The sequence below is a fragment of the Onychomys torridus genome, chromosome 5 (genome assembly GCF_903995425.1).
Source record: "Onychomys torridus chromosome 5, mOncTor1.1, whole genome shotgun sequence".
Taxonomy (NCBI): domain Eukaryota; kingdom Metazoa; phylum Chordata; class Mammalia; order Rodentia; family Cricetidae; genus Onychomys; species Onychomys torridus.
Genome location: NC_050447.1, coordinates 89,460,372 through 89,532,460, shown reverse-complemented (window position 1 = coordinate 89,532,460; position 72,089 = coordinate 89,460,372). Strand labels below are relative to the sequence as shown.

Below are 72,089 nucleotides of genomic sequence, written 5' to 3'. Positions count from 1 at the left end.
ACATGTCCCAGCACTTAAGAGCACTGGTTGCTCTTGCAGAGGACTGGAGTGTAGTTCCCAGTACCCACACGGTGGCTCACTACCATCTGTAACTCTATTTCCAGTGAATCAACGTCCTCTTCCGACCTCTGAGGACACCAGGCATGCGTGTTGTGCACAGACATATGCAGGAAAAATACCCACACACGCAATTACTTTTTGATTTTAAAAAAATACAGAAACAAAAATTTTAGAAAGCTTCAAAACAGCCTCTTCTAATCACCCTAAAGGAAAGACCTGCTCTCTACATTAAGACACTCTAACAGCTGTGATTAATTGGGTAGCAACTGTGCAGTGACCCTAGAGGTTCTGTGCAGGGCAAAGGACCCCACCAGGGTTAGTGCAGGGCTCTTTTAGTGGCCCCCGAGGAAGGGGATGTGGGGGTGTGGCTCCCTCTACTGCTTTTCCAAAGAAAACATGCCTGAATAACAGCAGAGATCATAAGGACATCACACAGAAAGCAAGAGACGAGGTTTCACAGGGCGAAGGCTGACGTGTTTTTATCTCTTCTCTTTTAAGGGAAAAATTATCCTAAGCAAGCCACAGCATACCTTGCATTTTCAGAAATAAACATCGACTTGGTGAGCTTCTCAGGAATAGAATACAGAGAAGATCGGGTGCTGTCCCTGGGTAACTCTTCATCCTGTCTCTGCCTCCTGAGTGCTGGGCTATGCCACCACACCCCACTCAGGCAGCTTAGTTTGTATGAGCTTGTTATTGGTCAACCTATTTTATATATATATATATATTTACTTATTTTTATTTTACGTTCACTGGTGTTTTGCTTGCATGTATGTCTGTGTGAAGGTGTCCAACAGACAGTTGTGAGTTGCCATGTGGGTGCTGAGAATTGAACCTGGGTCCTTTGGAAGCACAGCCAATTGCTCTCAACCACTGAGCCATCTCCCAGCACCTGCTCAACCTACTTTAAAAAGCAAGCATCAGGGATTGTTAAAACAGCTCAGCAGGTAAAAAGCACATTGCTGCTTGCTGCTAAGCCTGGTGACCTGAGTTCAGGTCTCCAGGGGGTGGAGCACTGTCAATTCCCCTGACCCCTGGCTTCCTTCAATTTCACAGCAAAGGTGCAGGAGCTGGAGGGAAGGAAGCAGGAAAGTGTGTCTAATACAAGTCAAGAACAGGGCAGACCGCAAGCACAGACAGAAACCAGGCCAGGAGTACTTTCTGGAACCTTGGCTTTTTTCTTCTTTTCAAATGTACAAACCTGCTAACTGTTTCTAGTGAACAAGTTCCAGAAGACCGTTCTGGGAAGATTTCATTAGTGCTGGGCCACCCTCTCCCATTCTTAGGGTGATACAGTCAAATGACATTTCCCCAGCAATTTCTACCACTGATGCCCCACCACCACCACTGAAGGAAAGACAGGAGAGGATGGGGTTTGACAGACAGGGGAGGATGGAGGGGAGGATGGACAGACAGGGGAGGATGGAAAGGCAGGGGAGGATGGGGATGGACAGACAGGGGAGGGATGGGGATGGACAGACAGGGGAGGGTGGGGATGGACAGACAGGGGAGGGGAGGATGGACAGACAGGGGAGGGTGGGGATGGACAGACAGGGGAGGGGAGGATGGACAGACAGGGGGAGGTGATGGACAGGAAAGGGGAGGGGAGGATGGACAGACAGGGGAGGGTGGGGATGGACAGACAGGGGAGGGGAGGATGGACAGACAGGGAAGGGGAGGATGGACAGACAGGGGAGGATGGGGATGGACAGACGGGAGGATGGGGATGGACAGACAGGGGAGGGTGGGGATGGACAGACAGGGGAGGATGGGGACGGACAGACAGGGGAGGGTGGGGATGGACAGACAGGGGAGGGGAGGGTGAGAAAAGGTAGGAAGGGAAACAGGTTAAAGGCCATGCTGAGAAGTCATCCTAGAGGAAGCATCAACTACAGAAAATAAAGCTGAGTCACATCATCCCCCCAATGAGTCCCCACTTTCCCTGGTATGGCAGTAAATGCTTGTAATTCCAGACCCTGGGGAGTTGAGACAGGGCAGGAGGATCAGGAGTTCATGACCATCCTTGGATACAGAGTGAGTTCCAGATTATCCTGAGCTGCATGAAACCCCACTTCAGAAAAGCAGCCAATCAATCAGTCAGTCAGTCAGCCAATAATCAATAGTCCATGGCTTTTCCCCACACTCTGGGTCATGCCCACCATCATTTCCATGCTGAAATTTCCACAGTGAGGTCTCCTTGGAAGGTGATCCCAACACACATCAGAACACTACCTCATGGCTTACAGAGTTGTCACGTAATTATGCATAATGGTCCTTTGTGGCCATGCTGTGAGGGAAGTGTTTCTGTCCTCCTTTCAGAAGTCAGGGCACAAGTTACAACATGGTTCAAATCCAAAGTGTCTTTCTGAGTTCTGGGCTTCTTTACATCCTGGGAGAATAACAATGTGTAAATCCAGCTTTTCTCCCCAGAGCAGAGGGAAACTGAGGCACAGCCTGGAGTGGTAGCTTGATGGAATGACACAGTTGACCTCATCAGCTCTTAGAACATCTCAGGGTTCCAATTTAACAAATGATATAGTGTGTGTGTGTGTGTGTGTGTGTGTGTGTGTGTGTGTGTGTGTGTGTTACATGCATGTGTGGAGATGTATATGCAGATGTGCACATACCAGTGTGTGCACATGATGTATAGGCCGGAAGTCAACGCTGGTTGTCTTTCTCTATCACCTTCTAGCCTATATTTGAGGCAAAAATCTCTCAATGAACCTAGAACTCTCTGAACCAGCTACACTGGATGATTGATAGCCTCGTAGGATCCTCTCCCTGCCCTCCCAGCTCTGGCTGCAGATGTTCACCACCATGACCCATCTTTTACTCTGGTGTTGAGTATCTGAACCCAGTTCTCACACTTGCTCAGAAAGTTCCCTACCAAGTAAGCCATCTCCCGAGCTCCAGGGAGCATGATCTCTTGTCAACAAAACTCTCCAGAAAGCAAAGAGAGGGAGTAGCTATGGAGCGGTAGGGACAGTTGTTATTGGAAGGTTGTCCAGATGCCTGCTGGGAGCTGAAAAGACCTCACTGTACTGTCTCATCATGTGCTAATATGATTATCTCATGTTGGCTATGAATAATGCCATTCCTAGGCTTCTGAAGAAGAGGCGTGGGGCTGCCAGCCCTTGAGAATGGCCCTGGGCAGAGCTGAGTAATCTAAGGCCATCTGAATCACAGAAGAGGGCCTGCTGGTCTCAATTTGGGATCAGAAAACACATGAGGCAAACACTGCTTCTCTGAGCCCTGGAAGGAGGCATGCAGAGGCAGAACCCCATGAGAGGCTTGGCAGCTTCTCTCTTGCCTGCTCTCCCTTTGACCAGCTTGGCACACCTTCCCAGGCCCACCTTCCACTTTAAAATCTGCCTGTGTGGCACATTCACACTCTCTGGGGCTATGAGCCAGAGCTCAAGGATCCATGGTGTGTATGCATGCTTGCAAGGTGGGGGGTTGTCATCTCAGGCCCACCAGAGGCAGGTTTACTCACAGGAAGACTGGCTGGAGCCAGGCAAAGTGGTGTGTTCCTTCAGTCCTAATATTTAAGAGGCAGCTCCATCTCTATGGGTTTGAGGCCAGCTTGATCTATATGGGGAGTTTCAGGACAGCCAGGGCTCCATAGTGAGACTGTCTCAAAAATAAACCCCATATAAACCAACAAACAAAAACCCAGGATGACAGAGCTGGTCTCAGATCCAGACAGCTGGCATTGCAGAGCAGAAGCAGTCTGTGTCTTTCCACACTCCCCACCCCACCTCCTTCCACCATACTCTCCTGTCCCATGCTACTGCTTCTCCTACCTCATTATTAGGTGGTCTGCATGATTCGAGACATCCTTCTTTTCTAGAATTTCCAGGAAACACAGCAGCCTACCACACATTGCACTTAATGTAATTCCAACCCAAGTTGGAAGCCATTTCTCCAATTCAAGGAAAGTTATGAACTTGGCAGCCCCAGTGGAAACACACACACACACACACACACACACACACACACACACACACACACACACAATGTGGTAGTGGATTGTGGATTTGCAGGGAGTGTTTCTCATTTGGGTTGTGTGTATTTCACAAAGCCCAGAGAAGAATTAAGCCCAAAAAGCAACGGCTCAGAGAGAGAGAGAAACTCTCTTGTAATTCATGTTATGCATAATGGATTTGGCAGGCCTGAGCACAGAAATTTCCAGAAGTGTTTGCGTGGCAGTGGTTCTTAGCCAATGCACATTTTTTAGCTGTCCTGGCCAGCTGCCCAGCCTGCAGGAAAAGGCTCGTATCTCCACAAGCTTGGCCGGCTTCACTGTTGCGTTTCCAAATGGCATGGCGGCGTCTGATGAGCTTATTCTTAAGTGCCAAAAAAACTTCTGCTACCTATATTGTTACTGAATACTAGATGCGCTTAATAAAGAGCCAGCAGAGCCAAACCTTAGGCTAATCAAATAGCCTGTCATTAACATTTTCTAAAAACAACAGAAAAATGCAGAGGGACACCAGATCACTGTTTTTCTTTGTTTGCCTTCCACCCTGTTCCCGGAACCCCAGGGGAAGATAGGAACAGGGCGGGCAGGGAGGCGGCTCTGAACAGGCTGCTTATACCCCGACTTCTGAAATACATGTGAGAACGTTGCACCTTGTACATACCCCGTGCACACATACACACCCCACACACATATACAAGAACACACATACACACACAAACCCATATAACACATACATACACCACATATATATCACACTCAAAGACCACACATGCATATCACATGCATACGTACCACACACATACACATCACACAGACACACCATAGACACACACCCATCACACACATACCACACACATGTCCCATCCACACACACATACACACCATATACACATATACACACCACACACACAAACACATACACACCACACACACACACACACACACACACACACACACACACGCACACACACACGTACATATTCAGCCTTCACACTCACTCTCAAGGGACCCTGCACTGTGAAGAACACTAAGTCCCAAGTATTCCAGAGTTTGACCTTGAGAGAGAAAAGGAAGGCAGGAGGGCAGCCTGGGGACTTGGCAGACTAGACTATTCTAGTACTGTGAGCTGCTGCCGGGAGTCTGGATACTTGGAGCCTCATCCGAGACCGCAACTGGGACTCAACTGTCCAGCAGGGTAGTTCCTCCCCGCTCGCTCCCTCCTCCCCCGCCTTTCTCTCTCCACACTGGAGTTGGAACCCAGGGCCCCACCCACTTAGTTTGCTCGGCCCTCTTTTAAAATTATTACTAACTTATTTTACCTTTTAAGTTGCCCAGGTTGGCCTTGAATTCACTTCATGGTCCACGTGGGCTTGAACTTGTGAACCTCCTACCTCAAACTCCTGCCCTGCACCACCAGACCTGGCTTCCGTGTGGAGGTTTTGAGGTCTCTCTTCACACAAAACTCTCCAATTCCACATGCCTCCTTCTATTGCTAGTTTTCACAGGGAGATCCCTTTGCTGATTGCACGATCATCCCTGTTGGACCCACCCACCCATCCAATACCCTAGGGACTGACATCCCCAAACCTCTGAGTACCTGGCTTTCTTGTCTCCCCAATCTCACAACTCCGAGAGATGAAAAGAAACACTCCCTTTCCCCCCAGCTTGGTGGGTGACCCTCATAGATAGTGCATGGAGTGTCAGGGACAATTCCAGAGAGAAATAGAATAGACAAAACCAAGTTGATAAGCAGAGATGGAATCTTGCAGTAGGAAACTCTGGACTTAATAACACTCCTGGAAAATAGTTCTTCTGCCTTCAGGCAGTCTCGTAAACAGGGAAGCAAGAGAGGCTGTTCTAAGAGGGTTCTTTACACGATGCTGTGAGGCCTCAGGCTCCACATGCCATGCCAAATTAGGAGTGCCAAGATGCATGGTGTCTACCCAGCGAGGAAGCCATCAGGGCTAAGCCAGGTGCTGGGCTACTCAGCTATGCAAGGCTTGGGCAGTGTTGGCTTGGATGGGGTGGCTGTGGTGCTTTTTTTCCATGGAGCTGAAGTCAGTCAGCCTTTTAAATTTAACAAAACAAAATGGTGTGTGTGTGTGTGTGTGTGTGTGTGTGTGTGTGTGTGTGGTGCATGTGTGTGTGGTGCATGTGTGTATGTGGTGCATATGTGTGTGTGTGGTGCATATGTGTGTGTGTGGTGCATGTGTAAAGGCCAGAGGGTTGATGTTGGATGTCTTCTTCTATCACCCTCCACTTTATTTTCTAAGAAATGAATCTGGAGCTGACTGGTCAGCAGGCTTTAGAAACCCCCACCTCAGTCTCCACTCCCTCCAGACCCCAGCACTGGGGCTATAGATGTATGCTGTCACACCTGGCTTTTGTGTGGATTGTGGAGATCTGAATTCGGGGCCTCACACTTGCACAGGAAGTTCTCTGCCCACTGAGCTAGCTGGCCAGCTTCTCTCCCACAGCTCTGCACTCCCTCCTGCCTCACCCCTTGTGTTTTATACATCAGACGCCATCCTGACTATGGTGTTGTGGCGGGGGAGGGTTGTGTTGTTGTTGTGCTTTTGCTTTTGTTTTTAATATACCCTAGAGTTATTTCCTATAGGAGGTCAGAGAGGGTTGAAGACCCCAATCCCAGCTCTGGGCAAATGCTTGGGAGTTTCACAGACAGGCTTGGAGTCCATTTTCTCTGCCCCTGCTTGGGCCCCAGAGAAGGTCAAGGCAGGGCTGTTTTGTTCTCCAGAGCAGAGCAAGAGAAGGCCAGCAACACCACCCAGGCAATGCTCTGTGGAGGCAAGTCAAAAACAAGAGCTGGGAAGCCCATCTCCTTGGAGCTGTTTATGTTGCGTAACTCAAATAGACCCAGCAGCGCAGAGCGCCTCGGTGAAGCCAGACAGAGGGCGGATCCCTCAGCTCGGGAATGAGATGGCTGCTTCAAAATAACAGCAGCCACCTAATTCTCAGGGACACACCACTGTGACTCAACAGGACGTCCTGACTGTGCTTCTTAGTGCCGCCTCAGTGAGGACTTGGCAGGGTCCTTATCTTCTCTAGCTAAGGAAATGAGTCCTAACAAGAAGCAAGGGGAAGGACTCCAGAAGGGAAGCTTTTCTTCCTAAAGAGGAAAATGTACTGTGCTGTCCCCTGAAAGCTGGTAAAGGTGACCCAGCACTTGGTGACTGCTTTCTCAGAAGTCCAGCCCTTTTCAGTGTTATTTATTAAGCAATGCAATGTTATTCATTAAGTGGCGCTGTTTACAGTGAGAGAAAAGCCCTGAGATACAACAAAACCCACTGTAAGAGTTTATTAAGGGAAGGGAACAGAAGAGGTGTGCATCGGCCTACGGAATGACCATACACAAAGAGAGGGATGTGATAGGTGGAACCCTCTTTTATAGGTCCTCCCTCCCCCCAACCCCCGCCCTGCACATGCACATATGGGCTTACGTAGCTATGCCACCACGCATGTGCATAGATCACATGACCACGCTGCACGCATATTATGTGATCACACATGGATTATGTAGGATGTAAGGCCCTAGGATGACTAAGCACCTTACCTGGCTACTGGACATTGCATGTGCCATCATGTAGCTGGGGGAGTGGTTAGGAATTCTAACATTCAGCCTTATGCAAAGAGGCAGGGACTTGCCTTCCAGAAGCATTCAGCAGTTGACAAGGAGTTTCTGTAAGTGAAAAATGATTAAGAAAGCTAGGCGACAAGAGGGTCAGAAGTCCAAGGTCGGGGCTAGAGAGATGGCTCAGACTGTTTAGTGCTTGCCATACGATCATGAGGACCTGAGTTCAATACCTAGAGCCCATATTAGGATGGGCGCTGGGGGCAGCTATGGTAGTGCAAGCATGTGATGCTAGCACCAGGAACACTGAGCCAAGAGCTTGGAGCTTGTTGGCTAGACAGCCTAGCCTACTTGATAGTTTCAGGCCAATGAGAGACCCTGTCTCAAACAAGGTGGATGGCTCCAGAACACATCTGAAGTTGTCCTCTGACCCCCATATGCATATGCACATTTGTGCACATGGACCTGTGCATAATACTTGCCTACTCTCACACACAAGAACATGCATAACACACACAAGTTCTACAGGCCAACCTGGAAAATTTAGCAAGATTTTGTCTCAAAATAAAAGAGTCAAAAGGAGGCTAGGAATGTTTCTCAAGAGTAAAGGTTTGTCCAGCGTGCAGGAAGCTTTCAATGTAATCCCAACGATCCAGAAGAGAATGCATAAAATGTTACCAATGGATACATGAGGGCAGCCCCCCCCCACCCGGGCCAGAAGCTCCACAGAGCCAGTCCTGAACAACTGAGAGCCCAGGAGACCTCTGTCACCAACACGCCACTGTCTCTGAGGATGGGGGCCCCACCATAGGCTGGGGACAAGAATAGAATGCCAATTGAGAACCCAACCCTCAGAACAGGCAGATGGAATTGGCTGCCACATTTGCCCTGTTAGTAGGCTGTGCGGACATGGAGAGAGCATTTTTCTCTTGCAGGCTTGTGTTTAAAAACAACAACAACAAACTTTCTTCAAAGCTGGCTGGGCCGTGGACAAGAACCATGAACCCTCCTGTGTCCGTGCGGAGGGGAGGGGTATGAACTCACTCTGTGATTGGATGAGGCTTGCTTACTCAGTGCCCCCCACACACACACTCCCTATGCCTGCTTGGGTTCCCTTGTGTCTCAGCAAGTTCATGGCACAAGTGTCATGGCAGCCAGAGAGATAAAACATGTCTCCTTTAAAACGTGGTTCAGAGGCTGGGAGTGCAGCTGAGCGGTAGAGCCCTCACCTAACCCATGCAAGGCCCTGGATTCCATCCTCAGCACCGCCACACTCCAGAGACCTTGTCCTCTGGGGGAGCTGGCTGGGTGCCCACAGAGGACAAGTGCTGAGGTAGCATTACATATTCTGGGCTCCGACCCCTCCTCAACGGATGTGTCCCTGACAACATTTCTCTCCCAGCTTCCTTTTTCTCAAAAGCAGTATAACTTCTACCCACTCCATGTGAACAGCTCGGAACTACACCAACAAAAGTTGCTTTAAAAACTTGGCACTGCCGGGCGGTGGGGCGGTGGTGGCACACGCCTTTAATCCCAGCACTGGGGAGGCAGAGCCAGGCGGATCTCTGTGAGTTTGAGGCCAGCCTGGGCTACAGAGTGAGTTCCAGGAAAAGGCACAAAGTTACACAGAGAAACCCTGTCTCGGAAAAAAACAAAAATAAAAACAAACAAACAAAAAAACTTGGCATTGAGTTCCGCATTCAAGTCCAAGTGTTGAGTGAACCCCTCTCTCAGCCTGGCCTGCCTCATGTAGTACTCATGGCTCTCCTTTAAATATCACACCGACAGACAGCCCTGCAGGGTATGGAGCTGTTCTGCCCAGAAGACGTATAGGGCACCTCTAGAGAAGCTGGCTTGGAGGAACCTATGAAGTCCCTACAAGTCCAAACCTATGTTCTCAGCAGAAAACAACAGGTGATGAGCTGTCAGGCGTCGGAGTTGCCAGGATCTACCCATGGGCACCTTGAGCTTGGCATCCTTTCCCCGGGGGAGCCGCGAGGGAGCAGATCAACAGAGTGGGGTCAAGTTCAAGTCTGCCTCAATGAAACTCTGGGGATGCTTTCCTTGAAAAACAACTGGGGCAGCGTAACAGCTGTTTGAGGAGACCAAAGAGAAGGGTCCCTGGGGAAGTTTCCCCTGGGACTGCTCTGCTTGCTAGAGTCTGCTGTGAGTGAAATGAAAGACAGGCAGTGGGACTGGGGGGCGGGGAGGGGGCAGGTGAACGTGCTAATTAGCCAGTGAGCAGAGACACAGGTAGGCAGATGTGGACTCTGGAAAGGGCAACGTCACTGTAACAACACAGACTATTATTGCTGTTGGCAGAGGACCCAGGCATGGAGGCCTGTAGGCTGAGACCTCCAGTCAGAACCTCGACCATAAAAAACCCACCCAGTTGCAGCCCTGAAGGCCTTTCCTGTTGTTTCTTTTGGGGTGTTTACAAGCAGAGCAAAAATCAAGTTTAATGGTAGCCAGATAGATAAGCACAGATCCTGGAGAGATGGTTCATGGGTAAAAGTGGCAACTGCCAAACCCTGAGCTCGGTCACTGGAACCTACTTAGTGGAAGGAGAGATACAGCACTCAGAGATAGCGTGTCCTCTGACCTCCACTCATCCATCACGGTATTCACATGCCCCACAAAATAAATAAATGAATAATAAACATTTAAACATTAAAATGAAATCTGGTTCACGGTCTGGGGAGATGGCTCCATGTGTAAGATAGCGCGTGCTATGCAAGCAAGAGGATCCGGGTTCAAATCCCAGCAGTCATGCAAATAGTGGGTCTGGCTGCTTGTGACTCCATTGCCAGCGAAGGACAAACAGTCCTAAGAACTTGCTGGCCAGGCAGCCTCACCAAAATGGTGGGGCCTCTGGTTCAGTAAGAGACTCTGTCTCAAAAAATAAGGTGAGAAAGATAGAAGTCATCTAACATCATCTTCTTCACTTGTGCATATAACACACACACACACACACACACACACACACACACACACAATTAAAAATAAAATAAAATCTAGTTCATGGAGCTGGGGACATAGCTCAGGGGTAGAGCACCTGTCCAATTTGTGCCAGGCCTTGGGTTTCATCCCCAGCACTGGGGGAAAAATCTAGTTTATTATGTAAGTTGTCATCCTCATGACAAGTGGGTAAAGGACAATAACAGTAAAGATTGGAACCATAATATGCACTTGGGAACTCAAACGCAGGTTGCAATTACCCAAAGCCACTGACTGTCTCTGGGGCAGGCTGGGAAATTTCTTCATGAATGACGCTGGACTTAGACTCAAGATCTCACGATGGCTCATGTCTGGGCCACTTCCTAGTAGGGTCACCTGGGGCTCCTTCACTCCCCTTTCTAAGACTTTACTTCTTCCCCCACAAGCTGGTGTTCAGGATACCCACTTGTCAGGGGGGCTCCCTACAAGGGCCCCCATGTACGGCAGCTGGAGCACCATGCACTACAGTTGGAGTATCATGCACTGCTGTTGGACCCACATGCACTGCAGTTGGACCCCCCTGCACTGCAATTGGAGTACCATGCACTATAGTTGGACCCCCCTGCACTGCAATTGGAGTACCATGCACTATAGTTGGACCCCCATGCACTGCAGTTGGAGTACCATGCATTGCAGTTGCTACATCAAGGGCTGAAGTTACATAAAGATGTGGCTTCCCTACTTCTAAGAGCATTTGTGCAGGACTAAGAAGCTATCCTGCCTTTTTCTTCCTGAGAGGCAGCTCCAGACACGGCTGGAAGCACGTCCCTTTAATTTACAGCATTTGCCACCAGGGTCTAGGGCCTCCTCTATAGAGGACAGAACTGCCTCCATTTTTACCTGGGCTTAAGAGACTCTGGCTTCCGGAGGATTCTCTTCCTCTTTCCTACCCCTAGAGTCCTATCCAAAGGAGGAAGCAGGTAGTGAAGACCTAGACAGAGAGCAAGGCAGGGCTGACACAGGCACCACGGAGAATGGAGTTCATTCCTTGTATTCTTCCTGGATGAATCTCCAGGCTGCATCAGCCTCAAGCGAGTCCCAAACCTGCAGCAAACCTGTCTGCCCACAGGGCTGTCTCAACATGCCATCTGCAAAGTCACATTTTCAGTGTAAATTCTGACCTCCCTTCCCTTCCTTCAGGGATTCGCACGTGGGCTCTAAGGGGCACTTCCTCTCCAAGCCTCTGTGGTGCTGAAGAGTGAGGTCACCGCTCTGGAACACACCATCCCTGTCAGAACAGGCCCTCCAGGCAGCCATCCTGTGGCAGGGCCAGGAGGGTGGGCCATGCTGGCTCCCAAGCCTGCCCTGACTTAGATTTCTCCTTGGCACTATATTTGGCAGATTTTTTTTTTCCATCCTTGCTCTTTATCATAAGCCCATTGGGCAAATGACAGCAGAATCACAAGCTTGAATAGGCTTGTTTGACAGGCCAGCTTTCCCCCTATGAGCTGGGGCGGACTGCCACAAAGGAGCTGTGAGGAGGACAAAGGAGCAACTTGAGCTAATTCCTTGCCATAATTTGCTTTGGAGTTTCAAATGTCTTGTTTCCATCTCCTTGGTTGTGAGGCGTGAGGGAAAAGATGGGACCTGCTTTTGCCGTTGTAGTTGGCAGATATAAAGCTCCTCTTTGAAGCCACACCCTCAGTGTACTGACACTTGGCGGGGACATCTCCCAAGTACAAATGATTACATTCAAAGAAACTGCTGATAAATTCCTTGGGCTGGGAGATGGGTAAAGTGCTTACTGTGTAAACACAAGGGCCTGAGTTCAAATCCCCAGAACCCATGTGAGAAGCCTGTCGTGAGCTCACGGGTCTGTGACCCCAGTGCTCCCATGGAGAGATGGGAAGTGGAGACAGGATCCCTGGAAGTTCTTGGACCAGCTAGGATGGTGTATGCAGCAACAAACAAGAGACCCCCGTGTCAGACAAGGTAGAAGGCAAGTACTGATCCCAAGGTTGTCCTCGCCTGTACTCAGAAATATGAACACGAACACACACACACACACACACACACACACACACACACACACACATACACTTCTAGCTTCAGCAAAAACAGGCAACTGCCTTAGACAGAAACCTCATATTCAACAGTCCCAGCACTCAAACATTTCTCTGCGTATCATTATTCCCCAAGCCACATTAAGTATAGTTGGAGTGGGTTTCGACAAACCCCCAAAGTAGGAGGATCTAAGGCAGGGTGTGGTGATGCATGCCTGTAATCTTAGCTATTCAGGAGGCTGCGGCAGCAGGATCACAAGTTCCAGATCAGCCTGGGCTCTATAGCTACACCCTGTCAGAGAGAGAGAGAGAGAGACAGAGACAGAGACAGAGAGGGAAAATGAGGAAGTTCTGAAGCTTGGGATAAAACAAGTCCAGCCAGGAAGGTGAGAGTCGGTTTGCAGAAGGGAGAGGAAGTTCAGACTCCCTGCTGGAGGCAGTGGGTGTGGCCACGTTGCAATCCCCTAGGGGAAAAAGCTAAACTCAGCCAGCCCAGGGCAGGCAGCAGCAATGTGCAGCAGCAGGGAGCTGTGATTCATAAATCTTCCCCGGGAGAGCCCTAATCCCAGCCCTTCATCCTCCCCCTAATCCCAGCCCTTCATCACTTCCCTCCATGCCTGCTACCATGCCACACTGTATGACCGCTAATTCTTCTCTCTGGGGGATGAGATGCTGTTGATGTTTCAAAGACTTCATCCTGTTTTTCGCTTGGACTAGAAATCCTTTTAGGGGCTGGGCGATGGCCCAGCAGTCAAAGCATCTGCTGAGTAAGTTTGGATCCCCAGAACTTCATGAAAAGCCAGACATAATGGCATGCCCCAGTGATCCTCCTGTGGGGTAATGAAGTGAGGAGCTCCTGGAGGCTTCCTGGCTGGTCAGTTTAGCCTAATAGATACATTCTAGTCTCAGTAAGAGACCCTGTCTCAAAAACCAGTAAAATAAGGAAGGCACCCATGGTCCCTGACCTTCACACACATCCACACACATGCCTGTGCACCCACACACCCACACACACACACACACACACACACACACAGAGAGAGAGAGAGAGAGAGAGAGAGAGAGAGAGAGAGAGAGACAGAGAGAGAGACAGACAGAGACAGAGACAGAGACAGAGGCTAAGAAATCTCTCTATTGAAACAAGGACCAGCCTTAGGCTTCTTCTGTCTGGGATATCTTAAAGACTGTTGCTCATTGTTACCTGTTTTTAGAGGCCCTTACAAGATCATCCAGGGCTATTCTATTCAGGTTTTTATTCAGCCGGCAAGTCTGGTCTGTACTCACCGGTAAGGCACCAGGAGCCATATCTGCTCCAGCCTCTGCCCTCTTTGGCTTCTGTGCCTTTGTGGGCACGTCTCTGTCTGGTGAGCTGCCCTTACCCCATTTTTCTGTCCTTTCAGACCATCATTCTCTTCTCCTAGAAGCTGCTGCAGGCTGTGGGCACAGCATGGGCTGAGTCACCTTTGGATCTACAGTGCTGCCTAGAGGCTGGGGTGGGGAGGAAGGGCCTGTGCATGTGTGTGTGTGTGTGTGTTGAGAGGGATGGGATATCGAGCCTGGACTCAACCACTGAGCTGCAGGCCCAGCTCTGTGAATCAGGCTTCAGGAGATGGGGTAAGGATCCTCCTTCCTCCTTGTCTCACAGTTCCTGTCCCCTGAGTTGTACCTGGGCTGGTGCTCAGAGCACGGTGTCTTTTCCAATATGGAAGGTCCTGGAGAAAACATCATCAGGACCAAGTAGAAGGGCCAGAAACTAAAGGACTTTCTTGAATCAAGACGGACATTCCTGGGGCAGCAGACACAGAGCCTCCTGAAAAGCTGGGATTTGGTGCCCTGGGGGTTGCTCTTGATCTCAGGGAGCCAAGCTTCATCTCTAGAACTCTGTCCGCTTTGAGAGTTCCTGTTTTCCATGTTTCCATGTGGACAGCAACATCTCCTTAGATGGTGATGAGTGTTCAGCATTGGACAAAGAGGTGCCAGCGTGCTGCAATGTGTTGGAGTGGAAGAGAGAGTGACACAGAGTCAGGCTGGAGGCTGGGGACAGATGGGCCTCAAGGTGACATACAGAGCATGCCTCAGTTTCCCTGTTTGTTATTAAAGTATTTGGGAAATCAAACAACCCAGACATGTGAAGCCCGTAGAGTGGACTTGACAAATTCGTCTGGCATGGATTAGTGGCCTCTGGCATTCAGACTCTGTAATGTCATCCTGTCTGGCCTCCCCCATTTACAGGTCATGTGACCTAGAGCAAGCCACTTCAACCCTCTGCTTACGTTTTGATTTCAGAGATGAGGAGCTTGATGCACTCTTACTGGAGCTGACCCGAGGGTGGACGTATTTGTTCTGTAAGCTCTGAGGCCCCATCTTGAGACAGTTGCTAAAGTACCTGGGAGGAGGTATAGGGAAGTGAAGAAGTTCTGAAGCCCTGCTTCAGGAGAGTTGCTATTATGGAGTTGAGACTATTAATTCACTAACCTTCCATTTCTGGAAAGGGATACGTGAACCTTCTCCCAAAAGTCTCCGTACTTTTCCTGTTTCTGTGACAAAATACAAAAGCCACTTAAGGATGGGAAGGTTTATTCCGGCTCACAGTTTAAGGGGACACAGTTCATCATGGCAAGGAAGACATAGTTGCAGAGGCAGCTGGTCACATTGTGTCCACAGTTAGGAAGCAGAAAGAGATGAACTGGTGCTCAGCAGGGTTTCTCCTTTTTATGAAATCTGGGGCCCCATCCCATGGGATAGCTCCATCCACAGCTGAGGTGGGTCTTCCCACCTCTGTTAGCATTCCCAGAGGCTTGGCTCCTGGGTGAGTCTGGGTCCTGTCAAGATGATGATATTAACTATTGTATCAATAAGCTAACCGTGACTTAGCCAGTTGTAGTTAACTGTATGTTAACTTGGCTGGGCCATAGTACAGATACATCATTATACATTGTTCTAGGGTTTCTGTAAGGTGTTTTTGTATGAGATTAACAGTTAAATCAGTGGGATTTTGTAGCTGGAAGGTTTTCTCTGGTCCCACCCAGCCCTGCGGTCCCACAGCTGCTTATAAAATAGGCACGCAAGGCTTAATATTATTTATAAACGGTATGGTCTATGGCAGGCCTTTTGCTAGATAGTTCTTATATCTTAAATGAACCCATTTCTATTAATCTATGTTTTGCTACATGTTCGGTGGCTTTACTGGTCTGCTGGCATCTTTCTGCTCCTTCTGCATTAGCTGGCATCTCCTCAGACTCTGCCCTTCTCTTTCCTGTCTCTCTCCTTGGATTTCCTACCTGCCTCTAAGCTGCCTTGCCATAGGCCAAAATAGCTTATTTATTGACCAATGGGAACAATATATATTCACAACATACAGAAAGACATCCCCTAGCAGGCTTTAACTAAAAAAGATTGTCCACCATGATATGCTTGGGTCTTGTTCATTCTGGTGAAGGCCAGATGATCTCCCCAATATCATAGGCATTCTGCAGCGGATGGTCTTCATGTATAACCTGTGCATTTCCTGCTGACTCATTCTGTAGATCTTAGAGCTGTCAATCCACATAGTCACGTGAACTGATTCCTTCAAACCAATTTTTCTCCCTCCCTCTCTCCTTCCCCATTCCCTCTCCACACCCCCTTAACATCCACACACTCTGGAGAACCTCGATGGACATACCCTTAGCCACCTGGCATCCTCTACTAACTCTGCAGTACATACTCAACAAACATGAATTCTACTATCAGACTATTGCACGGCTAACTGAGCCTAAGCTTTGTTTCTGCCTCATCCACACCTTTCTACAGAAACTGCAGTAAAAATTCCTGTCCATGGTGTCCTTCCTTCTGCCTCTTCACCAACCCAATTGCTGCCTTGGGTGGCCTTGCACTGCTGGTGTGCTATACTCTCCCATGGGAATTTGTGTGTTTAAGTGCCTTAAACTTTCTCACGCTCTCAGGAGCTGCATGCAGGCTTTCTACATCCTCCAGGGTAATGTGACAGGAGAGCCTGCCCTTCAGCCTAGAAGTGGGACATCCTTCTGCCAGCCCTCAGAGAGGTAAGTAGGCAATTTTTTTTCTATTACACAGCACTATACGATGTCAGACTGCTATTCTGTGTAGCATACGGGTCTTACAGAAGTAGCTATTAACTTCTTGAACAGCTTGGGCCAAAGAAACCATTTTTCCCAAAAATCAAAGCAACTTCACCATTGCAAATGAGATCTTGGCTCTACAGAGATCCTCCACTAAGAGTGCTGTCAGTAGGGTGATTATCTGTCCAAAGGAAAAGGATTCCTGCTTCCTCTAGAGACCTCAGCACACCTAGGCCCTTGACTGGGACCCTGCTTAGAAGAAGGGCTCACACACGTCACCTGGGGGACAGAGAAATGAAATTCTAAAATGGCTTATAAACTCACAGAATTACATGATTACAGAACCACAGAGTTTCAGGGGCTGGGAGAGGCCTAGTTGGTCATTTGATCATATGGGTCCATAGCCCTTCATTAAAAAATAATAATAATAAAAGCCCCAGTTAAAATTTTCACTCATCTGCAGTTCCTATTATGGATCCCCAGGTGAATGCTAATTAAGAAACTTTATAGAAGAACAATGTTTACCTGAAAGGAATACTCATTTTACAAGATGTCTCATGGGTTCATTAGCCATCATGGACATTTGTGCATAATCCATCCACCCCACTCTTCATTTATTTAGCCATTAACACATCTATCCACCCACCATCCATCCATTCATCTACCCATTTATACCTCCACCCATCCATCCATCCATCCACAAACCCATCCATCTATTAATTTATCCACCAACCTATTAATTTATCCATCCATCTGCTCATCTTCCTATCCATCCATTCATCCATCCATTCATACATACATACATACATACATACATACATAAATACATACATACACTCACTCTTCTAACTACCCATCTAGTCACCTATTTATACATCTATCTGCACCCCCATCCACTCATCCATTTATTCATCCATCTACTCATCTACCTATCCATTTGTTCATCAATCCATCTGCCCATCCATCTTCCCATCCATATATCTTTTCATTCACCAACCCATCCATCTATGAATCCATCCATCCATCTACCCATCTATCTATCCATTCACCCATCCCTCACCCCAGTACAGCGCTGGGGCAAACATACAAAAAGGAGATCTGGGTTAATCCACTCTGCTCCTCCTTCCCTGCTTCTTCTTCATCCAGGATAAAGCTGATCATTTTCATGGGGTTGCTGTATAGATGTGGGAGCAAGGCCACTTATATCAAGAGCATGATGCCTTAGCGACTCTCCAAACCCCTCCAGGGCTATGGTTGGCGTCACCCTTGCCAGGTTGCAGAGCCTTGGCCCAGAATAATGTTAAATGGAAACCTGAAGGTGTCTAAGTTAATTCAGGGGAGAACACAGCCCTTCCCTCCTCTTTGTAATCTGCTAATGCCAGAACAGGGGGTGATTAGATGATGCTGAGGATAAATTAAATAAGCCACCCTTGGGAGCTGATGCCTCTCTTTCTTGGGACCTGTTGCAGGTCACTGAGTGAACCGTTATTGCTGACTGTGAGAGGGACTGAGCTAATCTGTGATCGATAGTGAAGCTGGGTATATATATATATATATATACAAGCTAAGTTAAAGGTAATTAAATCCTGTGCTCCAGGCATATAAACGGATCCCCACAGGAGGGCAAGAATTAATTTAATTCCACATGCTAACCCCACCCAGGTTCCCCAACAGCTCCATATAATGGACTGAGTGCACAATGGAAAACGAGAGAGAGAGAGAGAGAGAGAGAGAGAGAGAGAGAGAGAGAAGAAAATTGTATTCCAAATACTAGGTATTAGCTGCCACACGTATCAGGAGCTTGAATTTGATGGGCCTCAAGGCTGATCTGGTATGGCAGACCCAAGCTTCTCTCTCTGCACTTTGCTTTATTGCACACAATCTGTACAAGGGCTGTTTTCATCGTTAATGGCAATCCTGAATCACTGTCGGTTTCTCATCTCTGCCTGCAAAACAGCAACCCAGGGCAAGGGCTGTACCATAAATACCAGGCCCCATAAAGCCACTGTGGTATAGATTTGCCTTTTTGCGCGTGTGTCTGATTCACGGACTCACTGGCAGCCTTCCAGGCTGGAGGAGAGGGAGAGAGCATCCAGGCAGCCTCCTTCTCATCTGTAATGCGGAGAGACTCATTTCCACTTCACAGGCTCAGCTGAGCTGTGTGCCTCGGAAAGACAAATCCCAGACGTGGCTGGTAGGCAGGCGGACTGGCGGGCGGGCAGACGGGCAGGAGGTAGAGGGAGGGAGGAAAGATGAAAGTGGAAAGGGGCTGCATTTATTAAGCTGTTTTTCTTTGGGTGAAAAGAAGTATTTATCTGTGATTTCATATATCATGTGAGAGGTGGCTTCCTGCCAATTTCCAAGACGCCAAACAACCCACTGACATCATATGCTAAATATAGCCAGCCTTCTCTGGGGGTGAATAAATGAGGCTGCTCCTGGAGACGGGGAGGCCCTCCTCTGCTACGTGTTCATTATGGTCAGGCTGTCAAGCTTGTGTCATCAAAAGCATAATGTCCAGGTCCGAGGAAGGATGGGGAAGGGGCTGGTCATCTTCAAACAATTCTGCAGGTGGCATCCTTATCGCTTCCCCAGGTTACTTGCTGAGCCTGGCTGATGGTGGGTGCTGCTACAGTTGTAGGCCTTTGATACCCTGGTGTGTGTGAGTGTGTGTGTGTGTGTGTGTGTGTGTGTGTGTGTGTGTACTTGTAATCTCTGCCCTGTCCTCCAAATAGCATAGCTGACCTCTCTAGAGGTAAAGCAAGAGAATAAAGACAGAAGGGGTCAGGATGGGGGGTCCCTGTATGACCAGGACCTTTGCAGAGGCTGAGGTTGGGGAGAGGAGGGACAGGGTTTGGCCTAAAGGCAGCCAAGGCTGTCTGTGTATGGTACAAGTTTGCAAGTAAGGTCACTGTGGATGATGACGGGTGAACCAGTCCAGCTGGATCTCAAGTACCTTTGATCCCCTCCCCTAAGGCTCTTGTGGGTAGCCTGTCTTGTCTGGGACCTGTCCTTTGTGTGAAGCCACCTGAAAGATAAAGCCTATCTCCTCTGCTGGCACCATCTTTCACGCCTATCCTGCAGTCTGGCATTGCAGAATGATGGAGCCATCCTGGAGAACTTCAGGTGCTCAAAAAAGGGAACCTTTGAGAAGAGGAGTGGGGTGTGGAGGATGGGCAGAAGAAAATCCATGCAGGGAGATAAGGAGAAGGCTTCCAAGCAGCTCCTAGAAAGGCGTAGGATCCCTAGGAAGGATTTCTCTTCACAGTCAGGGATATAATAGAGATGGTTACTATGGAAACTGGTGTAAAAGCAGCAAGGAAAAAAGGAGTGGCTGACTAGAGAGAGGGAAGGGCGAAGGTAGCAACATCAAAGAGAGGATGCTACTGCACTTCCATGTGCAAAGAGAGAGGATGCTACTGCACCTCCATGTCTGAGGAGAGAGGATGCTACTGCACCTCCAAGTCCAAGGAGAGAGAATGCTACTGCACCTCCATGTCTGAAGAGAGAGGATGCTACTGCACCTCCATGTCCGAGGAGAGAAAACAAGTCAGGAAACGGCAGCTTGTTACCATCCTGGAACAGGTCAGGGGTCATCAGGCACCCTGATCCTTTCTCCGGAACTTGTGTACCAAGCCTGCTCTCCTACAGTACAGCCCATCAGCTGGGAAAGAGCTTCCAGCTGCTGGGTGAGGAAGTGGGTAGGTGTGCTCAGCTCCTCTGGGCTGTCCCTGTCCGTGCTGTTTGGTTTACACACAATTGGGGGTGGGCAGTCTCAAGAGAGCGGTCATTTTTCTGTGTTTCGATTTCATCTCATGCCTTCCTCCCTGGCATGACAAAGCACCTTGCTCAAGAAAGAAACCATAAAATTGCTTAAAGCCAAGACATGGCAGTGTTGGCGTTGTGTAGAGCAGGAGAGAAAGAGAGGGGGGAACAGTGAACTACCCCGCCAGTCCCCTGAACACACCCTGGAGGCAGGTGCTGGAGGGAGGCAGAGGCCAAAGCCCTGGTCACACCAACTTCACTCTGCTTCAATGTGATCCTCTGAAGGAAGGGAAAGGGTGACTGTATCCCCTCTGGCTGGGGACAGCTCCTCCTCCACCCCCAGTCACCATCCGTTTGTGCTGACTCACACACAGCCCTGACGACCTACTGTCCAGTGGAAACGCACAAAGGACATGAATGATTTTAAATGTTCTAGTAGCCACAGCTAAAGGGTAAAAGAAACAGACTGAGTAGCTTTACTAGAATTCTTTCAAGCCAATAAACCTATTAACATGACCATCTCAACAAAGTCAGTTAGAGATCGATGCTTTTGCAGTATTGGAGATTAAACACTGCAAACACTTGACCATGGAACTACAGCTTTTGACATAGAGATTTTTAATGAGATATTTCAAATTCTTTCACATTAAGTCTTTGAACCCTGGTGGGTAGGGTCTCATCGTCAAATATCTGGTGAGTCACTTCTTAGGTGCTTCATAGCCAGGCTGGGCTCCAGTGTTGGACAGCAACCCAGCTCTAGAATTTTCCATCACAGTGATGGGCAACATCTAGAAATAAGGAAGCAGGGGCATGTGCTTATTGTAGCCAACGGCTGTGTGAGGCTGAGCTGGGTATCTTCTGGGTTGAGAGAGCCCTGAGCTTTCGACTTGGAGTGAAATCTGAACAGTAAGTCAGCTCCAGGCCTTGAGGCTCCAGGGGCTTTATGACCATCTGAAGAAATGGATAATAAACCAGAGCTGGGTTAAGGGATGGGAGGGAGACAAACACAATAGCACCTGTTCCTTCTAGGCTTGGTGGGAGGCCCTTTAATCCTAAAGTAGCCAGTGTCCTGTGTAACAACATTCCCATCCCACAGCCTAGGAATACTCAGATGTTAAAACACTCTCAGAATTGCACCTAGTGGCACATATCTATCATCACAGCAGCTTGGGAGGCTGAGGCAGGAGGATTGCAAATGCAGTTGCTGGACCCTTGCTTTTCCTATTTAGACATATGTTAAATTAAAGATGGTTTCTTATAGGTCTTTGTCTGCAGAGTGAGGAGGCGACCACTGGAAGAGCCTGTGGTTTCCTGTGAAGAGTATGAGGAACCCCCTCAGTTGCTTTCAGCTGGCCCTGGCATGTTGTAAATTATTTATTTACATATTAACATCACCATGCTGACTATTTCCACCTGTAAGGAGGGACAGGGTCACATTGAGAGCTGGAGGTGCCCTTCAGTGATCTAGAAGCTTCCTGTGATCCTTTGAGCTGTGGGTTGAAGGATGGTAAGGACCCTTCCTGGTGTTCCAAGCACTCACTAGGCACTCCTCAACTGTTTATTGTATGTAAAGTGTTGCTGGGTAAGTGAAGATCCGAAGGGACCAGAGACTGTCCCTTTCATCTAAGAATCTTACGTGAAGAAAGGAAGAAAGGGCTGAAGAGATGCTCAGCAGTTAAGAGCACATATTGCTCTTGCAGAGGACCTGAGTTTGGTTCCCAGGACCCATGTGGGGAGGCTTACAACTCCATGTAAATCCAGCTCCAGAGGACCAGATGCCTCTGCTAGCCTCCAAGAGCACTGTACTCAGATGTACAAACTCTCTCTCTCCTCTCTCTCTGTCTGTCATTTAAAATGTTTTAAAATTTTAGACTTTCTAGACAGTGAGACATATCTGCTCCTGGCAGCACTGATTTATTTCAGAGAGGAGGATGGGCATCAAAGACACCCTATATGTAGTTTATCTTCTTCTTGGCAAAAATAGCCATTTGGGCAAGAAACTGTTCTTGCCTGGATTGCTTGATTGACTGGACATACAGGATCCATAAGAAGGTGACCACTGAACTTTGCTTGACAAAATGGTCCTTCAGGTTCCTGCTTCACAGAGGAAACTGCCAAACATTCTACAGGACACAGAGAGAAGTGACTGAGAGACTCTAGGTATGTGGGCTGAAGACAGATGCCCCAACTTTACAGAGGAACTTTCGATGACTGTCCAGGCTGCCATCTGTCTGTGTACTCTCACAAGACTCCAGAAAGTTGCTTGTGTCCTTCTCCCAGTTCTCAGGTAATGGTATATGCTTCTGAGATCTTTGATGTAGTTGAAGACTAGATAGTTATAATTTCCTTAGTTATGACAAAAGATAAATTAGATATGAAACCTTAGACTCACAAATATAGAATAGATAGGATATCTTCTTTAATTTTGCCAAATACAAATAGACTAGATATTGTAACTGAAATTCTTGCTTAATAATTGTTTTGTTATATGTAATTTTACTATGTTAAAGTTAAAATCTTCCTTTTTGAAAAAACAGAAAAGGGGAAGTGCTGTGGGATGTCCTGTATGCTATGAATATATGTTGCTATGATTGATTGATAAATAAAATGGTGATTGGCCAGTAGCCAGGCAGGAAGTATAGGTGGGACAAAGAGAGAGGAGAATTCTGGGAACAGGAAGGCAGAGAGATGCTGCCAGCCGCCACAAGGAGAAGCATGATATAAGATACTGGTAAGCCACAAGCCATGTGTCAAGATATAGACTTATAGAAATGGGTTAATTTAAGATATAAGAACAGATAGCAAGAAGCCTGCCATGGCCATACAGTTTATAAGTAATATAGGTCTCTGTGTGTTTACTCGGTTGGGTCTGAGCAGCTGCAGGAGCCAGGTGGACACAGGAATACCCAAGCTACATCTGTTTGTCTCTGTCTCTGTCTCTCTGTCTCTGTCTCTCTGTCTCTCTGTCTCTCTCTCTCTCTCTCTCACACACACACACACACACACACACACACACACACACACACGATTAAAAATAAACTCTTTTAAAAAGAGTAATAGAGACTATGTTGCCATGAGTAAGGTCCATGACCGATTCATTCATGCTAAGGGTTTGGGAAGCCTAGAGAAGGTGACTGACCCTATAGAGAGGTGAAGGACATCTCTAACAAACAGTGATGAGAAATGGCAGTCAGCAGTACTGAGATATCTTAGATGTGAGGAAGTGACTTGTTAGTGGTGACTAAAGCTTCATGTCTTCATCTCAGTGCTCAAGAACGTTAAATCAACCTCTTGATGATTCATGAGAGGGGACTCCATCACCACAGCAGAGCCACTCTAAGGTAAGAGTAACGAAGAAGTCCATCATTGAACCAATAGCACTGGCCCAGCATAGTGGTACAACATCTTTAACCCAAGCACTTGGAGGCAGAGACAGGCAGATCTCTGTGAGTACCTGGCCTGTGGAGGCTACATATGAGAACTGTCTCAAAAACAACAACAAAAAAAAAAACCCCAAACTGATGGCCCTGGTCCACCTGGGTCCTGAAGCTCATAGAGCCATAAGAACCTTTTAGGAGCCAGGCGGTGGTGGTGCACACCTTTAATCCCAGCACTCGGGAGGCAGAGGCAGACAGATCTCTGTGCATTTGAGGCCAGCCTGGTCTGCAAAGTGAGTTCCAGGACAGCCAGAGTTACACAAAGAAACCCTGCCTCAAAAAAAAAAAAAAAAAAAAAAAAAAAAAAAAAAAAGAAAGGAAGGAAGGAAGGAAGGAAGGAAGGAAGGAAGGAAGGAAGGAAAAGAAAAAGCAAACTGAAAAAGAAACCTTCAGGATGTTCAAGAAAAAATGGCTCCCCTCAGGGATAATTTGATTGGGAAGACTTTCCTCTTTGGACTCTGGTCACTATTAGTTCTCACAAAGTCAAAATCTTAGCATCTTCCACAATGGCTCACCTGATCATGCCCAGCACATTCCTGTGAAGAAAATGCCAGGGCTGCCTCAGATTCCCAAAGGCCTTGTCAGTCTTTGGTGGAGACCCTCCTGTGGTAGCCTGCTGCCCTCAGGGCCAGATCTGTATGCACAGCAAGTGGCAGGGAGTCGGTTCTGGTGCAGGGGCAGCTGAGAGGACGTCCTGTCAGCATGGTGATGAGCTTCCAGCAGACCTGTGCCTCCGCGTTCCCAACTAACCCTGGGCTTGGGCTTCCATAGCCATTAGCAGCCCCAGAGACTCAGACACTGAGTCCCTTAGCAGGCCAAAGACTTGAGAGTCCAACACTTCTGTGGAAAACCTGGCCATACCTTCTCCTTGGGCTTCTGATTTCTTTCCTGGTTTTCCTTCCCTTCCAGCTGTTGCTAAGAAGGGAAGATGTTTTTCTTGGCCAGAGTTCTGTCCCTTTTTTTTCTTTAAAGACAGGATCTCATGTAGCCCAGGCTGCCCTCCAACCAGCTCTATAGCGGAGGAGAACCTTGAACTTCCTCTGGCAGAGCTGCAAGCACTCTCAACTGCTGAACCATCGCTCCAGCGCTGATCTTGAACTTCTGCTTCTCTGGCCCAACCTGAGAAGTGTTGAGGTTACAGGCATGTACTACGGTGCCTGATTTATATGGGTGAGACCTAGGGCTTTGTGCATGCAAAGCAAACACTCCATCAGCTGAGCCACATCCTCTGCTCTGTTTTTGTTTTTTGAGGCAGAATTTCACGCAGCCTTGCCTGGCCTGGCACTTGATATGTATGCAGCCTGTTGAATCCCTGATTCTCCTGCCTCTGCCTACCAAGTACTGTGATTACTGGCATGGGCTGCCAGGCACAGTAAGGCAGGGCTCGGCCGTATTTGCTTTTGCTCCTCCAGTTTCATCTGGTGCTTTTCCCAAGCCTCCTAGATCAGAGGCTCTTGGAAGGTCACCAGTTGTCCAGGTTCTAGCACAGAATCCCGGAAAGGTCCTGGGCCCTGGGCCAACTCGTTCTGCTAGTCGCCTGCCCTGTCCAGCCTTCAGCGGCCCCACAGCCAGGCTGAGGTCCTGCCTGAACAGGAGCCACATCGAGAGTAACCCTCCTTTCCCAGCAAAGAGCATTGTGGGTTTAAGACAACAAAGGACGTGGCTAAGGTGGACATTTAGCCTGTAGCCTCTGCTGTTCTGATCAGCAGATAGGAGCTGGTCCTGGACATAGACGCCTGCCCATTGTCATCTTCCCATGGAGCTTGGGGTTCCCGGGGGCTGGGGAGTCCAGGGGTGCAGAAAGAAATGGTGGAATAAAAGGGGGAGGTATGTCATGACTGATGCATGTATGTGAGTGCTGTTCCGATAATTAACCGACTGGCTCTCTGGGACAGAGGCCGGACAGGGTCCTGAATATAGTGTAGGCCAATTCTCCAGGTGTAAATACTTCTGGCTTAGCAAATACCTAACAGAATCCATTTAAGTGAAGTGGGTTATTTTGGCTAACAGTTACCATCCATATTGAAGGGGAAGCCATGGTGGTACCAGCTGAGGACCAAGATTTTCAACATAAGAGTTTAAGCCCAGGGAGGGTGTTTCATGCTCAAATGAGTACTACTTTCACAGTTTACTTCAGCCATGATGGTGACGTCAGAGATGCTGTTAGGAGGGAGGACCGCAGACGGCCCCCAGGAGCCCTGTGTCCTGTGCGTTTGTGCCAAGTGTGGTCCTGGCTGTGTGCACAGGGTACCTTAGACAGTGTGCTAAAGTAAAGATTGAAAGTTGTCCTTGAAAGATATCCAGTAACACTAGGAACCCTACTCTCCCTCTGGAATCTTGAACATATTAAATCTTGAGATTTCTTCCACAGATGGTAAGTGACAAGAGTCAGTTGTGAGGAAGTGAGTAGGTTGGTTCTAGAATGGTGTAGGAAATATTCCACAGCAAGCCAAGGTACAATGGGAGCCATGCTCTCTTGTGGAAATAAGTAAGAAATGTCTGGGGATGGGCACAGTTAGCAGAGTGCCTGCCCATCACACAGGAGACCCAGCACTGCCTAAACTAATAGTGGTACATGCCTATAATCCCAGTCCTGGGGGAGACAGGAGGATCGGAAGTTCAAGGTCATCCTGGACTGTGTAGTAAGTCTAGAGATAGCAAGGGATTCATGAGATCCTATCTCAAAAAAGAAAAGCAGAAATAAGTAAGAAATGAGCGAAACAGTGATTTGGCCAAACAAATGGAAAGGAAGGTCAGGGTTTTTCTTCACCCCTGGAAAAGTTTAGAGAGTCAGTTATCAAATATCCCTCTGGATAGCATGTAAGTGATAGTGAACTTCGGATAGACCTCCCCTTTCACTTGCCAATGAATCAAGTGGGTTCAACTTGACTGATTTGATGAAGACAATAATTCACACAGAAGGAGCCTGGCATTTGATATAGCCCAAGCCACAAATCTTATTAAGAAGCATTTTACATATAAAATATGTGAAATGCAAACGAAATTTAGTAGCAAAAGCAAAATGAAATATTTAAAGACATAATTAAGTCTTATTAATGGTATGTTCTTTATTTTGCTGATTAAATATTCAGGAGAATTATCATCTCCTTCATCTTTATTACTTAAGCGATGTGTTTTTCATAATTATTTGTTAGGTATTTTCATTAACATTTGATGAATATTAATAGTTAAAATAAAAAACAGTTTTTATTTCTGCGATAATGACTTTACCACGATAACAATATATAACTAAGTGTTTATAATGTGTTCCACTTGTAAGTATGTCACCGGGTGGCAGTGCCACTGAATAGTGGAAACCTGAGTCTTTATGGTGATAAACAGCGATCGTCAGGCTCTTCCATTATTCTTTATTTATTTATTTAATCTGCCCCTCTCATAAAGCTTCATTGTGGGAGAAATATGAGCTGCAAACTTACAACGAAAACTATTAAGTTGGAGCGTGGAGATGGCTCTGTGGGTAAAGTGCCTGGTGTGTAAGTGTGAGGACCTGAGTTCAGATCCTGAACACCCAAGTAGAAGCTGGGCATGGCAGTATGCACCTATAACACCAGGGGCGGGGGGCAGAGACAGATGAATCCTGGGAGCTTGCAGGACAGAAATAGCAAGAGCTGGGCTCAGTGAAGAGACCCTGTCTCAAAAACTAGGTGGAGGAAGACATCTGATAACAGCCTCTGGCCTCCACATGTGCCTACACACACATACACACACACACACACACACACACACACGCAAGCACACATATATGTGATGCTGCAATGTACACAGAAGCCTGTGCATACACTCCTTGAGTCATACATTTTTGAAGATTTATTTTATTTTTAAAATTATGTGTGTGTGTGTGTGTGTGTGTGTGTGTGTGTGTGTGTGTGTAGGGGTGATTGTGCATATGATACCCTAGGGAGTGCAGATGCCCTACAAGGTCAGAAGAAGGCATCGGAGCTCCTGAAGCTTCAATTACAAGTTACTGTGAGCTTCCAAACATGGGTACTGGGACTCTTGGGTCCTTTCCAAGAACAATACATGCTCTTAACCACTGAACCCTCTCCTCAGTTCCCTTACCTGTATCTTAAGAGACAAGCTGACTCTCAGTCTTACATTATTGATGGCCTGCACATCTTTTATCATCCCCATTAGGTTCTATAGTTTGGGTCCATTACATGAACCCTCCACAGGTTGGATAGCTAAGGCCAGTGTCTGCCCAGATATTTGTTTCCCTTTTTGGGATTTCTCTCCTGAATAACATGACCAGAATGCATATGGGCCTCCTGTCTCAGTTATGTAGTGATTGAAGAAAGCAAACTGGGATGAGTCCAGTCATGTGCTCTAAGGATGGGAGAGCATGTGGTGATCATACTCCCTGCACCACCAATATGGCCACCACAGTTTCTTCAAAACCTCTATGAAGAGCTGGAAACTTCCAAAGGAGCCCTAGGTCCACACCTTGGCCTCCTCATGGCAGGCTATAGGGCAGGAGGGTGAAGTGTAGCTTCTCAGTCAGGTCTGCAGTCACCATTTAAAGCATCCGCTGTGTCCCTCAGAGTCCTTTGATAGATGCCTTGATGCTCTGGAATCCAGAGTGAGCTGGCCTAATCAGAACAGTGTGCCCTTTGGCATTCTGGGAAAGCTTTTCTCCTTCTGCAGGAATGATTTGCATTTTTAAAGCCACAGCTTATTGGAAAGAGCTTTGAATGTGGAATGTTTGGGGCAGGGGTGGCGGGGATCAAGGCAAGTTTCTAAACTTAACAAAAGATTGTAACATGTCCGTGTTTGTTTATTGAAGGACCTCTGTGGGCAATTTCTGATCTTCAAAGCCTTTACTAAGTGAGTGGGATCACTCCATGCTATATACATGTGGTCACATGCTCAGTGTGTCAGCTTTCCATCTAAGCCAGCATCTCCTGGCTGGTGCAGGGTGCCACTAGGTATCCCTAGAAATTGAGACAAGGGCCTGTGGTTCTTGCTTTTCCTGGGGGCCTGGTACCTCTTTCCCCTGTGATTTTTTTTCTATATGGTAATATAAGACAAAGATTCTAATCTCATTGATAAGAAAAGTCCCAAACTAGGCATGATGACACAGGCCTGCTATCCTAGGTACTTAGGAGACTGAGGCAGGAGGGTTAAAAGCTAAAGGCCTGTCTGAGCTAGAAGGAAGTTCAAAAGCAGCCTAGGCTACAAAATGTGTTCAAGGCCAACTTGGGCAACTTAGCAAGATCCTGTCTCAAAATTAAAAATAAAAAGAGAGTTGGTAATTAGAACATTAGCCTAGTATGTATGAAGCTTTGGGTTCAATCTTCACCACCCTTAAAGAATAAATAAACAGGTAGATAGATGATAGATAGATAGATAGATAGATAGATAGATAGAATAGGTAGATAGATGATAGAGATAATAGATAGATGATAGATATATAGAAGATAGAGATAATAGATGATAGAGGTAAATAGAGATAGATGATAGAGATAGAGATAATAGATTATAGATAGATGATAGAGATGATAGATAGATATGAGAGATGAGAGATAGATAGATAGATAGATAGATAGATAGATAGATAGATAGATGATAGAGATAGAGTGATAAAGTCCCAGTTAGCAAATGGAAACAAGACAGAAAAAATCCCCTCCCCCCTGTTCATGGTGTTAATACTTAGTGCTGATGTGCAGGAGGATCCCACCATATGCCCCTGACCCCACTGCCCTTGTTAACCACATCTCTCTGGCCCTGGACTCTATGATTTTGCTGCATTCATTTGTCTTGTCAAGCTGTCCTTGACAAGGGGCCAACACTAAGAACCTTCCCTGGGCCAGAATAACTAAATCTCAGCCTCTTTTTTTTTTTTTTTAAAGATTTATTTATTTCTTTTATGTATATGAGTGCTCTATCTGCATGTATGACTTTATGCCAGAAGTGGGTATCCGATTGCACTAGAGATTATTGTAAGCCACCATGTGGTTGCTGGAACTTGAACTCAGGACCTCTGGAAGAGCAGCAGGTGCTCCTAACTACCAAGCCATCTCTCCAGCCCCTAAGTGCCAAACATTTAATAATGTTTGCCTTGACCACTTGAGCCAACACCAGCCCTGGCCAAATCCCATAATGGTAGTTGTTCTCAATACCACCAAGAGGGGAGCGACATGTGGCAGAGGCTGACAGGAACAGGAAATGAGTGAGATGGGTCACTTCAGAACAGACCCAGGTGTCTCCTGGGCTAAGGGCAGGTGGCAAGTAGACACATAGGCCTCAGTTTCCCCTTTGTGCTTTGGGCATACCAAGGCAAAAACACTTGTGGGCTCTGTAAGGAAAGACATGGATGGTGCACCCTGGGGTGAGATGACCTTTATAGTGGGCAGTGCTGTGGACAGCAGGCAGTGAAGACCACCAGGCTGACATCAGGTTATCCCTGCATTCATCTATAATGTCTTGTCTAGTTATGCCATAATGAGACCATTGTTTATCACCTAAATAGCTCTAGCACCATATTTGGCTCCCTGCAGAAGGTGGATAGATTAGTCTTGTCACCAGCCTCTGGTTAGTGGCAGCCCTCCAGGACTCGCCACGTCCTCTCCCTTTCTCCCTCTGCTGTCCACTAACCAGGGCTCCAAAGAGCTTGCCCTGTCACTTCCCTGGTGGCTGCAGACTCTTGTGAGGAAGCTGCCAGCTACATTCAGGAACCAGCAGGGCCTGGTGAATTGTCCCCACCAGGGAAACCACTGACAGTATCTGACAGCATTGCTAGGCTGGTCTCCCCCTCCCCCCACCCCCCTCCCTGCTGGGCCCTTTGAGTCTCCACAGAACAGAAACACTGGAACTCACAGGCTTGGGAAGAAACAACCTCAGATGTAGTGGTCAGTCACACTACCTGGTAGGGTAGAAACCCTGCTTGGATTTGAAGATAAGGTGATGCCCAGCTGGAAACTGGTTTCTTGGTGTGTCCTGAACCAAGTGGCTGGCGGCTTGAGCTTAGGCTGGTTTGACAGGAATATTGTATCTGGATCTGGGGAGATGGCTCAGCTGGTGAAGTGCTCGCCCTACAAGCACAAGGACCTGAGTTCAGTCCCCAGAACCCATGCAAAAAGCTGGGCATGGTGGCTCTCCCTTGCAATCCCAATGCTGTGAAAGGAGAGACAGGAGGACCCTTGGAGTCTACTGGCCAGCCAACGTAGCCTATTTGGTGATCTCTAGGCCAGCAAAAGATGCTCTCTGAAAAAAATAAAGTGGTCAGGGCCTGAAGAATGACATCCAAGGTTAACCTCTGACCTCCAGATGTGTTTGCATATATGCAGGAGTACACATGAGAGCGTACACCCACACACACACACACACATACACACACACACACACACACACACACACACAAATAAATGCATGCACGCACACACGCACGCACGCATGCATACGAAGCCTCTTCATTCTCTCTGCAACAAAATGCCCAGAGCTTTACACTAGGACCTCATTTGGGAGGAGGTCTTCCCCTCACATCATCACAACAACGGTGTAAGTTCGCCCCTGCCTGCTGATTGCTAGAGGGGACAGGCATCAAGCTGGACTCCTGTGTTCTAGTCTTGACATCAGTGCCCAGCCTGGGGCAAAGAGGCACTGCTAAGCTGCTGCCCCTGACTCTGACCTGAGAGGAACCACAGCCAGTCCTCTGAGCTTGTTTCCTGAGTCACCACTCAGTGAAAGAACAAGAGGGAGACAGCTAAGGAGCTGTGGCAGCTTGGAGCCTGGTGATGCTACTTACCCACAGCTGCCTGGAGACGGGCACGCACAGGGCTCTCAATGGTAGAGGAAATTAGATGCTGTACCCCACACACAGGTGTGGAGGTAGCTTAGCTCTTCTCCTCCTGCACTGCCTTAGGGAACTGCGTGCTTAGAGACTCCCTTTGGGGTTCAGAGTAATAGAAGCCAAAGATGTGTCACACACCAGCTGCTGGCCCCATTTAGGAAGCCCCTGTCCCATTTTTAATACATATTTTAAAAATTTTTGAGAAAGGTTCTCAAATTTCCCAGGCTGGTCTTGAACTTTCAAGCCTCCTGTCTCAGATTCCGGAGTCTCCAGGACAGTATGTGTGTGCTTCCAGACACAATTCATAATGAACAGATAGATGAGAGATACCAGAGTCTGTCCTTAAACTCCTAAACTGAGGTGAAAAATATACAAATGCATTTATAATTTTCTGATGATTAACACTAAATCTACTTGCAAAAACGTGGCACCAATTTGTACTAGTTCAAGCGTTGGAAAAGATAATTTTGCAGAAAATTAGTTATTCCTATCATCATTCTGGACAACTGAGTACTAAGGTTGGGCTACATAACAAGTCAAGGGTAAGGGTTACCTTTATAAAGATCATGGAGATCAGGAGTATGCTGTTGTATATGCTTAATACCATATATAATATTTAATCTCATTTCAATCTCACACTAAAAAGTCCAGAGATGGGCTTCCAGGATGTGCTGCCTCACAGGGTCCTGGGGATGTGAACTCAGGTCCTCATGCTTTACCATCTTAGCCATCTCCCCAGCCCCTAAAAAGAACTGTCTTGTCCCCCAACTCCAGATAAAGGAAGTGGGGCTCAGAAATCCAGCCTCTGGTCCCTCGCTATCTCCATGACAATGGGTTGAGCAGGACTACCTAGCTGCTGTGTGGTCAGAGTCTGAATGTGCAACTCAGACTCACCAGCAAATTAAACTCTTCGGACACAAAGGTTCTAGGTTAACCGTGCTGGGGCCCTGAAACAGCCTGATAGCTCTCAAAGGTAAAAATAGACCTGCAATTCTGGCCCCTTTTCCTTGAGGGCTAGGGTGAGGGAAGGGATGGGGCTGTGAATGGGAAAAACAACTTCAAGCCTCTGAGGATTGAGCAAGGTGTAAGGGCGAGTGTGGCATGTTCTGGCTGGGCTGGCAGACCTCCCACTCTTGACTCAGAAGCAGGGAATTCACTCTGGTTTCCTTTTCTGGTTGCCTCGTTAATCAGCCACAGGGCAGGATGCATGCTGAGGCAATGAAATTTGGGTGACATGTCACACTGGGGGAAAAGCAGCTAGTCACAGGCTGAGTCACGGCTCTGGGGCAGGTCCTGAATGATACACACTCCAAAAAAATGCAGAGCAGTCTGCCAGACTGCGGCCAGAGCCACAGGAGAAGAAGGTCTCCTGGTGACCTGACACTCCCTGGAGGTGTGGAAATCCCTGCATGTACAGAGGAAAATGAAGATGTCTTAGTGAGCCCTAACTTCAGACCTCATTGTAGCAAAAGGCAGTCCTGAGGTTGCATGGAAGCGAGCCACCTGATGAATGCGGGCAACAGCAGTGGCAGATCTTCACCTGGGAAGCCCATCTGCACCCTGACTAATGTATGAACAATGGGTAGAGTGCTTGCCTAATATGCATGAGGTCCTAGACTCCACCCCAGCCCCACATCAGCCAGGCTTTGTGGCACACACCCATAATCCCAGCACTTGGAAGGTAGAGGCAGGAGGATCAGAAATTCAAGTTCTTTCTCAGCTTGAGGCTAGCCTGAGCTACATGAGATCTTGTCTCAATTAAATAAAAAATAATAATAAATTAAAAACACTTTCATGGGGCCAGTGAGATGGCTCAGCTGGGAAAAGCCCTGGCTGTGTGAGCCTGAGGACCAGAGTTCAGCCCCCTGGAGCCCACCACAGTGGAAAGGAGAAAGCTGACGACTGGAAGCTGTCCTCTGACCTCCACACATGTGCCTGCATTCACACACACCCATTAAAAACACATACACATATGCTAATACATAAGTAAACACATAAGTTAATACAACTGAAAACATTAATGGAGATCTTGGTAGAATCCCAGGCAGGTCTATATGCTTCTCTTTTCTTTTCTTTTTTCTTTTTCTCTTTACATGCTTCTCTATCTCTTCTCCCTCAACAGCTGTCGTTGATGACATCTGTAATTGATTCTTTGAAAAGATGAACTGTCAGGGACTGGTGAGACTTAACCACTGGCTCAGTGGTTAAGAGCACGGGCTGCACTTCCCGAGAACCTGGGTTCAATTCCCACCACCCACATGGCAGCTCACAGCTGTCTATAGCTCCAGTCCCAAGGGATCCAACACCCTCATACAGGCAAACCAATGTACATGGAATAAAAATGTAAATCATTTTTTTTTAAAGAAAAGATGAGCTGTCAATCAACACGTGAAATGACAAGTGGAAACAAAATGCTCACCTTGTCGCCTGCATGTTCTATTGACACCCAGGCAAGGCCCCTGAACACTGACTCCCTCCCAGACTGACTGGTTGACCTCACTCTCTGCTCTTGGATAAAACAGGACCAATGAGTGGTGCGTTTGAAATAGTAGAACAGAGGGACCTTGATCACTTGGCCATGTCAAGGGCATCACCAGTCACCAAAACCACTGTCCTGCTTAGGCACTTCTGTTTCTGTATCACCTTCCACCCTCCCCATAAAGTTCAGCTGCCTTAAGCTATGTGGGGTTAGGGGAAATCTGGAGATGGGCACCATGTATCCTGCACCCAATACATGATCCATATACCAACGGTGGCAACAGCAGCCACAGCCAAGCCCTTTTAATTGTAGTATTGTGCTTACCATTTTATCTCTGCACTAACTTACTGACATATGCTATAGTATCCTCTTCTTATATGTGAGGATTCAGGAGGCTTTATAATCTGCCACGGTCACACCCGTCATAAGCACTAAGATCTAGAGCTCACCCAGGAAGATGGTTCCCAGAATCCATCAGGGTCTTATTTTATTCATCAGTACCTAAATCATGGACACTGCTGTCTCTGTCTGTCTGTCTGTCTATCTGTCTCTCTCTCTCTCTGTCTCTCTCTCTTTGTGTGTGTGTGTGGTCATGTGTGTTCATGTGTGTTGGTGAACATGAATGCCTGTGAATGAGCAGACCAGAGGACCAGTCTTGGGTATCATTCTTCCTCAAGTGCTGTTTACTATGGTGATATTTTATTTGTGCTGAAATATGATTTTATTTGCATGTTAATAAATAAAAGTGCCTGGAGGTCAGAGCTAATAGCAAGCCATTTAGCAGAAGTCTAGCAGTGGTAGCACACACCTTTAATCCCGATCACATGATGGGCAGATCTCTGTGTGTTCAAGGATACAGCCAGCATAGAGACACACACCTTAAATCTCAATACCAACTGTAGAGACCTGGAGGTCTGTACAGACAGGCAGTGACCAGAAGGTTACGTGGTTGGGTTTACAACCAATAAGAAGGCAGAACAGAAAGTCAATAAAAAGACACACGGGAAGTAGGCCTCTTTCTCAGGGGAAGGACGGCAGCGAGGGGTAAGAAGGTGGTCTCAGCTTTGGGCTAATGCTCTCTCACCTCTGGGCTTTTAACTCTGCATTTGGCTCTGTGTTTCTTATTTAATAAAACCGTTCAGAATTACATCTACAGTTTACCACTCCATTGTTATGTTGTTTGTTTTTGTAATTTTTTTTCACTCTATATCCCTGGCTGGCCTGGAACTCAATGTAGACCAGGCTGACTGCGAATTCACAGAGATCCTCTTGACTCAGCTTCCCCACTGCTAGAATTAAAGGCATGTGGCACCATGCCCAGCTACCATTTGCTTTTTGAGACCAGGTCTTTCACTGGGACCTGGGTCTCTCCAGTGGGCTGGTCTGGCTGAGGAGGGAACCCCAGGGGTCTGTGTGTGTCTGCCTTCCCAGTGCTGGGTTACACATGTACCTCACCACTACTGAGTCCTTCACGTGGGTGCTGAGGATTGAATTCAGGTTCTCACACTCACAAGGCAAATACTTCACTGACTGAGCCATTTCCCCCAGCCATGTTTTGTGGTTCTCTGGCATCCTTTGGGATGGAGAAGTGCCCTTTGTCTAGCCCATAGCTTCTTTTGGAGCTGTGAATTAAAGGGCCCTTGTCCATAATCATCTGACCCTCAGCAATGGAGGCTGATTGAATAGGAGGCTGGTCAGTGAGAACTCCTCCTGATGGATAAACACACATGTGAAAGCCATGTTCTCCCTTTGAGCTGCTTAGCAGGGTCTGCTGGGGCTGTGTTCCCATCTTGTACATGGGGCTTCTCTGCAGTGGAGGAATGTGAGTTCTGCAGGTAAAGACAGACAAAAACCAGAAGGAAACTGAAAGGGGAATGGTATTTGGCCCTTGGGTATCCCTAGTTCCAGTGCAATGACCCTGATTTAATGCTATTTGGTCATCCCAGTACTTCACACACACACACACACACACACACACACACACACACACACACACACACATCTGAAATGAAGTTATACCACCTGGGCTAACAGTTCTTCCAAGAGCCATAAACCATCTAACGAAACCCCCCAACACCAGGTACGAGAAACCTTTCTGCAGCAGAAATCTTCACATAAAACTACACCTTGTCAAACCAAAGAGAACACTGCTCATGGGTGTCCAACCCCAATGGGTACACTCACAATCCCTGCACCCAAGAATCATTGAACATCTCAGAGGAAGGGAGAGAAAAAGTGTAAGATACAGAGGACCGGCAAGTCGGCTGTGAGATTGTGTCTCCCGGAAATGACAGACAAGTTTCACCCACGATACTGCAGCAATCTGGCCGCCTACACAAGACCTGGGAATAACAACATCAGTAGACATGCTAATGTGGAAGTGGGAAATCTCATGGGGCCCCATCCCCCAAACAAAGAACTCCAGGCAGCTAATGATGGTTGTGGAGAAGAGAATTAGTCTCCCCAGGGATGGACCCTTTAATTGGTTACACAATACCCGGTGGTCAGCCTTGAAATCATGTACATACAAGCAATACTAAATGGACTCAGCAGGCTGCATTTATGTATTTATGCATATATATGTAAAAATAATAATAAGAGAAAAAGAGGCCACATTCTTGAGGAGTAAAGCGGGGGCATAGAGAGAGAGGCCACAGCAGGGGTTGGAAGGAGGAAAGAGAAGGGGGGAAATGATGTAATTATACTGTAACTAAAATATTAAAATAGAAAAAAAGAAAAAGGTAAGCAAACCTCTTACCACAGACGCCCTCAGTTTTCCTCCCACACTTTTTGCATGTTAATTTTTGCTGTTTCCTGTTGCTTTTTTGTTGGTGTTTTCTGGGGTGGTTTGTTTGGGTTTGATTTTGAGACAGGGCCTTGCTATGTAGCCCAGGCTTGCCTAGAACTCATAATCTTCCTGCCTCAGCTTCCACAGAGAGTGGGGATTTCAGGTGAGCCCCACCACATGGGCCACTTACTCTTTGCTTTAATTTTTTTTATTACATTTTATATTTTGCATGTGTGGGGGGAACAGAGAACAGTTTTATGGGAGTCCGTTTTCTTCTTTCCACCATGGTGGTCCTGGGGACTGAACTCAGGTAGGTCTTTATGTTTAGCAGCAGGTGCCTTTATCTACGGAGCCATTTCATCTGCCCCACTCTTGGCTTTTTAAATATTTTTTAAATTATGTGTCTATATGCGTGGGAGGGGGGCTGTGGGTATCTTTAGAGGCCTGAAGCATCAGATCCCTGAACTGGAGTTGCAGGCAGTTGTGAGCTTCCTGACACTGATGCAAAGAACCAAACTCGGCAGGCCCTCTGCAAGAGCAGAGAGTGTTCTGTAACACTGAGCCATCTCTCCAGCCCCTGCTTTGGGATTTATTAACAGCCTACTTCTGCCAAGGAAGGTCAAGGGGACTGTCCTTCCTCTCCCTCTCCCTCTCCCTCTCCCTCTCCCTCTCCCTCTCCCTCTCCCTCTCCCTCTCCCTCTCCCTCTCCCTCTCCCTCTCCCTCTCCCTCTCTCGGACACTTGGTAAGACTTCCACCTCTGATGTTCACAGTCTTAGACCCTGAGGTTTAGAACTCAGGCCCCCCAGCGCCCATCTGAGGCTGCTCGCTGAGTTCTGCCATGTGCTTGTGAGAGCTATGAAGGACCGCAATGATGCCAGCAGCCGCCCACACAGAGCCCTCGTTAGGACATGTGCCTCCAGTCCGTTTCCCCGGAACTTCTATGAGGTAAGTTCCATTTTTGTGCTTCCTTGACAAATGAAGAAACTGAGGGAGAGAGATGAGTCATTTGCCTATGACCATTGGCCGACAAGAGACAGGCTTGGGGCCTGACCACACGCAGACCTTACTTTTAGCAAGACCCTCCACCTCCTGTGGAAGGCTGAGGCTTTGGACCCTCAGGCGTTGTGGTCCTCAGCTATAGGCTTTGTACCTGTTGTGATGAGCTCAGATTCCTGGGTAAGAACTCCCCACTGGCCTTTCTCCAGAGGCTTAGAACCCCAGAAACAAGATGACTTCACAGGCTCTATGGTGCCCTCAGATCTCTCTTCAGAGGGGACCCTCGCTTCTCCAGCTGCTCGGTCCGTCATCATTGAGTAGGTCACAGTAGACTTCCTCTCAGGGTTTGTCCTGAAAATCTGATCCATCTGGCTAAGGTCAGATTCCTTCTCAGGGAGAAGCTCACATCTCAAAATTGCTCAAGGTCCTAGTGGGGTTCTCTTTGGGAGATGGATCTCCATGGGACTGGGTGAGGTTCCCTTCTACTGCTTCTCAGAAGCATCCTCACTTTCCCCCATCTTTTCTTTGCCATTGACAGATCCAAGCACATCTCCATAGATGTGCACACTGTGGCCCCAGAAACTGAGCACCAAGAGTCCAGCCTAGCTGGATGGTAATGGTACATGCCTTTAATCCCAGTACTCGGGAGGCAAAGGCAGGCAGATCTCTGTGAATTTGAAGCCTGCCTAGTCTACAGAATGAGTCCAGGACATCCAGGGCTACACAGAGAAACCCTGTCTTGAAAAGCCAAATATAGCATGGCAACTCAGGCAGGATGTGAGCTCAGGCTTTCCTGGATTTTCCATCTTCCTAACCACCTGGTTAGGCTCTTATGTCTTTGGTGTTAATTCTGTTAGTGGGGGTCTTGCTTGTACCTTCCCTCAACAAGAGGATGGTATTTCCAGGTCAGGCCCTCCACCTATCCTACCCATCTTACTGGCCCCAGGATACCTACCAGTAACCCCCCAGGAACAACTTCTGTTATCTCATTCCTGTGACCCTCCAAGCATGTTGGGTAATGGGACCACCTCAACTTCAGATTCATGAAGTGCACAAACAGACCCAGGAAGACTCCTGATTGTGTGGATCTCCTAGAGGAATGCTCAGGGGGGTGGGCTCAGGGTCCAACCTGTCCTCTTGGCTCAGATCCTTGTGCTTTCCATGCTGAGGCATGAGGAACTTTCTGGCAGCCTCTAGCCGCCTCCTCCTCTTGTAGCTGGGTAGCTATCTTCCTATAGAAAACCAACATCACAGCCCCCAGTTAGGGAATATTATTTTCAGGTGTGTTAATTTTGTTTATGTTGCATTTGTTTAACTCTGTGAAGCTGTGTTACTTTGCCTATCTAAAACACTTGATGGTCTAATAAAGAACTGAATGGCCAATAGCAAGGCAGGAGAAAGGATAGGCGGGGCTGGTAGACAGAGAGTTTATAGAAGGAGAAATCTGGGAGAAAGAGAAGTAGCCAGAGAAGGAGGAGGACGCAAGGAGCCAGCCACAGAGTAGAAGTAAAAGTAAGAGGCATAGAAGTAAGAAAAGGGAAAAGTCCAGAGGCAAAAGATAGATAGAGACAATTTAAAGTTAAGAAAAGCCGACTAGAAATAAGCCAAGCTAAGGCTGAGCATTTATAATTAAGAATAAGCCTCTTTGTGTGATTTATTTGGGAGTTGGGTGGCAGACCCCCCAATAAAAGAGCCAAAGAGCAAAACCAAAACATAACAGCTCCCCTTGCTCTTTGCCTCACACTCCCCACTGCCTTCCATGACTCACATGGCTTCACCCTGCACACCCAGGCCTGCCCCAAGAGGCTATGAAAGAGACCATCCTTGGCCTAAGAAGCAGCATTGCCGTCCTTGGAGCAAGGCTCATTCTTTACCCCTCTGACACCTTGTCCAGGAAGCTCTATCTAGACGAAGATCCATAGAGTGAAGACTATGAGTCTTCTATCACCTTGCTTAGACCTTGCTTCTGTGAGAGCCATCTGCTGATAGGCAGAGGGGAGAAGACATCCCACCCGCCTTGGTCCAACTGCAACATCAAACACACTGCAAGTATCTCTCTCCTGTTGACAGTGGTTCCAGATGTGTGGGGAGACCTAAGACCAGGCCGACCTAAGACTTTCTCAGAGGCCCTGATGACAAAGGGAACTTTAGTTCTGCGTCCTTGTCCAGAAGTGGACTTGGCAAGGCCAGTCCACTGCTGGATACAGTGCCTCAAAGGAGTTGAGGTTGTGACTTGTGGTAACCTGGCTCTTCTCCCTGGGCTATGGTTATCAGTTCTAGGTCACCTATGTCTGAAGTATCCTGGATTCTCTTTGTCTGACTTAGCTCTCTGCTGACCTTAGCCATTTTCTCCCTGTAAACAGTATATAAGATGCTCTTCTCCTTCTCCTTCTTCTTTCTTTTCTCCTTCCTCTTCCCCTCCTCCTCCTCCTCCTCCTCCTCCTCCTCTTCCTTTCTCCTCCTCTTGTTTTTCAAGGTGGGGTTTCTCTGTGTAGCCCTAGATCTTCTGGAACTCACTTTGTAGACCAGGCTGACCTCAAACACAGAGATAAGCCTGCCTCTGCCTCCTGCGTGCTGGGATTAAAGGCGTGTAGATGCTGTACTTCTTAGTAAACTTGCTTGGCATAAGCCAGCAGCATGCACGAGACCTCCTGGTCTCAGCTTTTGCTCTGTCTTCTTTAATTCTAATCCCTGGTCCTATTACTCAATACCTAACCGCTTAGGACTTTTAGTCCTGTGGGTCTGGGTCACAGCTTCTTCTTCTCTTCCCCTTCTCACCTGTCTCGCGTTCCTGAAATATAAATGGCTGGTTCCATGCAAAACCATCATTTCATTGTAAAGCAAAGTAAAAGATGACATGGTGAGACTCTCCCCTAAATCATATCTTGGGATAGGAAAACTAAAACAGGAGGTCTGGGCTTGGAGAAGGACTCAGTGGGTGGAGTGTCTGCCATGCAAGCTTGAGGGCTTGGGTTCAGCTCCCAGAACTCACACAAATGCCAGATGTGGTAGTGTGCATCTGTGATGTCAGTGCACCTACAAGGAAAGGACCAGATGCCAGCTAGCCTGGTGTACACAGGGGCAAACAGCAGAGAGACCCTGCCTCACATGAACATGAAGGGAAGGACATACATGCCCACACATAGGCCATGGCATGAGCATGCCTGCTCTGGCCCGTGAGAACGACAAACTCTCCCGGCCAAACAAAACTGAAGGTTGACCTTTCTGCCATTGTCAACAGCCAATTTAAAAGTAAAAAAAGCAGGGAGAAAGCCAACTAAACCTCAAGTAAAAAACGAGGTCCCTGCCTTTGCCCAACAAGAGGGAAAATGATGATTTTGAAATGTTGATTTTCAAAGAGTATCTGAACCCAGAGTAGAGAGGGGCCCTATAAAAACACAGTGTGGCCGGGCAGCAGTGGCGCACGCCTTTAATCCCAGCACTCTGGAGGCAGAGCCAGGCAGATCTCTGTGAGTCTGAGGCCAGGCCTGGTCTACAGAGTGAGATTCAGGAAAGATGCAAAGCTACACAGAGAAACCCTGTCTCAAAAAACCAAAACAAACCAGTGTGAGGGCCTGTAAATCAAATACAAGCAATGACAAATATGTAGACAGATCCTAGAGAAAGAACCACGATGTTCCTAAAGGAAGGAGCTTAGTGTGTTAGCTAAGGCCCCACCATCCCCCCGGTTGTCCTGGACTCTGTGGATGAGGTCACCTCAGCTAGGCAGCTCCGGTCACTGTCTTGCCCTCTGCCTGGTGCCCAGAGGCTCAGCTCTGCAGACAGTGATATCATGATGTCATTGCCCAGGCTGGGGGTGGAGGGGGGGGGGAAGAGAACTGTCTCACATTCAAGCTTATTTTCTATTTATTTCCTTGGAGCCTTGCTTCCCTGACAAATGGCTGGAAGCTTCTGGAAGGTGACAAAGCTTGGCTTAGCCTGGGAGATAATGAGAAAAGGGATTCTTCAAGATGGCAGTGGGGATCTGACTCATATTGGACCTGTGCCTCCTCCTCCGGGCTTTTGGCCTCTGCTCGGTGTAGAGAAGCAGCTCTCCAGATAAGCAGCCCCATTTTAGAACTGGCTGTGGCATTCTAGAAGGTCCCTGGTGGTGAGGCAGGAGGGTCCTGTCTTTTCCACTTTCTGTAACAAATTGAAGTCGAAACTGCTGCAGGAGCTGGAGAAATGGCTCAGTTGGCAAAATGCATGCCTTGAAAGCACGAGGACCTGAGTTCCACCGTCAAAACCCACAGTAAAAATGGTGGTGCATTCTTGTAATGCCAGGACTGGGGAAGCAGGGACAGGTGGATCCTTGAGATTGGATGGTCAGTCTATAGTCTACTAGACAAGCCCCAGGTCCCAGTGAGAGGTCTTGAAAAATAAGGTGGATGGTTCCTGAAAAATGACACATGAGGCTGACCTCTAACCTCCACACGTATGTGCACACATTCCCACCAACCTCCACCCCACTCACAAATAAATATAGTAATAAACAAACCTCACACTTGCAAAGGCTCTGTATCTACAAATACATTAAAATACTCAAGAGGCTGTGGAGATGGTTTATTGGATAATAGTGCTTGTTGCTCAAGCATGAGGACCTGAGTTTGAATCCTAATACTCATGTTAAAAACCAGGCATGGTTGCACATGCCTGTACCCACAGTGTTGTGGGAAGAAGATGGGTGGATCCCCTCAGCTCACTGGCTAGCCAGCCTCGTGGAAACAGTGAGTTTCTGATTTAATGAGATTCTGTCTCAAGACAATATGATAGAAAGGGATGGAGGAAGGTACCTGACGTCTTCCTCTGGTGTCAAACACACCTGCATGCAGCATGTACACACACACACACACTATAAAGTCCACACCGGCACCTTGACCCTTCAGCCCCAGCCCTCACTGCAGACCCAGTGCCTGTGATGAAATGCCCACCATGCAGCCAGCATGCTCAGGCTCCAGTGACCCTGCTTCACTTCACAGGCCTGTCCTGGCGTCTGATGCTGACTCTCAAGAGCACAGGCACTGAGAAGACACTTCTTCCCAAAGAGTGTTGACTTCCCAAAGGAATACAGATTTGTGTGTGTGTGTGTGTGTGTGTGTGTGTGTGTGTGTGTGTGTGAGAGAGAGAGAGAGAGAGAGAGAGAGAGAGAGAGAGAGAGAGAGAGTTTGGACATGCAGAAGTGCTGAGATGGGAGGAAATGCAAGGTCATCACCATGCTAGGCTCCTGCTCTCACAAAGCAGGGTCACAGTGGATGCTGGCATGAGGCAGAATTGCTGAAGGTCCAGTCTTTGTCGTCTTCACCTTCCAATGCAGACTTCAAAGTTGTCGATACACACCACATCTCACAGTGACAAAGCACTGTAAAATGGTGCATTGCTCGCATGTGTACTCCTGTATAAACAGTTCACTGTGCAATGGTGCGTCACTCATGTGTGTACTCCTTCTGTACAAACAGTTCACTGTGCAATAGTGCATCGCTCACGTGTGTACTCCTCTGTTCAAACAGCTCACTGTGCAATGGTGCATCACTCAAGTGTGTACTCCTTCTGTATAAACAGTTCACTGTGCAATGGTGCATCGCTCACATGTGAATTCCTGTACATATAGTTCATAGAGAAGCAAGAGGTATAAAAGCCAGAATTTTCTAGTAGAAACTAGTTAAACACAGCTGGGACTTTATACAGCTTTATTTTTGGTAAAACTATGTAATAAAATGTAATTATTATTTTTTAGATAGGGTCTCTCTTTGTAACTCTGGCTGGTTTGGAAATCTATGGGTAGCCCAGGCTGGCCTCAAACTCACAGAGATCCCCCTGCATCTGCCTCCTGAATGCTGGGATTAAAGGCGTGCGCTGCCACAACCAGCAATAATTAAATTTTATAAAATAAAGAATAACTTCAGATCTACTTCGGTAATTTTAATCTTAGCTATTTACTAAATGTCTTATGTCTTGTTTATAGTGAATATTTTTTAATACTTTGGAAGACAAATAGCTTTTTGAGAACACACCTAAAATCGGTCTTTCATACTAACGTTGACTTACATATTGATGGAAAGATGAAAATATTTTTATATAACTACATTTATTTTTAATTTATTACATTATTAGTAATGAAGCACAGAAAATATTTAGACTTCATTTTATTTTTAAGTGTGTGTGTGTGTGTGTGTGTGTGTGTGTGTGTGTGTGTGTTGTGTAGTACCCAGAGAAGGCAGAAGAGGGCAGTCAAGATCCCTTGGAGCTGAGGTTACAGGAAGTTGTATGTTGCCTGGTATGTTTGCTGGGAAGTGAACCTGGTCCTCTGCCAGAGCAGGAAGAACTCTCAACTGGGGAACTATATCTCCAGCTCCAGGAAACCTTTTATTATAAGGGCTTCATTTTACTGAAACAAAGGAAACAAAAATTAATTTCATAGGTAAGTGTATAATGATGGCTGAATGGACTGTGCTTCTTCTTTCTGATCCTTGGAACATGGTCAGCCGAGTGATTCACCATGGAGGGGGCACTGCTCTCCGGGAGGCTTTGCTACTTCCGTTTCTGTCAGCATTCCCCAATTAGATGGTTCCCCTTTTGTTGTTGTTGTGGCAGAATATTTGTCAATGGGAAGGATTATTTTACAGTGTGTGTGTGTGTGTGTGTGTGTGTGTGTGTGTGTGTGTGTGCGCAGGTGTGCCTGACCACCTGTGCGCACCCCTGCAGAGGCCAGATGTTATTGTCTGGAGTCTTGCTGGCTCTTTCGCTGAATCGGAGTCCACCATTTCGGCTCCACCGGCAGTCAGGGAGTCCCCACACCCAGCCCCTCCCACCTGACCCTCCCCCCGCAGTGCTGGGGCTAGACACACGTGCTGCTGCACCTGGCTTTTATGTGGGTATTGTCTTCCTGCTCGTGCAGCAAGGACTTGAGCCAGCCCCCAGCCCACAGCATGTTTTCTTTACGTAAAAACTTCAAAGGTTCATTGTGTGCAAATGTATATACCTGCAAGTGTGTGTGTAACTGTAGGGGGCCAATAAAAGATCATCAGATCCCCTTGAGTTGGACTTACAGGGGGTTGTGAGCTGCTCTATGTGGATGCTGGGAATTGAACTTGGGTTCTCTGGAAGAGCAAGTGTTTTTAACCAGTGAGCCATCTCTTTAAAAAAAAAGCCCGACTTATAACTTTTTGATATCTTTGCATACAGCAACGGAGTTTTTGGAGTGGGCGGTTTCCCTGACTACCACGAGTCAGTCACTTGGGTGTTTTCTGACTTGTAGTGAGAGTTCCCACCAGGATTTGCCTTCCTCGGGCATTTTACATTTCCTTACACACTCCTCCCACATACACCCTTACACACTCCTCCCACACACAGCCCTCCCATACACACCTTACACACTCCTCCCACACACAGCCCTCCCATACACACCTTTACACACTTCTCTCCAGCCAATCTCTCCTTGTTCATCTTCCTCCTCCTCTCCCTGGGAGGGACTGCTGGGCCTGGACCATGTCTCTTCCAGTTTGCTTCCATAGATGATTCCCTTCATGCTTTTGGGCTGTTCGCTCACTAGCTTCTAAAAAACACCTGGAATAATATATCTGTTGGGGACTAACATCAATCTGATATTTCTATATGTACAGTAAATACACACCTTCTTTGTTTCATTTTTAGCACAGCTATATCTGTAAAACTTTCAGAACAACTTAAAGGCCTGATCATTAAGTGCCCGGTAACTGAGTGAGTGGATGTTGGTACAGCCGCTGTGAGGAGTACCCCACAGGGGTGAAGACTGTGGCTACACAGGTAAAAACACTGTGCCATAAGATCTAAACTTTATAAATGAGAATTCTGTGGAGAGAGACATATAGAAAAAGACAAATTATAATTTGTGTTCTTAGGAATTGTGTTTAACATTGAGAGAGTTGAGACTGACTTACAACTTGATGGGATTAAGAGTAACAATGCAAAGAGACCTCTGGGCGTGTCTGTGAGGGGTTGTCTAGGTTCCATTCACTGAGGTGGAAGACCCCACCCCCCCCCCCCCCCCCCCCCCCGTTATGTGGGCAATGTCATTTTGTGGGCCAAGTCCCACATTGAATAAAAAGAAGGCAAGCTAGGCAGCAGGGTTGGTATCTCCCTGCTTCCTTCCTGTGTTTGCCCTGTGACCAGCTGCCTCACACTCCTGCTGTGCTCCCCCCATGATAGACTGCACCTTCACACTGGGTCTAAATCAACCTTTCTCTCCCTACATTGCTTCTGGCAGGTGTTTGTTGCAGCCACAAGATAGCAATGGATATAGAAAATGGTGAGTAATGATATACTACTTCCCTTCGGGTTTTCCCTCATTTTAAAAATTATTAGAGATTTATGTATTTCGTAATGAAAATTTTTACTTATTTGTAACTCCTTTGTTTGTTTGTTTTTTCTTCTGAAGACAGGAAAGATAGATTTGGATATAACTTGCTTTGTAAGTAAACATACCACCCAATCTTTTGGGGGACACTCTTCCTGGCCCCTACCTCCCAGCTCTGTGCCATTAAAGAGGAAAGCTGCCTGGATCTCTGTTTGCTGCTGCCAGGGTGCAGGCCACACAGTACAGCATCAGGCTTTGTCTTCCAAGTAGGAGGGAGTGGTGAGAAGAACCTCGTGTCTGGAGGTTGGCACGTCAACTCCATGAACAGAATTCGACCACTTTTTGAAGGGAAAGCTATCCGTCACAGATTCCGAAGGGACTTGGTACCCACTGGCCTGGGAATAAAATGAAAGCCACTCTGGCTAGAAAGCCAGCCCCTCGCTCAGTGCCTCTATAGGGCCAACGTAGTGAGGAACTCTGGCTTTTCCTTGAGGACCACAGGGTGGTGAGGGAGTGCTGCCAGCCTGGCTTCACAAGCTCTTCATCTGTGCCTGTCTTATTTGTTCTTTGGTGTGTGTGTGTGTGTGTGTGTGTGTGTGTGTGTGTGTGTGTAGTGGGACTAGGTCAGAGGGCGATGTCAGGCATCATCCCTCAGGTTCCATCCTATCCATCTGTTTCCTGAGACAGTGTCTCTCATTGGCCTGGAAGTCATCAAAGTATGCCAAGCTGGCCAGCCTGTGAGACCCAGGGATCCACCTGTCCCTGCCGCCCTGATACTGAGATCACAAGCATGAACTACCACGCTTGGATGAATTTGTTAGGGTGGTTTTGTTTTTTTTGTTTTTGCATGGGTTGTGGGCTCATGTCATTATACTTGCAAGGCAAGCATTTTATCTCCTGAACTCTTTTTCCCACACTGTCTCCTATCTTGGTTTTGGTTACGTGGTCAATGTAACCAAAGGACAGGAGAGACTTAACCTGATAGAGAATCTCTAATCCCACCCCCACCTTCTTACCTCCTTCCTCCTCTGTTGCCCTCTCCCTAAACCCTATTGCTAAGGTCAGATGGGACATGTCCCCCACAGACTCAATTGTTGAACGCTTGGTCCCCAGCTGGCAGTGCCATCTTGGGAGGCTGTGGAACCCTCAGAGCAAGAGACATGATTGGTGGAAGTCACAGGGTGGGGGGGGGGGGGGTGTCAGTCTTGAACAGGCTAGCCTTTCTTCCAGATGGAGCTTTCTGTGTCCTGTCCACCAAGATGTGAACAAGCCGAGCACAGGCTTCCACCACCATAGACCAAGCCACGTCGGCAGCCATGTCATCCCCACTGGGAAACTTCCAACGAAAAGAAATGTTCCTCCCTTGAGTCACATTGTCAGGTATGTCGACACTAGTGGCTAGAAAAGTAACCGATGCTCTTGGGGTGGTGCCCAGCACAGAGGGATCAAGGTCAAATCACACATGACCTTGGTCCTCAAGGAGCCTGGGCTCCACTCCTTCCCGGTAAAATGGTGGCCCTCTACAGCAGCAGCATTGCCCAGTCGATGCTTGTCAGAAATGCAAGCCCTCAGGCCTTGGGCTCACTCGCCATCTGGATTTGAACAGGTCCCTCAGTGGGCACAGGGAGGTGAGAGATGGACTATTTACAGGATTCCACAGGACATGCCTAATTTCTGCAAAGTGTAATTATGACTAGGTTCTGGGTTGGCATTAGTGTTTATCGTTCATGGACAATCTCAGCTTATTACAAATTCCACCCAGAGTATATGTGATTGTCACAGGAGTCACAGGCCCAGTCATGAGGACAGTGACTGCTCAAGGGAATGGAAAGTCCCTGCAGCTGCCCAGCTCCAGCCTGAGAGGCTTAGTGAAGTGAGCCAGCAGGAAGAGAGGAGCAGAAGAGGAAGTGGACATCTGTTTCTGCAATGGCGCTGCAGGTGGCCGAATATAGGACTGCACCAGAGCCTGAGAAAGAAAGTTTGGGAAGAACACCTTCCTGGTGGTCACATCTGTGACACACATCCTCCTCTTCAGCTCCAAACATCAAATGACTGTGTTCTGCCTCCTGGCCCCGTGTGATGTCTACAAAAGATCACTGAGCAGAGGAAGTCCTTTGGGGCACCGAACGTGCCCGCAGCCTGGGCAGTGACTTCCATTTGTCCCTTGTACTCTGCAGAAGGAAGAGTTCTTGGGACTAGCATGGGATTTTTTTATTATTTATTCATGGTGTGTGTGTGTGTGTGTGTGTGTGTGTGTGTGTGTGTGTGTGTGTGTGTGCTGGTGGTGTGGCACGTCCAGGCAGAATGACCAGGAATGGAGACTAAAGAGACAGAGTGAGTTGTATTCCCAAACAACTCAGTTCTGACGTGGACACAGCTCTGCAGGGCTAGAGGACACTCCTCCTCAGTGACATCTTAAACCAGGGTTCCCTTTCACCCAGTGCAGGTGGAGCATAAAAATACCCCCTGTAGGCAGATTTCCTACAGAGGGCAGGGAGCTCTCAGTCATGGGAGAGCTGTTTAAAGAAAGACACATCAAGGGAGGGACTGCTGGGCTTCACCAAGTTTCTTCACCCAGAGTCATCTGGGTGGACACTGTGCCAAGCTGCCTCTGGGGAAACTGGAGGGAAGTGTCACCACCCCACAGCCCATGCAGGGGGAGGTGAACCTGGGAGAGTGGAGCTCCCCAGTCTCTCCCGAGAGGAGGCCAATAGGCCGAGCCAGCCTGGCAGCTGCCCCTGGAATGACATGACCCTCTCCGACAGAAGCTCTACCCTCCTGCTTCTTGCAGCAGCCGCTGGGGCACCTTGCCCACCCCTCAGCCAGCTTTATTTTCAAGCTACCCAAAAATAACAACATTTGATACGAGGGCTCCGAGACTTTGGCTGTGGTCATGTTTCTAAATTCTTGACTCAAGGACTGTAAATGAGTACTCTCTCTCTCTCTCTCTCTCTCTCTCTCTCTCCCTCTCCCTCTCCCTCTCCCTTTTCCAGTCCCTTCCCTGCCCCCATCAGACTATTTTTCCCTTCTGGAGATGTTAGGAGAACCCCAACCAAGGGATCAGGGCTTAATGGGCCACGGGGATATTAATAGTGGTGTTGAGACCTTAACACAAGGCTCTTTGTACCACCATGGATTGAGCCTTAGGGGAAAAGAAAGCTTCCAAACAGCACAGAAAGCATGCCAGCGTGGGGCTGTGTGTGGGGTGAGTCCCGCCTTGCTGAGCACGGCCACATTCTCCATTTGTCCACTCCACATTCCACATTCCACGGTGAGGATCTATTTCCAGCTTTTCGAGTACACAAGACACCCTATTCATTAAATGCATGCTGGGAAACATTCTTCCCTTCGATGTTTGTGTGCTGCTTGCTGGGAGCTCACAGACATTAAGCAAGCGCAGGCAGTGTGCAAGCCAGGACCTGGGGCTCTGGGCTTGCTCCTCTTTTCCATGTGCAGTAAATTCCCTCTTCTCATCTCTAAAATGGGAATAAATACACCATTCATTGAAGGTTGGCTCTGAGTGACAGGTGGCATTGGTTTGAAAATGAAGAGAATTGGGCTGGCAAGATGGGCCTGTGGGTAAAAGTGCTCGCACCAAGCCTGACCATGGGAGGTTGATTGTCTGGACTCACCTGGTGGAAGGTGAGAGAGACTGTTTCAGCTCTCTGGTTTCCAAACACAAACACTCCCAGAGATAATGATGGGATAAAACAACGCTTCAAGGACCGGAGAGAAGGCTCAGCAGTTACAGGGGCTCACTCCTCTTCCAGAGGATGGTTCCCAGAACCCACATCACTCACAACCACCTGTAATCCCAGCTCCAGGGGTTATGATGCCTCTGGCCACCAAGGTCCCCTGAATTCACATGCATATACACAGAACTAAAAAATTAAATAAATCTTACTTTAAAAAAAGGAAACAAAGAGACCCAATTCTTGCTTTGAGGCTCTGTTTAAATGGGAGCTATTATCTTAATTAAACTACATTTTCATCACAGGGCCAGTTCCTTGATGAGTTGAACGGAAGGAGCCAAATGCTCCATTAATTTGCTACCAGTGGTATTTGGAGACCCAGGGGCTTCGGGAACACTGATTCACAGTGACAGGACTGAGTTGCACTTCTGGGTGATTGTGGTGAGCCTTGGGTGGCATTACAAGGGATGTCAACCTCTCCATGACAGTAACATTCATCTGCTCCAACAGAAGTTCTGTCACCCCTCGGGAAGGGGCCAGGCTGAAGGGCATGTGACTTAACAGCTGACATATGCAATCTTTCTCAGAAGTTTGTAGCCCAGAATGATTGCTGGCTACTAAGAACTGGGGTTTCAGAAATAGAAAATTCAAGTTATAAGCCTCCTGGGCAGGATCTGGAGCTTTGGGTGCTGCAGACATGCTAGGGCCCTCGGGGCAACCTGGGGGCAGGCCACTCAGTGTGTAAATTCTGAACTTGTAAGAGAAAAAATAGGATTCTCGTAGCATTTGGAAATTGTAAAATAAAATCCCCACTGTCAGGAGCCTCTGTTTTGTGAGCCTGTTCTCCTGCAAGATCTACCTCTGGGCTGCTGTTCTGGGCTTCCCTAGTCATGTGTGCATGTGGGGTGTGGGGCGGGGCATGTCTGTGGTGTATGCATGTAAGTACATGGTATGTGTATGTGTGTGTTGTGTGTATATAGTATGTGTGTGTGGTAGGTGTGTATGTGTGTCTGTGTGATATGTGAGATGTATGTGTGTACAAGTGTGGGTGTGGAGTATGAGAGTATGAGACGTGTATTGTGGTGTGTGTAGTGTATGTATGTGTATATGTGTATTGTGTGGTCTGTGGTAGGGTGAATGTATGGTGTGTGTGGTGTATGTGTGTATGGGGGGCATGGGAGTATGAGATATGTATGTATGGTATGTGGAATGTTGTGTTATGAGTTTATGTGTGTGTAGTATGTGTTTGAGGTGTGAGGTATATGTGTTATGTGTGTGGTGCATTTGCATGTGTGGAGGGTGTGGGAGGAGTGTGTGTGTTGTGTGTCTTATGTGTATATGTGTGTGGTGAGTGTGGTATGGGAAGGTTGGAAGTGTGTAATGTGTGGATGTGGATGTGAAGTGTGCATGTGTGTTATGTATATATGTGTGTGTTGGGGTGGAATGGGTGTGAGGTATGTGTTTGCATGTTATATATGTGTGTTGTGTGTGTGTAGAGGGTGTGAGGTGTGTTGTATATGTGTGTTGGGGATATAGTGGTTATGAGGTGTATATAGTGTGTTGTGTGTGTGTTAGGGGTGGAGACGATGTGAAGTTTGTGTATGTATGTTGGATATACAAGAGGTATGAGGTGTATATAAGGTGTTGTGGGTTGTATGCTTTACTGGCCCTCTACCATCATGCACCAGATGCCAGGAGCAGGGGATGGAATTATTGGAGACCTGGCCTCCAGCTCTGGGAATACTTAAGGGCAAAGACCTGGTGTGGAGTCCATGTCCTCTGAGGGAAGCCCTGGGCCTACCCTCTGCTTTGTTATCTGTCTAGGCCACGGGTTAATGAAGGAAAGACTGACCTCCTCCATATTAAAACATGCTCATTGTGTTAGGCATTGCTGACTTTTTTGGTTGCGGTGACAGAAGCCTCTTAGGAAGGAAGGGTTTATTTTGGCTCGCAATTTGGCCATGACATGGGAGCAGAAGTATGAGGTAAGTAAGCAGTAAGAAATCAGAGCAAGAGGAATGCTGGCTGGTGCTTGGCTCCTTCCTCCTTTTTACTTAGTCAGGATCCCCATGGGATGGCGCCATCCAAATTCAGAGTGGCTCTTCCTACCTCAACTATCCCAAGCTAGAAATCCTCTCACTGACACCACAGTTTTTTTCCAGTGGGATTCTCAATTCAATGAAGATGAAGAAATATTACTCCCATGGAATGGGTTCATCCTGAAGCAGGAAGATAAGAATAAACTTATTTTCTTCTGCCCTGTTTCCTACTGGTTGCTCTGAGGGTCAGGCTAAGGCTACTTCATGACCAACCAAAGAGTCTCTAATGCATCTACCTTTGATAGGCATCTCATGACCCTTCCCTTTGCTCGCGCTGTTCCTCCTGGGAATTACCAGGACAGAGCTTTGACACCCCCTGCCTTCTTGAGTCCTAGTTCGACACAATTGCCCCTCCATTTCATAACCCAGGTAGCTACTTGGGTCAGCTTCTATCCATGGATCAGGCCTTGCCATGTGGACTGGGAACTTTCTAAGGACCTGCCTTACTCTCTCTATCCTGCCACACAGCATAGCACCTGGGATACATGAGTGGTTGTGACATGCATGTTATGTAAGTGAGTCAGGGGAGGAGGAAACTGGCAAGCCTCACCTGTGTGCACATACACACAAGAGCAGACCCATAGGTTGAAGGACTGGAGGGCCCCTTGCCCACGTATCCAGAGCAGAGACTGTTGTTTGTTTCCTGGCCATGAACTCTGTGTTGGCTTTGTCCCTACGGCATCTTCTAGTCTAGAGCCCCTGGTCTTCTGGACCCAGAGTTCCCAGCTCAGTCCCTGCCTCATTTTCTACAGGATGCTACTTGGCGTGACCCACCCATCCCTGCTGAACCCTAGGAGCGCAGTGGGGGGGGGGGGGCAAGAAGAAGCTCTCGCATCAGTCCAAGGCATGTCCCAGCTTAGCATCACAGCAGTATTGCACACTTACCAGGCATGTGTCATGTTCACTCTCATAATCTCAGAGTCACCATCGCTGACCCTCCCCTTCCTGTTAAGTAGGTAAAGGTAAGACTCCAAGCCTAATGAACCTTCTCGTGCAGAGGTCTCACCTGTGCATTGCTTCCCTGTCAATCCTGAGACTACGCCCTGAAAACAGGGTTAGTCTTCTGGCCCATCAGTAGCCTCAACCATGCTCTTTGCATAACCTTTATCTATGTTTCTGCCACAGTGGGCTCCCTCACATGCCACCATCATCTTGGACCACCAGTGGAGTCCTGTGCCCTACCCATGCACCAGTCTTGGCTTCCAGAAGATCCATCTTACCCTGCACTTCACATTTGATTTCCCATTATCTCTCATTGACTTTGAACTATGCATAGAGTAGACTCTTCCTTCCTCATCCCCCAAATACTCAGTACCATTTCCTTTGTGTATGTAGTGTAAGCACATGTTTGTGTGGTATGTGCACGTGCTACTGTAGTTGTCTATTCATGTGTGTGTGTATGTGTCAGGTCAGTGTCTGTTGGCTTCCTCAAATACTCTCCACCTCCTTTATTGAGACAAGGTCCCTCACCAAACCATAATCTCTGATTGGCCAATGAAGTCAATGCACCCCTCCTCCCAGGGTTGAGGTTATACATACACACCACTGTGCCAGGCTTTTCACAGGGGCACCAAGGATCTGAACCCAGGTCCTCACGTTTGTACCACTTTAGGCACTGAGTAACTTTACATTACCCCTTGATGCTGATTTCCACATCAACTGATAGTTCTGATCCACTCGGTTTCTCTCCAGGGAGCCATCTTTTACTTTACACTTCCGATCCACTTCGACACACCCTGCCTGAACTAGGCCACCTGCCACCTGCTACCCTTGTGCTGTCAGAGGTTGGATCTGTAACTTAGCATTCGTGGAATTTTCAAAGTAGATTCTGAGTTCTGATTTTTATCTTGTGTTGCTTCCATCGCCTGCCAGAAGGAAGAGAGTGTGGAAATGACGCAATATCAAGCACTCAACGTGGACTGAACTCAGTGGGCGGGAGCTGTTCTAAGCATCAGTTCAGAACTCTCACCCATATCTGTTTATAGAAAAATTGGGGATTGCAAGGGATATTTTTGTTTGTGTTGGTGGCAGCCTCTGTTTTGTTTTTTGTTTGTTTGTTTGTTTTTCCTTAGTGTAGTTTTTTGATTGTTTTGGGATAGAGTCTTTTTATGTAGTCCAGGCTATCCTGGAACTCACTATGTAGACCAGGCTGGCCTCAGACTCACAGAAGATCTGTCTGCCTCTGCTTTCTGAGTCCTGGGATTAAAGGCGTGCACCACCACCTCCTACAAGCTTTTCTGCTTTTTCTTCTTGCTCTTCCTTCCTTTGCCCAGCTAATCTGTCCATCAGGCTACAGGACTGTAGGGTCTTAAAAACTCAAATCTGAAATCCCCACCGCCTCACATATAGAATGCATGTGATAAATGTTTGTTAAATAAATTAGTTCATGAAACATCGGGTGTCTAGAATCCTTAAACTCCCATTGTATTTGCACCAGATACCTGCCCTTTCACTCTTGTGTGAATGAAAACAATGGCTCGTGCATGTGCACATGGAGGTCAGAAGTGGACATGGATGCCTTCCTCTATTGCACTCCACCTTATTTTTTGAGGAAGGGTCTCTCACAGAACCTGGAGCTCACTGATTGACTAGACTGGCTGACCAGAAAGCCCCTGGGATCTCCCTGTCTCCTAAGAGAGAACTGGAGCTACAGCCACAGGCCACTGGGACTGGCTCTTATGTAGGTGATTGGGTTCCAGCTCCGGCCTTCACCTGCTCTACTGAGTTATTACCCCAACCCCCTGCTTCCTCATCCTGTCAGTGTTCCCCACTCCCTGCAGTGTGTCTGTCCCAGGGCAGTTTTTCCTTCCTCCTTTGTCTCCATGGCCTCTCATCCAGACTCTTCAGATCCCCTTCAAACTTATTTGGCTTTCAAAATGAAAGCTCCATGATGATTCATTGCAATCATTGAATTATCATATTTGCTATATAGCAGGAGGCAATCCATGGAGCACAATCAGGGAGATGTGTAATTTATGAAATGACCTCTGCCTGCTCTAAGAAGAAATATCAACACATAAGTGAGAGATGAGATCACAGCTCCATTTATTATGAGGATCTCGGAAGTGTCTGCACACACTTGTGAAACTCTCCTTATCTTCTGGACGGGCAGCTTCAGAGCCAGGTGTGTGGCCACTGGTGGCTTCCTCAGAAAACACTGTGTGGTGTGCCCGTTAGCATACTGGGTAGACTTGGAACCCCAGCCCACAGCTATTCACAGGACTGCTAATGGAAAGTGAGCAGTACTGTCACATGACTGGAAACTGAGTACGGTGGAATCACTCTGCTGCTTGCTCAGTGGGACTAGGGAACTTCTGAGGAAATCTAAATGCAGGGATGGGAAGATGGCTCAGTCACTAAATCAAGAGAACCTGGATTTGGATCCCCAAAACGCACATGAAAAAGCTAGGCATGGTGGTGCACGCTTGTCCTCTCAGTACAGGGGCAGGGACACAGACAGGAGGATCCTGGGAGCTCATTGGCCGGTGAGTCAGTGAGAGATTGTCTTAAAAATTAAAATAGAGACTGATAAAGGAAGCTATCCAATGACCACTTCTGGCCTCCACACACTTGCACACAGAGCCAATAAAGATAAGAGAGGGATGGAGGGAGGGAAGGAGAGAGGAAGGGAAGGAGGGAGGGAGAGAGGGAGGGAGATGAAAAGGAACCCAAATGCAAGCCAGGGAAAGGAGGTAGACGTGCTCCACTGGATCCTTAGATCTGTGCTTAGGTAGCACCTGTTTTAAAGCTCACAATCCTTGGTTCTCTGTGAGAACAATTCCACATCTTACCCTGCACAGTCATCACCATAATTGATTCATAAAAGCAAAATTGCCTAGTCAATGGGCCAGAAATACCATTGCTGTGAGTATAAATCCTTTCCCCATCTAGGGATCCCAGGCCACATGCTGACTTCTCTGTGTTGTTTTCCTGACAGCGGTGCTGGGAGAATGATAATAGGTGACCCCCGTGACTCCCAGGTTACTGAGCCCCAAAGGAAGAATGGGGCCAGGCCAGTCCATATGCCAAAGGGCATCCACCTCATGGCATGTCCTCACTCACATTTCTTTCTCTATGCATGAGATGAAGGACCAAAAATAAATCACTCTCAAACATTCCAAAGAATAGGGTGGACTTCACGCTGGCAAGCAAGTGTGCACTCCACACCGGGCCACCACGCCAACAGGTGTGCCTTGTGTGAGAGAAACGTGTGTACAAGGAGTCACCTTTCCGGTGAAGGTGCCCAACCTCCCTCCCCTGGCATCTCTGCGGCAGATGTGTGCCAGAGACTACCCTGACAGGGCAGAGGAGAAGGAAGATGTGTACACAGGCAGGGGGAGAGGAGCGATCTCCAGCTTGCTGAGATACGAATCCTGTCTTCTCCACTGTTGGTTTATTTATTTACTTATTTATTTTAAACACAAACAAATTATAGATTAGAATCTCAGAGGCAGCCTTCTTCTCTGGGCTGCCCCAACATGTCCTTGTGGCATGTCCCTCCTTCACTCCTTGTCCCTGCCAAGCCATCCTCATCAGGTCTTTATGAGTCACTCTCACGCTTCCAGTAGCTCCCACTGGCATCCTTGATCCCTTGACATTGGGCAACACAGCACCTCTGTTTCAGCATTTGACCAAGCGCCACAGTTATCCCCCTGCCTGCCAGTCCACCCTTCAGCTACACCAGCTGCTGATTCCAGCAGGAATGACGCTCCTGTGTTCCAGCACAGACCTTTAGCTAGAGGCGGGTCAGAGCAGTCCCATCTCCGTGTTCCGGGATTCTTAGAGCGTGGGCATACTCAGGCCAATCAGAGCAGAGTGTCCTCTTGGCCACAGGGAAGACTATCAGGACCTAGCCAATCAAAAATAAGAGCCCTCTTGCCTGATTCTGAAAGGATGTTCTGGAACACAAGTACCACAGGTGCAGAGTGTTCGTTCTCTCCTTGTGTGACGTGACCATCACCACCATTAAGCCCAGTTGCCATGGTGACCTTCAGAAAAACTTGGGTCGCAATCATGGCAATGAAATACAGAACAATACAGTGCTAGCTGGGTCTGTGGTAATGTGGTGTTAATATTCTCTGTAGAAAGAGGCCTCACCAGACATCTGTGTCATTTCAGTCACTGCTCCCTCCTGCCGGAGCTGTGTGTGGGTTTTTGTTTGTTGGTTGGTGGGGGTGGGGGAGAAGGTTCTGTCAGATTATATAGGATGGGTTGACTCAGGATGGGGACTCTTCAGTGGTGCAGCTGCCCAAGAGTCACCCATGACCTTGAAGTCACTCACTGGTTCCCCAAGTTTGACTTGGAGGGACTCCTACCTTTGGTCCGTCCACACCTTCATCTCACAAAGTCATGTAACACTAAGGGAGAGCAGCATCAAACCTAAAACAGGTGAGACCAGAAGCCTAAACATGCGTGGACTTTTTAGCTGTGCTAACCAATAGGATGCCTTTACAGTTAATGGATTGAGCCAGGTATTCTGCAGATTTGCAACGTGAAAGTGCCAGAACTGAGTACGGGATCATAATACTGGGAGAGCAGGAGAAAAATAAAATAAAATAAAATAAAAACACCAATGTGGTGTCTTGAGAAAATGGCCCCCAAAGGCAGTGGCACTAGTAGGAGGTGTGGCCTTGTTGAAGTGGGTGTGGCCTTGTTGGAGAAGTCTATCACTGTGGGGGTGGTCTTTGAGGTCTCTTTCGCTCAAGCTTCCATCAGCATGACACCGAGACCACTTCCTGTTGCCTTCTGATCAAGATGTAGCCAGCACCAGTCTGCCTGCATGTTGCAACCATGCCCCACCCCCTATGATGATAATAAACTGAATCTCTGAAACTGTAAGCAAATCACCCCAGTTAAATGTTTTCCTTATAAGAGTTGCTGTGGCCCATGGGCGGGGGAGAGGTGCCCTCCACCCCTCCCTCCCATCAATGCCTGAGGCAGGAGAGAGAACTGGCCAAGGTCAGAAGGGCTGGAGAGCTGCCCCTGCCATCCACCAGCTACAATGCTTGGGAGGGCAGGCCCTGCACCTCTCATGAGCAGCACACTAGAGCCAACTCCTCTGGCAGAGGTGTGGGTGAGCCAGCCCTGATATTGTGAGCATGGAAGAGCTGTCCCCATTACTCACCTGTCATGTGGAGGCATAGGTGTGAGAGAGATGCCATGTTTCACCCCTCTCCCCCATCAACACCTGAGGCAGGTAGGAGAGCTGGCTCTGAGGTCATGAGAGCAGCAGGAGAGCTAGCCCAGCCCCCATCCACTGCAGCACTCAGGTGAGTGGTCCCTACGCCCGTGTCTGGGCAACACAGTAGAGCTGGCCCTGAGGGTGTAAGCGTGGGAGATCTGACCCTGAGGACGACATGAAGACAGGAGAGCAGGCCCTGCCCCCTTGCTCATAGCTGTAAAGGGTGAACTCACTAAGGCAATGCCAAAGAGCTCATCCTGGTGGTGAGGGAAGAGGAGAGCTGGTGGGCTGACCAACCCTGCAACTACCCAGACACAGAACCAGGGTTATGGGCTGATTCACCCCAATATCCACCCCATCTGTGATCTGCTGGAGCACTTGAAGGTACTGGTCCTGCAGACCCAAAGCTGCAGGATTTCCACAACACAGGGCAACAGCAGGAAAGCCAAGGGGAGTCCCAGCGAGGGCCCAGCATGGATAGTGTTGCAGAAACCAGAGACCTCACACCAGACCAATGACTCTTTGCAACAAACACTAGCAAGTAAAGATGTATGGACAAAAGGGTTTACTGTGTGACTCACTGTGCCACACTACAGCTTCCATGAAGATTTTTTCCCTTTCTTTTTACTTTTAAGTTTTATTGGGGGGGGGGGGTTGGGGAGCCTGCAAGGGCAGAGGTTGGATACACAGGGACGGAAAATGAATGGGACGGAGATGCATGATGTGAAAGACACAAAGAATAAATAAAAAGAAAGTTAAAAAAAAGTTGTCATGATCATGGTATCTCTTCATAGCAATAGAAACCCTAACTAAGACACCCAGAAAAGTGGCCATGATGGTTCATTTTATGTCATTTTGGCTGGGATAGAGTGTCCAATTGTTTGGTCAAACATAGAAACTTTTGTGGAGGCATTTAAATTTATTCATTTATTGTTATTTTTAGATTTCACTAGTACTAATTGTAAACATGTGCACACATGGAGGACAGAAGAGGATGCCAAGTGTCTTGTTCTATCACACTCCACTATATTCCCTTGATACAGAGTCTCTCTCTAAACTTGGAATTAGGCTGGCTGCTAGCAAGCCCTACCAATTCCCAGTCTAGGCCCTCACGGCCTTGTGGTTACAGAAATGTGCAGCTGCCATATCTGGCTTTATACAGAAGTGCTGGGGGTTCGAATTCAGGTCCTCATGTTTATTCAGCCAGGGCTCTTACCCATTCACCTGCCTCTGCATCCCTGTGTGAACTGACCCTTTAGAACAACTCTCTCACCAGGAGCAGGGTCTTGCCTGTAATTAGAGTGCTTGCAACGGAGAGTCCTGGGTCCAAGTCCAGTTTGAGCTATGCTGCAAAACCCTGACTCAGAAAAGTCCCCAAACATTTCAAAACTAAAAAGAAAGAGCTGGCTCACTGATTAAGAACTCGCTCGCCTTCCAGAGAACCCACATTTGGTTCCCAGCATCCACATCAGGTGACTTACAGCCACCTGTAACTCCAGCTCCAGGGCATTCGATTCCCTCGTCTGGCCTCTTTGGGATCTACATACACACATACACACACACACACACACATACACACACACACACACACACACACACACACACACACACACACACACACACACACCTAAAATAAATATTTAAAAATTTAAAAGGGCCTGTGAAATGTTTCAGTGGGTAAAGGCCCCCAATCCTGATGATCTGAGTCCAACCCCTGGAACACACACGGTGTAAGGAGAGAACTGACTCCAATAAACTGTCCTTTGATGCCACGTGCACACCATGGGGAGAGCCCCCTCAGCCTCCCAAAGAGGGTGAGGAAAGATCCAGGCATGGTGACTCACGCCTCTCATCCTAGCACTTGTGGGTCTAAGGCAACATAATTACATTGAGTCTGAAGCCAGCCTGCGTTTAATAATGAGGTAAAGCCCAACTTGAGCTCCCTATTGAGACCCTGCCTCAAAAAACTATAATGGGGCTGGAGAGACGGCTCAGCAGTTATAACACAGCTGCTCTTCCAGTGGACTTGGATTTGATTCCCAGCACAGACATATGTGTGGGCAAAACACCCATATACATAAAAGAAAAGTAAATAAATCTTTAAGAATATAAAACAATAATAATGTCACACTCTCTCTCTGTGTATAGATGTGTGTGTTGTACTAGTTCTCTTTCTCTTGAAAATGCCAGTTAATCCTGTGACACCAGATGTGTTCACTAGGATGGGACAGGCCCTGGGACATTGACTTCAGAGGTGATGCTGGGGTGAGAGAATGTGTCCTTTGGCTCCAGAGGTCTTGGGTTCTTCAGAAAAGAATCCAAGATAAGGTCATGGGGTCAGATTAGGTAGATAGTGCAAGGTGACAGGGAGCCCAGGGCAGGCAGAAAAGCCCTCATCTCAGGTCCTGGGCTCATAGGAATCTCTGTTTCTACAGGAGGCCTGGAGGTGAAGGCACTGATGGGACTCAGGCAAACCGAGGTGGACCCAGTACCTTGACAACATGGGACAAGAGAAGGAAGCAGTCAGTGAGAGCTAAGGTTTAAGGACCATGGAATCTTCTAGAAGCTTTCCAAGAACAGGGACCTGGGCCTGGGTGGAGAAGAAGACTGAGTACATGGGAACTGAGTGGTATAGGGTGGTCCTGGGTCTGGGGAGGCATTTGAGTCCTTCTGCATGCCCTGGATCGGTCTGGGGACTGGGTGAATGGGAGCCTCCATGATGGGACCTGGGAGCCGGGCCGGTTTAGCTTCGTCTCAGTGTCTCTGTGATGTCTTACAAAGATATTTATGAGGGAGTATAAGGCGGTCAGGCAGTGTTGACAGTCCCGTGAAACCCTGAGCATGGCTGAATTATGGCACTCACTGTCGTAGCTTCCCCATGCAGCACATGATGGCCTCTGGCAGCCATTACTTCCAGTGTTTTCTCTTCCTGTGTCCTCACTTCCTCTGTCCTATGCAGCCTTCCCATAAGGCCAAGTGTGAAGGACAGCAGGTCATGCTGGCTGTTCCTCTTAGCCTTGCCGCAAGGAACATCTGTAGCCTCTCCAGGAGCCTTTGACCTCTTGGCTCTTGCTGTGGACCTCATGGTCCTGCTCACACAAGACCCAGTGACTTCCAACTACAGCTGAACCATGAGAACCAGATCTCAGAAAACTCTGTCTTTAGGCCCCATGAGGGTTTGGAAGCACAGTCAGGTCACAGGAGAACTGGTCAAGGGCGTTGACCTGACCCTGGTCCCTGGGTTGTAACTTACACATGACAAGGAGCACTAATGTGATCACTCAAGCAAAGCTTGGATGGGTAGATAACACCAAGTTAAATAACAAGCCATGGTGTTTGTGTTGCTTTCTGGCTCAGAGTGCGTTTTCATGGCTGCTCTTCTATCCGTTCATATCAACAGTTCTTCTATACCTGAGGTACAGAAGCCAAACTTGTGAAGCTGCTCATCTTGGCTTTTCATCCTTCCAAACTGTGAACTAAGGGGTTGGAGATGTTTTTCACTTGATAGAGTGCTGTCTAGGATGCATGAGGCTCTAGGTTCAACCCCCAGGACCCCATAAACGGGGTGTGATGGTGGAGGCCTATAATCTTAGTACCTGGAAAGGAAGGCAGAGGGATCAGAAGTTAAGGTCATCCTTGGCGACATAGGGAACTCAAAGCCAGCCTGGGATATGTGAGACCCTATAGCAAACAAACTGAAAAAACAACTGTGAGCTACATAGAACTCTTTTTTTAATAAAGTACTCAGCTTTGGGCATTAGGTGAGAGCGATGGGTAACAGTTTAATATGTATGACCTTGGTAGAAAAGTATTCCAGGTAGAGATTGTACTCAAAGATCCTGAAGAAGGAGCACACTTAGGAATTTGAGGAACAAGGAAGCCATGAAGCTAAAACGGAATGAGCAATGACAGTAACCATGTATGGAAGGTAGCAAAGCCTTGTCAGCCTTCGTATCTGACACTGAAAGATGTTTTTTTTTTAAAGGACGCTGGAGGGATGTTAATAAAGGAGAAAGAAAATCAAAGATCAGACCTACATTTAAAAAATTTTAAAGGTTGGAAGAACACTTGGCATGCCCAAGGTCTGTCTTTGGCTGCCTACAACATGTATGCCTAGTCAGTCTGGGTAGATTGTATCCTCTGACAGCTCTGTCATCTTTCTTGACCTAGGCCAGAGGCATTGATGTACAGCAGGTCTCCCTTGTCATCAATTACGACCTTCCCACCAACAGGGAAAACTACAGCCACAGAATTGGTCGTGGTGGACACTTTGGCCGTAAAGGTGTGGCTATTAACATGGTGACAGAAGACAAAAGGACTCTTTGAGACATTGGGACATTCTACAGCACCTCCATTGAAGAGATGCCCCTCAACGTTTCTGACCTCATTTGAGGGGCCATCCTGCTACCTGGCCCTAGCCAGGTTCAGTCCTGGGAGGCTGCGGAGCAGCTGGAGAGGGGAGGGAAGGGAGCCAAGGGATAGACATCTTGTTTTCTTGTTGTTGGTTTCTCTCTCTCTCTCTCTCTCTCTCTCTCTCTTGAATAAATGTCCCTTTTTGAGGCAAAAAATGCCTGCATGTCTGTGCACTACTTGTGTGCAGTGCCCATGGAGGCCAGAAGAGGGCATCGGAGCCCCCCTGGAACTGGAGACACAGATGGTTGTGAGCCACCATGTTGGTGCTAGAAATCAAACCCCAGTCCTCTGGAAAAGCAGCCAGTGCTCTGAATTGCTGAGCCTTTACTCCATTCCCAGGACTCATATTTGAAAGGTTCATCCAGCTGCTGAACTTGAGAATAAGCTGTAGACACATGGGCAGAACCTGGAAGAAGCATATATAGTATTCTAGATGAGGCATGGCTGTGGCTCCCCCCGGGTCAATTTTGAATGAGTTGTTTGTTTTTTCTTACGTACTTGAGACAAGTTCTTATGTAGCCTAGTCTGGTCTGGAACTAGCTGTATTACTGACAGTGGCCTTGAACTTCTGATCCTCTAGCCTCCACTTCCCAAGAACTAGGATTATATGTTTATGCCACTATGTCTGGCTACTGAATATATGTTTGATGTGTTGTCACAAGGATGTGCTAAGTTACTGGACGGTTATTATAAAACCCCGAGAAAGGTCATCTCAAGGTTTATGGCCCACACAATGGGTAGGCGATCTTGACTTTCCCAGAGATGGGGAAAACTGAGGGAAGGAGAGGGAGGGGGGAGAACAAGAGCTGGATTTTGGATGTGTTGTGCCGAGTTTAAAATGCCAACTAGACAGCTCACTGAATATGGTGAGTAAGTAGTTTGGCATAGTCTGGTTGGTACCAAAGGGGAAAGTTGAGTCTAGGGATGTTTTGGAGGCAGTCTGTATGTAAATATAATTTTAACATTTGATGCTGGATGACATGACCAGAGAGGAAAAGTAGACAAAAAAGGGTGAGTCCAGAGGCACTCTAATGGGGGTGAGAAGGGACTGCCAGAGGGGTGGCAGGGAACTGTCATTTCTGTAAAAACCTGAAGACACTGTTTCTTTTAACACCTCCCTAATCAACTCACCAAGCATTAAACTATGTGTATAGCAGGCATCATGCAATGTGTACTTTTTCTCTTTGTCTATTAATCCCTCTATGAACCCAAGAGGTAAGGCATCCTTAACCCATTTCTCAGAAGACTAAACACTGAAGTTTAGAAAGAGAGGAAGGTAGCATGTAAGTTTAAGCCATATAAGCCCATATTCTTTGTGTGAGTGGGTGGGATTGTGGGTATGCATTGTGTGTGTGAGTGTGTGTGCGTGCACACACATGTGTATGCAAGTGTACATATCCTTATATATGTGTGTGGAGGCAAAAGGTCAATGCTGTGTGTCTTCTATAGCTCTCCACCTTATTTTTGAGTCATAGTTTCTCTCTGAATTTGAAACCCACTGATTGGCTAGAATGGTTGGCCAATGAGCCCAGAGATGCTCCTGTTTCTGAGATTACATTGTGTACCAACACACCCAGGTTTTGCATGGGTGCTAAGATACCAACTGGGGTCTTCCTGCTTTCACAGAAAACACTTTAGCAATGGAGTCATCTCTCCAGTCCTCATTCTTTACCAGGAAATATGTGCCTGGAGGGAAATATTCAGTGACCCAGTGAGTGAAAAATGAAACACGGTGAGCAGATGTCCATTTGCTGGAAGCTTTCTCTCTGGTCTTCATTCTTAAACATGCCATCTCTTCCCTGCTTCAATGTTTGGGACTCATCTGGGCCATGGAGAGTCTCCACCTCAACTCAGCATTCCACAACCTCAGCAGACACCACAAGAGAAACACCTGTGACTAGCTGGGTGGCTTCGTTTGCCAACGACACCTTGACTAAGTTCCTCCTCACGCTACAAAGTTGTGGTTGACCAACTCTTCATGACTTTCCATGGTTTTTATGGATCCACTGGCTCCAGGACAAAGATGTTTGACTCTTAAGAAAATGAAATGAAATTTTGCAAATACAACATCACTGAAGTCAGTCTAGTGAAGGGGTTCTTTGATGCCCCCTATATACTTTTATTGCTTCATTGTTTAATTTTCTAAAAAAATACAATGTCCATCCTCCATCCCTCTCAGCCACAAATGCAGTCCTTGCTTTTAAAGTCATATATGAACTGATGTAGACTCCTTTGTTGGCTTAACAGTAGGCCGCCCATGAATACCTCTGAGCAGGAGTTATTTTTATAAAAAACATTCATCGCCTTTATTTGTGGATCATATTTTTATTTCATTTCCAATGAAGTCATTTATTCCCCAAGGTCAAGGATGAAATAAGCTTGCACAGAGTATGGTATTGATACCCACTGAAAAATACCCTTTGAGCCCAGCAGGAGGCAGCCTGTAGGAGCCTGCTCTCTAGGACTGAGTACAGCAGGGGGAACCCTGCTCTCCAGTGTTTCACAGGGGAGGGACTCCTATTAGCCACATTCATGTAATAATGAAGAGTGTGTATTTGGTGTTACCCAGTACCCAGTGCTTTTTCGGATGGATACATAAAGATCAGAACCCTGTCACAGACTGCCCCTCTCTGAGGTGAATACGTGGTACTTTGTTTTGTTGTTTTAATAAGACAAACAAGTGTACAGAGTGCCCCAAGATGCTCATGGTCTATGAAGTTTTCCCAGCCCCGTGTGGCGACTGTCGTGGGCAGCATGGGCAATACGGAGGTATGTTCCCATGGGAACTTAGACTTCAGGTCTCACCACAGAACTCTCTTATGTTCCCACGAGAACCGCCTCTGGCTCTAGACACACAGCCACAGGGAAAGAGCAGGAATTTTCTCCCAGAAGTTTGAACCAGGAAGCCTTCAAGAGTCCTTGATAAAATGCCTTTGATTTCCATCACAATTGCCTCTCAGTGCCTGAGCAGAGTCTTCAGGCAAGTTGTGAGTAGGATTCTAGACACAAAACTCGTGTCCCATCCCTGCGCTGCAACTGATGGTTAAGCAACGGCAAGCTATTACGTCATTCAGGCCTGAATGAGGGAAGTCCATACCTCACTAGGTTAGCACAATCTACCCTCCTTATTCCTTCTGTGACAGGGATTCACTATGCTGGGCAGGCTGGCCTTGAACTTATGACCCTCCTGCCTCCACAGTGCTGGGATTCCAGGTATCCACCACCACACGTGACAGAATGTCATTAAAAAAATAATAATAGCATGGGGCTTTCTTTTTATTTTTGTGGAACTGCAGAGCGTTAAACTGAACAATTCGCAAAAATCAGAAGTTAACTGTGTAGCACCTCCAACATATATTCTCAGTTTAAATCTGTTCCACCATGAAAGTACACCCGAGTGAACAGCCAGCTGATACAGCGTCTGATTCGGACTTGGGAGCTCCCGCATGGACGTGTCCTGAGGTTTGCTTCCTAAATGCACTTTGAAGACGGTCCAGCGTGGATATGCTCTCTGCTCACACGGATGTCCCTTAGACACGCATGTTTACTGCACCAGCATGGAACATTTGGCTTATTATAGCCACAGCCCTAAAAACCCGGCATGATGGTTTCCAAAAACGGAGTGACATTTGGACGGCGTTTGTCCAGAGCTTTCTGTAAACTTCGCAAATCCCCCCCAGCACCCGCTGGCAGCCCCGAGCAGCCGCGTGTGACCTTCGGGGGGCCCCAGGCGCCGGAGCCCCGCTCGCCAGACGAGCCTTTGACTTTATTTGGTGCAGCACGCGTAGCCCCGGCCTGCGCGCGCATTCCTGCGGGCGCCAACTCACGCGCGGGACGCTAATTTTAGCGCGGCAGCTGGCGGGCAGGGCGCCGCCCGTGTAGAGGGGCGGGGCCTATGGGGCGGGGCGGGGCCTGCCGAGTAGGTAAGCGGACCCGTGGACTGGAGGGGGGAGGATTGCGGAGTGGAGCGGGGCGGAGCGGGGGACACAGTGGAACCCAGCGCGCAGGAGACAAAGTCGGGGTTTGTGGTGCAGGCACACAGTGGGGCAGGGCAGGACGGGGCACGCAGGGGGCACACCAGAGTTTTTCCTTTTTCCCTGCTCCAGACTCCACGTGCTCAGCTGTGGTCCCGGGTCAGTTAGGGAGTGGAAGACCTCCACGCGGCGAGTTCAGTTCCGTGTGTTCCTCGTGGGCCTGACCCCGTTCTTTTTGTAACAGCGACTAGGGCGGCCGGACTGGAGGCTTCCTGGTTTAAAAACAAAAAACAAAACCCCGAGCCCTCAAAACTGCCACGCAAAGTTAAAAAGGGAAAAGGAAAAGCCCCAGCCTGACCCCACCCCGTGCGACCCGGGCTCCGCGATTGTGCGCAGATGCGGCCGACCGAAGCAGCCGCTTTGATGCTCCGCCAAAAGCATGGCCGTTGTACGTTGCACAATGCATGTATTGTGCGCATGCACGTCTGACTGTTCCTAGGTCAGAAAGCTGCTGTGGCTCGGTATACAAATGCCAGGACACTCCGTTCTCTCGTGTGGAGGTTAGCCTCAACTCTACTTTCCATACTGTTAGGAAGAGAGAAGGGGCCTTTCCACCGGTGGCTTTGACCCTAACCTCACAAGTAGATCTAAATTGGGCTGTAGCTTGAGGTACCTGCTTGGGGGTGTTTAGGAATGGTGGCAGACACCCATATGGTGCTTATTAGGAGAACAGTGTCTCTAACGACTGTGACCCGCCTGTGAAATTCTGATTTCAGTTGTATATGGGGTACAATAAATCTTTATCTTTTATCGCCCCAAAGGCTAATTGAATTGCCGTTGGCGGCACAAATAACAAAATGGGGTATACAGGTTCCAGTCTGGGTGGAGCTTCCCCCTCCAACCCCCACCCCTTCAGCAGCCTTTTCCCGGTAGCAACCCAATCCAAGATGGGGCTATAAAGTGCTAACTCAGGGGGATCCCAGCAATCCTTACTATGTTTTCTGCAGATCTCTTGATAGCACACCTGAAAAATCGTAACGTCAAAGAACATAATTCGTGACTCACTTAAAAAAAATAAAACAGCAAAAAACCCATACATTAAGATAAATCGGGGCCCTTAGCTGTGCTGAAATGCCGTTTCTGTTTTGTTTTCTGAAGACACAGCCATGTACATAAGCATAGTTCAGAAGACACTGTGCTGCCGCAGGAAAGAGGTTTTCTAAGTGGCAGAGAGATCTGCAGTGACCTAAATATTTGCTAAGGTTGTTGTTACCTACATGCACACCCAACAAAATTTGACTCATCCGTGCCCAGTACCTGTTCCCTGGTGAGCATCTGAACTGTTAGCTGGTGGTGATGACTTCCTTAGAATTACTAATTGCTAAGTAAGAGTGGTTAAGGGGTGAGATCTCCAGATTATGTAACAAGTTATTTGGCCCAAAATGTACACTATATTTAGAAATATTCAAATGTGGCGGTATGACTCTCTACAGGGTGTTTTAGCTTGTCGTGGAGGATATGCTGTGTGTTTTACCATCTGAGTTCTGTGGCCCCATTCAAAGGCCAATCCGTACCTGGTGCTCTGAATTTTCACTGGGAATTCTGTCATCTTGGTCTATGGATCTAATGTGAGAGGAAAAAATGCCCACTAGCTGGAGGCATCTCCAATGATCACGGGGTAGTCTACTCCCACTGGAGGCAAGTTGTTGGATTTTGATGAGGTGGCGAGTTATAAAGGGCCAGCCTATGATTTTCCCAGATATATTGAAGGTGGTATCATAGAAGAAGAAACTTATACCATGTCATTAGTTATTGGTTGGTTGGTTGGTTTTTCATTCAAAATAAAAAGAACACTTTTTAACCAGGTGTGGTGTCACATGCCATTGATGCCAGTGTTCAGGAAGAGGAGGGAGGCAGATCTTTTTTGAGCCAGCATGATCTACACAGCCAAGTTACAGGCTACACAATGAGACTGTCTTTCATGAACAGCCTTTATGATACCATGTTTAAATAATTCAACATCATTATCTGTCTCTACCGTACTTTTGCCCTAATATATTTGTTGTTGCATGGAGGCACACAATGTGATTTACACACACACACACACACACACACACACACACACACACACGCCTCCATACAATTTAATAGTCTTTTTTAAAAAGCTGTAATAAATTAAAGGGAATTGTCTTAAATCAGGCTGACGTGGGGCAGATGATGTATTGTTGGGTTAAAAGTTCACTGAGTTGTTTCTTTAGTGGTGTTCTTGAACCCAGGCCTCATGCATGTTAGACAAGCACTCTACCACTGACCTACTCCTTCAGCCCTGTACATTCTTAATAAATGATCAGCAGGGGGAATGTGGTACCCCAAGTACCAATTTACCTGGGAGTTCAGAGACATTCAGTGCTAATCCATAAACCCATTCATTTCCAACTTCCAGTTTCTTAGCTGATAAGCTACATGTTTTATTTTTGTGTCTCACAGGAAAGTGGGGGGGGGGGGGTTCAGCCAGGCTGAAGATGCAGGCTGGCCCCAGAAACAGGAAGGAGGGAACTACATGGTTGACAGTCTAGGAATCTTACATTTCTGTTTGTACTCTGTAATTCTGATACTGTAGGCCTAAGCAGTAGTGCTTACGGCGTTAACCACAGCCCTGGATCTAGAACCCTAGATGATGAAATGAGTATGAATTCCATTCACAGAGCATCTGACCTTGGTCTATGACCAAGGAAGGACATGTCTTCTAGTTTCCTATGAACAGAAGGCAACCAGAGGAGGGTGGTAGCTACCCAAACTGAACACTTTGCTCAAGGATTCCATGAATACTCAGTAATCAGGAAGATAGGCACTTCACTCTTCAAATAAAATAAATCTATAAATCATGTGCAAAAAAAAATGAGTAATGAAGGCTTGTCTCAGAACCAGGATTCCCAAAGTCTTTTAACTCTTTCTTTCCCATATCAAGAATCTAATTAACTGAAAACACTGGATGTAATCACTGATGTTTATCCTTGGAAGGTGCATTTTGAAGATTTGTGACTTCTCCAAGAGACACCCTCTAGAAAAATCAAATCTAGCATTTTGAAGAAAAACAAAGATAAGTTTAACCTATCTCTTGTTATTTTATTAAATGAAAAAAGTCACATTTATTGTTTTTTGAGAAATGCATTCAGTGGACTAATGGCAAAAATTAAAAACATATGGGACTGCCCCCCAAAGGTGCTGTTGATGTCATTTTAAAACATACAGTCACTCTGTACATTTTAGCCTTGCACTTCCTAAATTCCTGCTTCTTATCACAGTCTTCCCAGCCATAGGTCAAGAGATCAAAACATATACCCTGCGGGAATTCCGTACTACGTGGAGATGGGCACCAGTTACACGCACCTGGGGCTTCACATCTAAACAAGCTTCCCACGTGGCTTTACCTCCCACTTCATTCCACAGCCTTCCCAAATGGAGAGACCCCACCACCACCATCAAAGTGTACTTTCTATGGCCCAAGATGGTAGCTATCACAAAAACTTTTCAAAGAGCAGATCCAGGTCAGGACACAGTTCGGTGTCCCCACTGTCTGTTCCTTCCAACCCCTCTTGCGGAGTGGCAGGTTCACTGGCCAGCTGAAAAACAAACAAGTGTCTCCCAGATGACCTCTGCCCAGCTCTTATCTGTCCCTCCTGCTGCCCTTTTCCCTGGCTCCTTTCTCCAGAGGTGCTCTGTCCTCTGTCTTACTCTCCTGCAAACCCCAACCCCATCCATCCTTCAGTCTAGCAAGTAACATAACAGCCACCCTAAGCTTGGCTTAAAAAATTAAAAAAAGGCCTTGGAAAACGTTCAGTGCTCCCAATTTTATTTTTATTTAATGCTAAAAGAAAAAAAAAAGTACTGTAAATCTGACAAATGACAGAACGCAGGTGATATTTCCATAGCATGGTTTTAAAATATAATGTTGATAGCTAAGATTACACTTATTTCAGTAGACATGAGTTTCATCATATATAGAAAAATTATCACCTTCAACTTAAAAAAAAAAAAAAAAAAGCAAAGGTTAAAAGGTGGCACACTTTCAAAATACTTGGTGGCCAGGAAAAGATATATAGAAAAGCTGTAAACCATGTGTAAGTTCTCGTAACTTCAGAGTGAGGCCACATGAAAGACACTAACTATATCTGTTAAATTCTATAATTTGTTAAAGCAAAAAGGGACTGCTGACACCCCACCCCCTAATATTCTGAGTATTAAAGTCACGGCTGGAATAGTGTTGGGAATCTGACATCATCTATCCAGCTGTGGACAACATCCACAATGTCATCAAGGACAAGAAAAGATCAGCCCAGGTCCCCAGGTGAACCGTTTTAGAGTAGGCCAGAGAAAGACTCCCTCCACCCCACCCCACCCTCTCCAGGACAACACTCTGGCACAAGTCTGAAGGCCACCCAAAGCTGGCCAGTTGCACATGGCCCCTTCATCTCAAAAGTGCACCCCCGTTAAAACAGGTCAAGTTTTGCCTCCTTTGCCACTAGCACAGAGAAACCACAGGTGGCCTTTTCCGCAGCTGGACAGACTTCTCCCGTTCGGCAGGATGGTTCTTTATTCATGTTTTTGGAGAGCTTATCTGTGTTGAGATTGCAAAGATACAGACAGCCACAGCAAATTAGGTCAAATGACTAATCTAGTTGTAACATCTATGAGGTCAAATTCCAGTTTATAATAAAGTGCTTAGAAACACATTTACACTACAGACCATAATAGCTGGGTCCTTCACAAATGTCTTTGTGGGCAGGTGAAACTGACTCTGCTCTGTGTGTGTACGTCCGCCTCAGAGACCAGTTGGATATGAGTCACAGCAACGACGAACTGGTCTACCATGCAAGCCTGCCTGTAACATCACAATGACTGGTAACAAGAGCCTGGGGGATGAGGTGCACTCTCGGAAAACACACGAAATACTGTATTTGGTGCAGTGTCGCTGGTTTTCAAGCGTTAGTAACTTGACTACTAAAGAAACCACCTTAAAAAAAAAATGGAAAAAAAAAAAGATCAAATAACTAGACATGATCCCAAGCTGGTGATAACCTATGTTTTCCAATTAAAATGGAATCTAGGCTGTGAGAAACACCACAAGCCATAGCAGAAGCCAAGACTGAGCCTACAAGGTCAAGTTATAAACACCTGCACCTCAGAGTTTAGGGTAGTGTTCCTGTTGACATTAAACCAAAACAGCACAAAGGGGAATTTAAAAAACAAAAAAACAAAAGCAAACCTCACAAAAACCAGCATCACTAAGGGGCGGCCACTACTAATAACTAATGACCTGTTGTTGTTTACATGAAAAACAATCACTTCACCAATGCAAAACCATGAGGTAAAGAAATTAGTTTACAAAAGGCTTCTAAAAATAGTTGGGAGAGG

The 72,089-nt window shown here is 47.5% G+C and overlaps 1 long non-coding RNA gene across 3 annotated transcripts; it reads left to right on the top strand.

Annotated features, from left to right (window-relative positions):
* Positions 1-22,726: 22,726 nt before the first annotated feature.
* LOC118583451 lies at positions 22,727-48,516 on the top strand. Of its 3 annotated transcripts, XR_004944940.1 has the most exons (8): positions 22,727-22,762; positions 23,742-23,816; positions 37,758-37,932; positions 45,634-45,765; positions 46,226-46,267; positions 46,397-46,429; positions 47,546-47,695; positions 48,098-48,516. It is a non-coding gene; the product is annotated as an uncharacterized LOC118583451 (long non-coding RNA). The 3 variants fall into 3 exon arrangements; XR_004944939.1 differs by having other exon boundaries at positions 46,397-47,695; XR_004944941.1 differs by lacking the exon at positions 37,758-37,932 and having other exon boundaries at positions 46,397-47,695.
* The last annotated feature ends 23,573 nt before the right edge of the window (positions 48,517-72,089 follow it).